Source organism: Rhinatrema bivittatum, chromosome 9 (assembly GCF_901001135.1).
Source record: "Rhinatrema bivittatum chromosome 9, aRhiBiv1.1, whole genome shotgun sequence".
In the NCBI taxonomy this organism is placed as follows: domain Eukaryota; kingdom Metazoa; phylum Chordata; class Amphibia; order Gymnophiona; family Rhinatrematidae; genus Rhinatrema; species Rhinatrema bivittatum.
In genome coordinates, this window is record NC_042623.1 from 212145755 (window position 1) to 212217843 (window position 72089).

At 47.7% G+C, this 72089-nt stretch overlaps 1 protein-coding gene across 1 annotated transcript; it reads left to right on the top strand.

The window, feature by feature from the left end:
- Positions 1–11719: 11719 nt before the first annotated feature.
- Positions 11720–60432, top strand: SELENOT (selenoprotein T). Its single transcript, XM_029615635.1, is given in 7 exon segments — positions 11720–11958; positions 25820–25930; positions 33544–33616; positions 33618–33671; positions 36054–36141; positions 53002–53155; positions 59678–60432. Coding segments are annotated over 6 exon segments (588 nt in total). The 5' UTR covers positions 11720–11821; the 3' UTR covers positions 53127–53155; positions 59678–60432.
- Positions 60433–72089: the final 11657 nt, after the last annotated feature.

Below are 72089 nucleotides of genomic sequence, written 5' to 3' on the forward strand. Positions count from 1 at the left end.
TGACGGTGGCGAAGGTAGGTTCAAAATCTGGATTGAGGCTTTGCGGGTGGAGGATCCGCCTGCTGTCGTGGTGGACGGGCAGCTCTTGCACGTTGACGTGGTTCTTGAGATTGATAGGGAGGTTGGCGAGGCTGCTGGTAGGTTTGAGGCTTAAAGTATGAAAAGGGCTTAAAAGCTTTAAATGGGACCCTTCTGTAGTTTGGCGAGGACGTATAAGGATGCCTTGAGGTCAATGTGAGGAGTGGTCAAGGAAAGGACGGCCATCTTTTGTTCCTTGAGCTTAGCTACCGTTTCAGTAAATTTTCTCCAAACAAATTTTCGGGACGACAGGGTAGATTCGCCAATTTTTCATGGACATCGTCCCATATGGCGCTGGATCGCAATCATGCCAAGCGCCTCGCTGCAACTGCGTTCGCTGAAGATTTTGAGGAAATATCAAATCCCATCATAAATTATGATATTGAAGAGGAAGGATGACATCCGGTGAAGCTTGTTGCATGGACAATTTCAATGCCTGGAGATTCTCAAACAGGAATTGGGTTATGTAGAATTGATGATTCTGGATGCATGCATTCAACATCATGGACTGGAAGATTTTCTTTGCAAAATCATCCAGTGACTTTTGGTCCCGGTGTGGTGGGGTATTAGCATGAATTCTTGATTTTATGGCTTTTTGCATTGCAGATTCAACTATCACGGAATTATGAGGTAGTTGAACCGACGTATGAAAGGAGGAATCTTTCATCCGGTATTTTAAGTCAATTTTCCTTGATGTAGGAGGACTGGTCAGTGGTGTGTCCCAGGATTTTTCCATCAGAGATGTTAATACCGGGTGCTGCGGGAGGGCCACAGGTTCTGTAGGAGCGTCAAAAATCTTCAATATGCCAAGCATTTCTTGGCAGGGATCAGGAAGTTGACGTGTTTCTACATTCAAGAGTTGTCCGACTTTTTCAATAAACTGCGAATACGTCAGGTCTTCTGGAGGTGAAGACTGTTCTGGAGGAACCTCTGCCGGGTCAGAGGGGTAGCCCGTAGATAAGGTATCTGTTAAGTCGTGTGTTGGAGATGGTGGTTGAGTGAAAGGGATCTTTGGTGCTGGTCCTGGAATGACTGGCTCCACTGCAGGTTGTGGTGCATCCACAGGTACTGAAGGTGGAAGTTGAGATTGTTCTACTGACTGTAAAAACTGAATCAGTATGGTTGTGATTTGGTTCATAGCCTGTGTAGCCAAGCCTGAAGTGGAAGGCGTTGGCACAGGTTGAGATGGAGTGGGACAAAGCCCTTCTTGCAGCGGCCGCCGTTTCTGTGGAGGTGGTTTCAATGGTAGACGTTGTGGAATATCTAAAGGTTGTTCAGGAGCCAGAGGCACTTCCGATGGAAGGGAAGTAGAAGACATCTCTTCCGGTGAAGAAGAAGTGAAAGATGAACGAAATGGTGAAATATCTCTGTCCAGATCCCCCATTGATGATAGCGATGCTTCCCGAGGCCTCTTATGGCCGGAATGGTACATTTTGTGTTGACTGAGAGGTGTCTGCGTCGGTTGTGCACCGATGCGCATCTTCTGCGTTGGTGAGTCGAGGGTGTGTTGCAGTGGCGCTCCTGCGTTGATGCGCCGAATGCTTAGACGACGCACTGGCATGAAAAAGCTTCGGCGCAGAATCCTCTTTGCGCCGGTGCGTCGACCGCTTGGCTTTGCTTCGATGAGTCGACGCTTTGAAGCAGTTTCAACGCATCTGTCCTCTAGGAGTGGATGCGTCGATGAGGCATGCGGCCACGATGCCGACGCATCGCCTGCTCCAAGCTCCAATCCCAGCCGGGAGAGCAACTGTGGATGTCCTGATGAGGGAGGGTCAACAGAAGAAGCCGTCCTTGATGAGTGAGTGGCTCTCTTTCTTGTTGGGCCTGGGGAGGATCGCACCAAGGCCTCAGAAGGGGGCATAAGAACCCGAAGCAGATAGTTGTAGCTCCTGAATTTTTGCAGCCTGCTGATGCTGGGCGCGTGGGGACATGAGTCCGCAATCCGCACAATTTAACTGCTCATGGGATGCTCCCAGACAGATATAACACAGCCTGTGGCCGACATAATTTTGCCACAGGAGCAAAATTTAAACCCAGGACATGTCTGCTGATGATTTTCTGACCAAACCTTTAAGTTTAAGTAGATTTTCTTTTCTTCACAAAGTTCTCTCACAGGAGAGCAGAGTTCCATGTGCCAAATGTCGTGCGGAAAAAAACTGACTGAGGAGCCTGAGATGGATCAGAGAAGTTTTAAGAGGGAGCATCTAGCTGAAAGACTTTGCTAGACTTTGAGAGCTCCGCCACCTAGTGGCACGGAAGACGTACCCAGACAGCATGGCTAATTCAGCTGCTTATCTACGTGAAAATGAGCAGTGTGTCACACTTATGAGCGTAGTCTGTCAGGTGTGTCACGATGGGAAAAAGGTTGAGAACCACTGGTCTAGAGGACTGGGACAGTGATGCTGAGGGAGGGGATGTAGAGGAAGGGAGTTTCCAGCAGCTGAGGGTAGTGATCCACCGATGGTACACCACTTCAAAAGGGAAGCTTTACCATTAGTGATCACACAGGTACTGATAGCTTTGAATATAGTGGAGGAGCAGACAGAAGACAGAAAAAGGCAGGATATCCCATCCTGGAAGGACTGAGGAAACCTATTAGGACCTTGATATCGGCAGAGTGGGATACTCTAGAGGCCAGATTAAACGAGGGAAGAGTGACGAGTAAGTTAGACCCTCTGTCTACTGCAGAAATAAAGAAGATTAAGGTCCCTAAGGTAGATGTTTTGGTTTTGGCAGTGTCATAGAAGACCACAATTCCAATGAAGGGTGGCACAACTGAAGGATTTGCAGGATAGGAAGATTACGGCACTGTTTAAGCAGGTATCAATAGGTTCAGGGCCTGTTTGCACTGAGCTCAGCAGCTCCCCATGGGGAAACAGGAAGGGAGCAGTGTGGATCCCAAGGAGGCTGCATGTGTGGAAGCAGGATTTGCCTTCATAGCAAATGCTCTCTGTGACCTTAGAACTTTGGCGAGGATGGTGTCAGTGGTTTGGGCAAGGAGGTTGCTAAGTCTTCGGAACTGGAAAGCGGATGCTGCTTCTAAGGCATGCCTGAGTAAGCGCCCATCCCAAGGGCAGCTTCTCTTTGGAGACAATCTCAAGAAACTGGTGTAGGACCTGGGATAAATGAAGTCCCAGAAGTTGCCGGAAGATAGGCCCCAAAGAGATTGGGGTGGGAGGTGGTTCACATGCAGAGGCCAGTAAATCCAAGTTCAGACACAAGGCAGTATTGCCTGGGGAAAGGGGCCTCTTTGCAGAGAAAAAGGTTCTTCAGAAATTCTTAGCCCTTGCGTGGAGATATGGGTGAAAGAGATGAAGGGACTAAGCTAGGCCAAGCACCAAGTGTTGCGCCAGAAGTGGACCCTTGGGCCAAGGTGGGGTTGATGCAACCCGAAGGTAAGGACAGACGGGTGCCCACTGTCGGCTGACAGAGTGGGATGATAGACAGAGGCCGCTGAAGCTTCACCAATACCAACCCTAGTTTCCCGCGGGTTGAGCCTTTGGGTGCCGGGGTCGGCTGGACGAAGTAGAGATCGAGTTCAGCCCAGAGAAAGCAGATGAAAGATGGTACAGTCTTACTCTGGACAAGGTAGTGTCTTGGAAACTCGGGCGCCAATGGAAAAGAGGCAGACAGGGGGCGCCCGAGCAAGAGCAGGCCGAAGCCTGAATAGACCACATCCAGGGAGTAAGCCGGAGATGCATCGAGGAACAGGCTTGAGTCAGGGCTGGCAGCAATCCGGAGGCAGTGGCAAGAAAGGCTGAGGTCTGATCACGGAGAGAGACAAGCGTACTCAAACAATGCAGAGGTCTGGGTCTGGAGATAGGCAGTAGTGTAGTCAAACAATACAGACGTCTGGGTCTGGAGATAGGCAGTAGCATAGTCAGGCGAAGCAGAGGTCTGGGTCTGGAGATAGGCAGTAGCATAGTCAGGCGAAGCAGAGGTCTGGGCTTGGAAAGTCAATGGCGTGGTCAGGCGAAGCAGAGGTCTGGGCTTGGAGTCAATGGTGTGGTCAGGGGAAACAGAGGTCCGGGCTTGGAGAGAGTCGATGGCGGGGTCAGGCGAAGGAGAGTCAAAGTCCGTGTAGGCAAACTGAGGAATGGAGCAAGGCAGGAACAAGGAGACAGGAACCAGGAACAGGAACGCAGGGATGAGATGAATCTCTAGAGGCAACGAGTACTCGACCAGTCAGAAGACCTGTTACAAAGGCAATGCTAGGGAGCGGAGCCTGCGCTTAAGTACTGTAGCTGTGTTGACATCATCATCCGGGGCCGCGGCTAGGTTCCCCTCGGTCCCTACTTAAACATCAATGGTGCGCGCGCACCTAGGGAGGGGCGCGGTGCCAAGTAGCAGCGTCTCTCCTCGGGCCACGCGGAGAGGCCCATGAGAAATGGTGGCTGGACCGGGAACGCTATAGACTGCAGCTGGGCCGGAGGCACCGGGGGAGGCCCGAGGACGGAGCTGACGGCCCACCGCTGCCAGCGAGGAGGAACCAGGAGCTGGAGTCACTGTAGAATGGTGATGGGGCAGTGCCGTGGGTCTGCTGCTGGCACCGTAACAGTACCCCCCTTTACGCCCCCCCTTGGAGGTCGGGGTTTGCCCGGATGGGCACAATGAAAGTTCAGGAGGATGGTTTTGTCCAGGATGTTTTGAACTGGTTCCCATGAATTTTCTTCGGGTTCATAACCCTCCCAAGAAAGGAGGTGTTCCCATCGGCAGCCTCTACGGCGGACGTTGAGGACTTCATGTACCTTGTAGGTCGTATCAGTCTCAGCCACCAATGGAGGTGGATCAGGAGCCTTTCGAGAAGGCCAGGACAAGACCACAGGTTTTAGAAGAGATACGTGGAATGTATTATGTATTCCCAGTGTAAGAGGCAGCCGAAGCTGGTATGTAACTGGTCCAATGCGTCGGGTGACCGTAAAAGGTCCGACGTACCATGGGGCGAACCTTTGAGAAGGTATTTTGAGTCGTATATACCGAGTGCTCAACCGGACTTTCTGGCCAGGAAGGATTTCAGGAGCCGAGTGTCGGTAACTGTCAACAGTTCTCTTGGCCCGGGAAACGGCTTGACGTAAGCGAAGATTCATCTGTTCCATAAAGCCTTGAGGAACGGTACTGACATTGGTATGGGCAGTGGTGGTCATGGTTGCTTTCCACAGATGATGGAGAACGGTGAAGTGCCTGTAGCAGTGGCAATGTGGGAGTTGTGAGAAAACTCCGCCCAAGGGAGAAGTTCAGACCAATTGTCTTGGCGGTCATTGATGTAAGCGCGCAGGAAGGCCTTTAAAGAGCAATTCATTCGCTCGGCTTCTCCGTTGGCTTGGGGTTGGTAAGCAGTTGTTAGACTGATGTTGATGCCGAATTTTCGACAAAGAGCATGCCAGTATCTAGCAACAAATTGTGGACCTCTATCAGAGACAATGTCCTTGGGTAGGCCATGTAATCTGAAGATGTAACAGAAGAATAGGCGTGCTAGTTCAGGAGCAGATGGTAGGTCCGGTAGAGGGATGAAATAGGCCATTTTTACCCATATAAACGGTATGGCCCTTAGATGGAGGCAAGTCCACGATGAAATCTGTAGACAAGTGGGACCACGGTTCCTCAGGAACTGGAAATGGCTGAAGTAAACCCCAAGGTCAACTGACCGGGGGCTTCTGTTGTGCACAAATATTACAGGATTCGACGTATGCTTTAGCATCAGAGACCACAGTGGGCCACCAGAAGAACCGCTGGAGCAGCACCAAGGTTCGTGCTTGCCCTGGGTGACCAGCAAACTTAGAATCGTGCACTCAGCAGAGGACTCTTTTTCGGAGTCATCGGGGCACGACAGTCTTCTCAGTAGGGAATGGGTGAGTAGCAGATAGGCAAATACAAGCTGGGTCTATTTTGTGATGGGGTTCTTCCGGGGTGTCTTCAGGCTCTAAGGAGAGTGATAGGACATCTGCCCAGAGGTTTTTCTCAGCTGGACGGTAGTGAAGCTCAAAATTGAACCTGGAAAAGAATAGGGCCCATCGGGCCTGACGGGTGTTGAGACACTGGGCATGACTCAAATGTTCCAGGTTCATGTGGTCAGTGAGTTATTATTTGTGATAATTGTGGGTGGATCCCTTGGGCCGGTGGCAGATGACCACGCCCCCGGGGGAAGATCCCAAGAGGGGCTACCGGTCAGGCTCAGAGTTGGGAGACAGACACACACTAGATCTTTTATTAAACTGTATAGTGGACCACCAGAGGTGGCAGTAGTGAGCTGGAAGAGCCCGGCTGGGCTGTAGTCCTTCAGGCACTGGAACAGCGATCCCAGGATGGCTGAGCTGTAGAAAAATTGAGTATAGTGAGTAGGCAGAGTATGCAGAGTTCAGGAACAGAACCTTGATGGTAACACTCACACAATAATCTCTTGAAGCAGCTCAGAGGCTGGAATGAAGTAGGCCCTCGAGGAGCGAGTACCTGGTTCCAGGGAAAGCTCTGAGAGAGAGATGGTAACTCACTGGTGTTATAGGCAGCGGTGACTTCCTGGCAGAAGTTGTATTCGGTAGCAGGTCCGGGAACGTGGGCCCTCGAGGAGCGAGTACCGGTTCCAGACTGCAACCTGAAAAGCAAGAGAGAAAGCGAGGCCCCTGAGGAGCGGGTACCCCTGGTAAAGTCCGAGGAGGCAGAGTAGCAAGGTATGCAGAGTGTGAATCCCATCCGCAGCGATACCTGGAGGAATCCCCTTGCTAACTCGAATAGCTAGCAAAAACGAAGACCTTAAGTATCCAGTGAGGATGACGTCATCTCAGGGGGACGCCCCTGAGGTTCGCACCACAGCTGGTACTTGAGTCGGGGCCACGCTGTGCGCGCGCCCTTAGGCTTCAGGAGAACATGACAGAAGGCAGCATCTAGCCAGTCCGAAGACGCCGGAGGAGGTCGGCAAGATGACGCCGCAGCAGGCAAACTTCCATCAACCAAAGCGAGAGTCACAAAAGAGGTAAGGTGGGCGGAGTGGAGACGTCGGGCAGCAAAGGTCGCAACAGTGAATGATGAATTTGTGTTGCGCACCCTCTAGCCACGGGCGCCATTCTAGAGTAGAACGAACATGGGACTGTAGAACTGGAAGCAGTGCGTTGGCTCAGGACCGCCCCAGCCCCAATCGCGGAGGCGTCCACTTCCACTAGAAATGGATGGTTCGGGTCTGGGTGATGTAGACAAGACCCCGCCTGGAAGGCTTCCTTAAGGCGGTGGAAGGCTGAGATGGCTTCCGGTGTCCAATTTAGTCTTGGCCCTTACTAGTCAAAGCAGAGGGGCAGCCAAAATGGAATAAAATGACGATAGTAATTTAGAAATCCCAGGAAGCGCTGTAGGGCCTTAAGACCCACGGGGTTGCAGCCAATCCCGGATTCCTTTCAACTTAGCAGGGTCCATGAAGAATCCTTTTTGGGAGATAATGTATCCGAGGAAAGGCAGACTGGATTTCTCGAATAAGCACTTATCCAACTTCGCAAATAAGTGATTCTCGCGAAGACGTTGGAGGACGGTACGGACATCAGTGCAGTGTGTGGCCAAATCCTTAGAAAAGACAAGGATATCATCCGAGAACGGCATAACCTTGGTATACAGCCAATCTCTGAAAATTTTGTTCATTTGTTGGAAAACTGTGGGCACGTTACAGAGACCAAAGGGCATCACCAGGTATTTGTAATGCCCGTCTCAGGTGTTAAAGGTGGTCTTCCAAATGTCATTGGAACGGATCCATACCAAGTTATACGTACCGCGTAAATCCAACTTAGTGAATATAGATGCTCCATGCAAGTGATTGAATAATTCCAAGATCAGCAGCAGAGGGCACGTGTCTTTACGGTAATGGAGTTTAGGCCGCGATAGTCAATACACGGCCTGAGCGATCCATCCTTCTTGGTCACAAAAAAGAATCCTGCCCCGGCAGGAGAGGTAGAGGGGCGGATAAATCCTTTCGCAAGATTTTCTTGAATGTACTCTGTCATAGCCTTTGTTTCTGGGAGACAGAGGATAGGTGTGCCTTCGCGGAGGTGTGGTCCCAGGAAGGAGGTCTATGGGACAATTGAACGTCCGAAGAGGTGGGAGGTGTGCTTTTTGCTTGGAAAATACATCATTCGAAATTACAAAAATATATATTTTTGTAATTTTGAGCTTTTATAATTTGATAATCTTTGTTCTTTTAAATTTAAATCTTTATTTACATTTGTTTTTTATTTAGTTATGTAAACCGTTTTGATTAAACACTGTTTGTAAAGACGGTATACAAACACTTTTAAATAAATAAATAAATAAATAATGAGCGGGTATACCTGACGAAGTGCCAGGTGGCGGTACCACTTTCTGTAGACAGGACTGGTGGCAGGCAGGGCCCCCTCCACCAGTTGCAGTGAACCTCAATCAAATTGGGGAGAGTGTCGTTGGAGCCAGGGGAGTCCTAAGACTACCGGATGGATGGATTTTTCCAATACCAACAGTTCAAGTTCTTCCGTATGCAGGGCGCCAGTGCGTAATTGAACTGGCTCAGTAGTGAGGAATATTCGGCTGGGTAACGGTTCCCCATAAATAGAAACTATGCACAAGGAGGTCTCCAGAGGACAGGTTTTTATACCCAGGAGTTGAACTAGATCCTTGAGGATGAAATTACCTTCTGCTCCGGAATCCACCAGAGCAAGAACTGGGAAGGACCGGGAATCCCATATCAGGGTGACCGGTACAGACAATTGAGGGGCCAGAGAAGTTGCGCCCAAGTTCAGGACCCCTACCGAACTTAGGCGGGGAAGTTTCCCGGACGGACAGGGCAGGCCTGTAGATGGTGGCCAATTGCTCCGCAATACACATACAGACCAGTTTGTCTCCAACAGAGGCGCTCTTCTGGGGTCAGTCGCCTGCGGCCCAACTGCATGGGCTCTTCCGTCTTGGCCACAATGGAGACCCTACTCGGGGCAGGGCTGGTGGTCAGTGGCGAATGGGATCGAACCCGAGAGGGCTTCTTGGGCATTCAACTCTCCCGGTGACGCTCTTGGATACTATGTTCGATTCGGCCTGTCAAGTGTATAAGGTCCTCGAGAGAGGAAGGGAGAGCTCCCTTGCAGCCAACTCATCCTTCAGCTGCGAGGAAAGTCCATCCAGGTAGATAGCTCGTAGATAGTCTTCCTGCCAGGTGAGCTCGGAAGCCAATGGTATAGTCGAAAACACTTCTTTGACCTTGATGAAAATGTAACAAGCTGGTGCTTGCCACGCCATGCCGCCACAAACTGAGATAACTCCCTTAGGAGTGAGTCTGATCGTTCCCATAAGGGCGAAGCCCAGGCCAGCACCTTCCCTTCCAGATGAGACAAGACTAAGGTGACTTTGGTCAATTCGTCCTGGAAGACAGAAGGCTGCAGAGCGAATTGCATATAGCATTGTTTGATAAACCCTCTGCAAAGCTTGGAGTCACCGTTGAAGCATGGGGGCGCTGGCAGGTCCAGCAGGGCTCGAGGCATCGATGATGATGGCTGTGGATGAGGAGGAGCTGGTGTAGGAACCGGATTGCTGGTGAGGGCATCAAGCCGGGCAGGGAGACAATTGATGGATGAGGCCAGTGCCTCAAACTGGAGGGCACGTGGCTCCACCAAGTCCATGGCCTTTGCAACCAGTTGTGCCAGAAGTGGACCCTTAGGCTGAGGTGGGGTTGACGCAACCCGTAGGTAAGGACCTACGGGTCCTCACTGTCGGCAGGCGGAGTGGGATGATAAACAGAGGCTGCTGGAGCTTCACCAATATCAGCCCTCGTTCCCTATGGGTTGAGCCTTTGGGTGGCGGGACTTAGGTGGGCCTCTGTATGTAGTCGAAGCAGAGATCGGGGTCCAGAGACAGCAGATGAAAGATGGTACAGTCTTACTCTGGACAAGGTATTGTCCTGGAAACTTGGGCACCAATGGAACGGAGGCAGACAGGGGGTGCCCGAGCAAGAGCAGCCTGAAGCCTGAATAAACCACATCCAGGTAGTAAGCCGGAGAGGTGTCGAGGAACAGGCTTGAGTCAGGGCTGGCGGCAATCCGGAGGCAGTGGCAAGAAAGGCTGAGGTCTGATCACGGAGAGAGACAAGCGTACTCAAACAATGCAGAGCTCTGGGTCTGGAGATAGGCAGTAGTGTAGTCAAACAATGCAGAGGTCTTGGGCTGGAGATAGGCAGTAGCGTAGTCAGGCGAAGCAGAGGTCCGGGCTTGGAGAGAGTCAATGGCATGGTCAGGCGAAGCAGAGTCAAAGTCCACATAGGCAATCCGAAGAATGGAGCAAGACAGGAAACAGGGATGAGATGAATCCTAGAGGCAACAAGTACTTGACCAGCGAGACCTGTTGTAAAGGCAAAGCTAGGAAGCGGAGCCTGCGCTTAAATACTGTAGCTGTGTTGACATCATCAGCTGGGGCTGTGGCTAGGTTCCCGCCGAGTAGCAGTGTCTCTCAGTGGGCCACGCGGAGAGGCCCGACGAGAAGTGGTGGCTGGACCAGGAATGCCAGGGACTGTGGCTGGGCCGGAGGCACCGGGGGAGGCCCGAAGACAGAGCTGACTGCCCACCGCCACCAGGGAGGAGGAACCAGGAGCTGGAGTCACTGTAGAAAAGTGAAAGGGCCGTACAGCGGGTCTGGTGCGGACAGCACGCGTAACACAAAGTCCAGGATCACACTAAAACTAGCCCTAGACTTGCCATACTCTGTTAAACCAAAGGTCCATCAAGCCCATTATCCTGTTTCCAACAGTGGCCAAGCCAGGAAAAAAGTACCTGGCAGGATCCCAAGGGGTAGATAGATTCCAAGCTGTTTATCCCAAGAATAAGCAGTGGATTTCTGTAACTCTTCCTTAATAATGGTTTATGGCTAAGATTTTATGAAGAACCTCTTCTTTCTCCAAACCTTTTTTAAATGCAGCTAGACTAATAGCTTTCACCACATCCTCTGGTAACGAATGCCTGAGCTTTATTGTGTGATGAGTAAAAAAAAATTTCTCCCATCTCTAATTCAATCCTAATCTGGCCCCCATGAGCTAAGCACTGGGGTATCTTAATTTAGGACTGGCAAACACGACCCTCCCTGCCCATGAACTCCAAAGTCAGCGCTACCTTCTGCCCTTGAACCATCCTCCCCCCCTCTTCTCTCGAAGTCACTTTGTGCTATCAAAGGTTTTTAGTTTAAGTGCACAAATCATATTTTATGAAACCACGTCAAATTGGGACTGTTATAAGGCAAAGCGCACGTTTATTTAGCTCCTCCTCCATTTATATGCCATCAGCTTATTGCACTCACGTTACCTCTTTTTTAGCACAGGTATACGCACGTGTTCTAAAATTTAGCACACGCTTTCACTCACGCTTTATTACAGTGACTGTAGGTAGAGATTTAGGCTTGCGGTCCTGCCCAGGTAGAAAAGAGCAGGGAGGCATTTCCGCCCTTCTCTGCAAAGAAACGGGGAGTTAATTTCTGAGACGCATTTGAGGCTCCCCTATAGAGCCCCAACACATAACTAGGACACTAAGGCGCCAAGTCAACCCAGCGGCCGCCCTCTTACGCCTGAACCGGAACGAGAACTTTCCCTCTCTCGCGTAGTGAGGGGGCGCGCGAGCGCTTCCCCACCTGACGTGCCTGGCGCAGGCGCACTGAGCGCACAAAGGGCCGCTCCCTCGTGACCTTTTTCCGTCGCGCTGCGTCAGTTCCCGGTCTCTGTCAGCGTTAGCAGCGGCGGTGGTGGTTCTGGAGCTGAGGAGAGGGGATGGCACTGTGGAGGCTCCCGGGCCTGCTTCTCCTCCTGGCTCTCTCAGGCACCCTGTGCGGGGCCGACAACGGCCTGCCCACCAAGAAGCTGAAGATGCAGTACGCCGCGGGGCCGCTGCTCAAGTTCCAAATCTGGTGAGTGGCGAAGGCCCCCGAGCGATCGCGCCGCCCTTCCCGTGCTCCCGTCCTTACTTGTCTCTCCTTGACAACTGGCGGGTGTAGGCGCCGCTCGTGCCTCGCACGGCTCTGGGTAAAGCTGAGGCCTTACACAGTGCTGTACGGGCTTTGCCCTGTGGTGGTCAGGCTGTGTGCGGGGGAGCAGGGGACCTGTTTTCCGTTCTTTGAATCTTTCGACCCAGGACGCATTTTTTAAAATATAAAAATTAAAGTTAGTTAATAATCCTCCTCCCTCCCTCCCCATTTTTATTTTTTAAACACTGGGTTATCTTACAAATGTGTTACGGTTTTCATGACACTCATGACGACTAGCTGTCTTCTCTTTCGTTTCCTGCCCAGGGATGCTACAACTTTGCGTTTCCTTCGCTGCTTTTTTTTTTTTTTCACCTGTTGTTGAAGCGGCCTCCTTGTCGAGGTTGATGCAAACATTGCAGCATTCCTGATTATGAAATGATTACCTTATTTTAGTTTTGCGCTCATCTTTAGAGTTAAAAATGGACGTGGCCTAGCGTGTAGCAGATGGACTCAAGACCAATGGGTATAGTGTGTTCCTGATAGCAGTTGGAGACTGAGTCAGATTTCAATTTGACGTCATCCCTAGTATATATACCCCTGCAGGAAGCTCTTAAGTATTTCTCCGTCTCCATAGCAGTTCGGGACTCTATACATGCTTGCACAGCGTTAGAGTATTTTAACCAAAGGAAATGCAAAACATAGAATAAATCTTACCTCTACAGACTAACCCGCTCTCCTGCGGTGAAAACTATGGGTCCCTCCCCCAGTTGAGAATTCCTGAGGTGATTTCTGCGATCCCACAAAGGTAGGCCTCGGTCCGGCAGCCGATTCCCGGCGTGGACTTAGCCCCCGTCAACGGGTGCGGCTGAGAGGCAGCGGGTGCAACTTCGAGCGCGGTAGTGAAGGTACCTTTCCCTTTCCCTCCGCAGCTGGAGACTGCACGGAACGAGACTGGGAAACACCAAGACAAGGTAAGGTCTCTGAGGCTTGAATAGCCGCACAGATCGCCAGCGCTACCGGGTTGATCAGCCCTGTCCGGGCTAGACTCCGGTACGAGGGTCCTCCCACGTGGAGACCCTCCGAAGGGGTCACCATATTGCTTGCGTGGTCGCAGATGCCATTTTCCCTTGATCGCAGCCCTGTCCGCTGATCCAATCCGTGCGCACAGCGAGCATGAGTGCCGGGCGCACAGCCATTTGCTCAACTGTTCTGGGCGCATAAGTTAAATCTGTGTGCACAGCGGCGTGCGCGTCTTATTGAGCGCACATCCGACCTACACGCACAACTTCGCGGCTGTAGCACATAACTAAGCCTCTCGGCGTACGCTTGAACGCACAAACTGGGGGTTTCTGCAATTTTACACGCACAAGCCATGGCGCCACCGGACAAGAAGTTCAAGGCTCAGGTTCTCGCCCAGCATGCCACATAAGAGCTGCGCAGCCCAAAAAGGCCATGGCTCTGTGTCTACAGTGCGAGGAGGCCCTGGGTGAACCAGGCCAAGGTTCTCCCCAGCCAGTACTAGGATCCAGATCCACCGACAGTATACCGGACCTCTCTACCCCCAACGGGAACCTCCTTCAAATGGGGCTCCCCAGGGACACAGCACCTCTCAGTTTAGATCCAGCATCTTTCTCCTGGGTAGAATTCTTCAAAGGCCTACATACCTTTGTCCACATGCAACCGGTGCCACCAATGCCACAGCCTTCCCCAGAGGATCTTAACATCCCGGGACTCTCTAAACCCAGAGAAGTGCCTCTCCCGCCCAAAAGCCCCAACTTTGGGGACACGGACACCTCGGACGAGGATCAAGACTCCCTGGAGGAAGGGGAAATTTCCCCAGGAACGGAACCTTACAGAACCATGAGGTGGTTCTTCGCCAAAGGCGAACTATCAGACCTCGTGGCTCACAGTTTGAAAGAGCTTGCTATCCCAGGCACGAGTGCCACGGGAACTGAAGACGAACCCCCTTCTAGAGGGACTCCGTCAAGCCTCCCGCCATTTCCCTTTGCTGCAAACCGTTCAGCAGCTGATTGACCTGGAATGGGAGGCTCCGGAGGCCACGTTCAAGGGGGGCGGACCCTGGCAGCCCTGGACCCCGTTGCCAAAGATCTCCTGGCATTCCCCAAAGTGGATGCCATGGTCTGCATGGTCTCAAAGCACACTACCATCCCAGTCGAGGGAGGAGCAACACTCAAGGATGCCCAGGACAGAGTATCAGCTATGTCACTACAGAACGCGGCCTGCTGTGCCATGGTGACACACGCCTGCTTATCAAAGACCAGGAATGCCACCACACCCGTCAAAGTACTAGAACCAGCAGTATCATTCCTCACTGATGCGACCTCCGACCTGGTGCGTACCGCAGCCAGAGGCGTTTCGTCCGTTGTGGCAGCCAGAAGGCAACTCTGGCTCCGAAGCTGGTCAGCCGACTCGACGTCCAAGACTAGACTCGCGAGAATGCCTTTTAAGGGAAACCTTCCTGTTCGGAAGCAAACTGGAAAAGTTAGCCGACAAATGGGGCAAATCCCCAGTACCGCGGCTACTGGAGGACAAGAACAAAAGAAGCCAATGCCCCTCTCCCCAATTACCTAGGGGCAGGGGATCACAGCGCTTCAAACTGTACAAAAGTAGATATCGAGCATCTCGCCCCACAGGCAGGAGCTAGTCCTTTCGGAACAAACACAGCAAAAAGGGAGCCGATGCAGGTTCAGGCCCCAGCCACATCCCACAATGAAGATCAGCCGACCCATCCACAGGAAGAAGCCATAGGGGGGCAGACTTGCCCTATTCTACCAAAGATGGGTCGAGAGAACTTCGGACAAGTGGGTCCTAACCATCATTCAAGAGGGATATTAACTGGACTTCCACAACACTTCTCCAGACAAATTTGTGAAATCTCCCTGCCACGACCCTTCCAAGAGGACGGCAGTGGAAAACACACTGACCAAACTGCTCAACTTAAAGGCCATAACGCCGGTGCCACACATCAACAAAATACTGGGCACTATTCCATCTATTTTATCGTTCCCAAGAAAGAAGATTGTTCCGGCCATCCTGGACCTCAAGTCCGTCAACCGCCACCTAAGGGTAGCTCGCTTCCGCATGGAAAACCCTACGCTCGGTCATAAGGGCGATACAGCTGGGAGAATTTCTCACATCCCTGGATCTGTCCGAAGCCTACCTGCACATCCCGGTCCATCACGAGCATCAGCGTTTTTTACGCTTTGCAATCCTGGACCACCACTACCAGTTCCGGGCACTACCCTTCGGGCTAGCCACAGCACCCTGAACATTCATCAAAATCATGGATGTAGTGGCGGCGACACTGATGAAAGAAGGATTCCTCATACACCCATATCTGGATGATTGGCTGATCAGGGCAAAATCCCCAGAGGAAAGTCATCAGGCGACCACCAGAGTCAAAACTCTACCGGAGAACCTCGGGTTGGTGGTCAACACAAACAAGAGCTGTCTGCAGCCCTCCCAATCTTTGGAATACCTGGGAGTCCGGTTCGACACCAGACAAGACAAGGTCATTCTGACTCCTACAAGGAGAGCAAAACTGATGAACCAATTGCGAAACCTGTTAGTCGCCCCAAGGTGTGGGACTACCTCCAAGTCCTCTGTCTCATGACATCCACACTGGACATGGTTCCATGGGCAAGAGTTTACTTGCGACCCCTACAGCGTTCCTTATTGTCACGATGGAATCGATGTCCCAGAACTACTCTGTTCGCCTCCAGCTGCCGGAGGAAGTTAGAACCCAGCTACAATGGTGACAACAAGAAGACCATCTGAGCAAGGGAGTAAGGCTATCCCCGCCGACCTGGATCCTGCTCACCACGGATGTGAGTCTACGAGGGTGGAGAGCCCACTGCCAGGAACTGACCACGCAGGGGCAATTGGACAAGGAAGAGTCGGGATGGAACATCAACCTACTGGAAGCACAGGCAGTCAGGCTAGCCTGCCTATGGTTCAGTCACCGACTCCGGGGCGAATCGGTCAGTCATGTCTGACAACGCCACAACAGTTGCCTACATCAGTCGCCAGGGAGGAACCAGAAGCCAACAGGTGTCCCTGGAAATAGACCCCCTAATGGCGCGGGCGGAATCAAACCTACAAGAGATCTCAGCCACCCACATCGCGGGAAAAGACAACATCACTGCAGATTACCTCAGCAGAGACAGTCTAGACCCAGGGGAACGGAGGCTGTTGGCCACAGCCTTCTAGTTGATAGTAAACCACCGGGGAACACCAGCCATGGACCCCCGGCAACCCGGTCCAACGCCCAAGTTCCCAACTTCTTCAGTCGCAGACGGGAACCACAATCCCAAGGGATCGATGCCCTCGTCCAGGCCTGGCCACAGGAAATCCTGCTATATGCCTTCCCTTCGTGGCTGCTATTGGGCGGGATCATCCGCAAGATAGAACACCACAGGGGACCAGTACTTCTAGTGGTCCCAGACTGGGCAAGAAGGCCGTGGTATCCAGACATGCGAAGACTACTGACAGGGAGCCCTCTCCCTCTACCACCACCCAGGGATCTGCTCCAACAAGGCCCGATCCTCCACGAAGACCCAACTCGATTCTCTCTTACGGTCTGGCCATTGAGAGGACACGCCTGAAGAAGAGTGGATACTCGGGGGTGGTGATTGACACTCTGCTCCGAGCACGCAAGTTTTCCACATCTCTAACCTACATATGAATATGGAGAATATTCAAAGCCTGGTGTGAAGACCGATACATCCTCCCGCGGACAGTCAAAATTCCCACGATTATGGAATTCCTGCAGAACAGCTTATAGAAGGGGTTGTCTTTTAACTCCATCAAGGTGCAGGTGGCCGCGTTGCCCTGCTACAGAGCCATGGTGGAGGGCGGCAGCCTAGCCTCTCACCCGGATGTCTCCCGCTTCCTGAATGGGGTCAAACTGATCCGACCACCCCTAAAGTGGCCAGTACCTTTATGGAATTTCAATCTAGTCCGAGCAGGAGCCTCCTTCAGACCCACCCGCGGTCTGTCCCTCAGACTACTAACAATCAAGACTGCATTTCTAGTGGCAATCTGTTTGGCCCGTCGCATCTCTGAGCTTCAAGCACTGTCCTGTCGAGAACCATTCCTCAGGTTCACACCGGGATCCATACAGCTACGCACGGTCCCCTCCTTCCTCCCAAAAGTGGTTTCTCACTTCCATCTAAACCAAACCATCTCGCCGCCTTCGCCATCTTAACATCGGTAGACTCTTAGTCCGATACCTGGAAAGGTCGGAATTCTTACGAAAGACTGACCACCTATTCGTCCTTCACAGCGGGAAGAAACAAGGGGAAGCAGCCTCACGGGCAACCATAGCCCACTGGATCAAAGAAGTTATCAAGGCGGCCTACGTAGAGGCAGGCAAGCCTCCACCTCTACAAGTCAAGGCCCATTCTACTAGAGCCCAGGTAGTGTCCTGGGCGGAAACCAAGATGCTGTCACCGGCCGAGATCTGTCGGACAGCGACATGGTCCTCCATTCACACCTTCTCTAGGTTCTACTGCCTGGATGTTCAGGCTTGGGAGGACACAGCGTTCGCAAGGACACTACTAGTGGGCCACAGGCAGCCTCTCTCCCAGTTCAGGAGTAGCTTTTGTACATCCCATTGGTCCTGAGTCCATCTGCTACACGCTAGGAAATGAAGAAATTACCTGATAATTTTGTTTTTCTTAGTGTGGACATATGGACTCAGCATCCCGCCCACGGCTGCCGACAAACACGGGTAAGCCAAGCTTCCCTCTTATTAAGACACAGATATCTATCGGGTGTCTGCGTTTCTCAGTTGAGTGCACTGGCGGTCTTCAGCTATAACCACATCAACCAGTTCAAGCATAGTCATTGGGTGTTTTGGTAGGCTTTGGCGAACATCCAAGTTTTTAGCTCTTTTTTGAAGGTTTTTAAATTTTGTTGTGTTCTCAGTTCGGTTGGGAGGGTGTTCCAGAGTTCGGGGCTTCCTAGGGATAATGCTGTCTTCCGAGTTGAGGTAAGTTGTTTGTGGCGAGCAGGTGTAATTTTTAATAGACCTTTGTTAGCTGAATGGAGATTTCGGTTTGGTGAGTAGAGTTTTATGGATGCACTTAACCAGTTTGTTTTTCATATATTTTGTGTATTATGGGTAGTATTTTGTAGTCTATTCTGTATTTTATTGGGAGCCAGTATAAAAAGAAAGCTAGGACTTTTCCTTTTCACCCTATGCTCCAACAGCTGATGATCCGGGAGTGGGACACTCCAGAGTTGGGTCTGCAAGTGGGGCGAGCTAAGGACAAGCTCTATCAGCTGCCTGAGGAGTCCCTGGAGATCTTGAAGGTTCCTAAGGTGGATGCTTTGGTGTTTGCTGTAACCAAAAGAACTATTCCAGTGGCAGGAAGCTCGAAGTCCATCTCAAGAGAATCTTTGAGGCGTCAGCACTAGGGGTGAGGGCTGCTGTCTGTAGCAGTCTCATGCAGCAAGCGATGGACCCAAGAAACACGAAGGTAGGTGATCTAAAAAAGCCATTAGGACAACAAGAGGTATAGATGCCAAGGTCTCCTCCAATTCCCCACTGGGATATACATATATCCATAATTGCTTTTCGAAGAGAATACTGAAGAGCAGAGCTTCCTGCAGGGATATATGTACTAGGGCTGACGTCAGATTGAAATCTTACTCAGTCTCCAACTGCTATCAGGAGCATACTATAACCATTGGTCCTGAGTTCATCTGTCTACACTAAGGAAAATGAAATTATCAGGTAAGTAATTTCTCCAGTTCTTAGTGTTGACTGAAAAGTCATCAAGTTGATGGAGACAGCAAAGGGTTTAGGGAAGAACTCTTTAAAATGATCATGGAGAACGTGGTGATGAGGCCTGAATGGCAGTGCTATGTTAGTGTTCTTGGTGGGTGTATTGATTGTGATTGGGGGAATAGAGTGGCTGCAGACTGATTGATAGGTAATATTTTATTGCCTGCTGTAGACCTAATCTTAGTCAAAGCTATAACAATCTTGTAGGAAATTCGAGCTGTCGGGATAATTTGGTGATGGAAAGCAAGAAATAAGAGGGCTGGAGTTAGTGATGTTCAGTCTGCACCACTTGCTAGTTTATGTATATTTATATGCTACATAAATTGTCAACTGTTAGATTTAATATAAGGGACAATTGGGGTTTTATGTATTTTAAAAATTAATTTAATATTAGGGAAATACTCATTGTACCCAAATGTAACTCATCCTGAGCTACCATGAAAACCTGAGAAATCCTAAATAAAGAATATAATTTGCAATTCTGTTCTACAATTTTGGGGCAACAGAAAGATGGACTGATTTCACTATAACCTACTTCTCTAGTTTCTTTACATTTGAAATTGAAGGTAATAGATGGTAATGTAAGAACTATCTGTAGTCTTGTTTGAGTATTTAGGAATAGGTGGAGTGCCATAGTTCTATTCACAAATATTTCCCACTCTTTAGTTGTAGTGATAAAATCCTTCTCCCCAAAGATGATTATAGAAATATGATGGCAATGGTTTTACAATTCCATTAGAGTTCCCCTGTATTTATCCTATGACAAATACAAGGCATTTCTATTTATCATGGGATACATACAGGGAGATCTCAGAGGGACTGATAAATTCAGATACTGTTTTTGTTTCCACAACCTCCACTGGGAGGCCATTCTATATATCCACTACCCTCTCTGTAAATAAATATTTCCTAAGATTACGCCTGAGTCTACCCCCTTTCACTCTTACGCCATTGTAAATCTTGTTTCTTCTGTGTTTGAGTGCCCGGTGACATTTTTGTTTCATCACTGTTTACTATTATGCTTTGTGTAAAGCAGAGGTTCCCAAACTTGGCCTGGAGGACCCCCAGCCAGTTGGGTTTTCAGGATATCCACATTGAATATACGTGAGAGAGAATTTGCATGCTATGGAGACAGTGTGTGCAAATTTCTCATGCATATTCATTGTGGATATTGTGAAAATCTGGCTGGCTGGGGATCCCACCCAGTGCAGCAGTAGATGGGATAGTAGGTTTAAAAATAATTCTAGGTGCCTACCTGATGAGTTCTTGACAGTGCTGCATGCAGCAATGCATGAGATCTTGAGTTCAATCCCCATGCCTGACCTTTTCCTCTTGGGCCTGCTGGCTGATGCTGTGGAGGCAACAATCATAGCCCATGGGAGGAGAGAGTCCTAGCTGTTGCACAGAGGTGATACCTAGATGCCAAGCTTGGGGTATACATATGCTGTCTTTCAGACGGAGCAGTAATCTGTAGCCTGTTACTGAACACTGTTGCAATTTCACTTCATGTCCTCATCACAAGTTGATGTTGAGGTCTGTGTTAGAATTCAGAGGAATCTGACAGAATCTCTGCAGTATGACTGTATCTGCTGTAGTACTTGGAACAGGATTGAGATAATCTTGTTTCACATAAACCACTTTAGCTGGTGTTTGAACTAGAGATCGAGATGTGAAAGTCTCTGTAATGCTGGGACCAATCTCCTGTGTCAGAGTTGGGAACAATATTTATACAATTTAAGCAGAACCAGAAAAACGTTTCTTCCGCAATTTGTTTTACTAGTTCAGGGTGTGTTCTTGTTTTGTGTGGTTTTTGTTTTTTTCTGCTTTTCCTTTATTTATTTATTTTTTAACCTTGATCACCTTTTTTCCTCTGCTCCCAGGTACTCTTTCTGCTTCTCCTCCTCTCTCCTTTCTGGCATTCTCTCACCCCCAACCTTACTTCTCTTGGCTCACTCTTCTCCATGGCCTCACAACAAGTCACCACTGGTGTTTAGAGCTACATCTAGCAGCTGCCGCAACTGACTGGAACTTGCTCTTAGTCAGCTCCACCTCCTTCCTAGCATGGCATATCTTTAGTTGGGTGCCCAGCTCCTAATTTTATGCATCTGGGTGATCTGGCACTTGGGAATTTTCCAGCTCTCTACGTCAGCCATTCTTCATTGTTGCGATGACAAAGTTAAGAGTAGGGTAGAAGGGGGAGTAGTATACATGGAGGGAAATTAGAAGAGCTGCCTTTGGTAGTTGCAAGTGAAAGCTCATGGCACTATAACCCAGTAGAGGCTGGTTCTGATTTGAATTGGGAAGAACTGCTGTCTCTCTCCCTCATGCTAGGAATACAAACAAGTTGTTTTCGTGTTAACAGCAACATCATGATGCTGTTTATTTTCGGTTGCAGCATCTTAGCAACCTCTGTACAACTGGGAACGGACATACTACTCATATCAGATTTCTAGATATCTTTAAAAAAATAAGCTATCAAATTCAGTCATCTTGATGAATTTTTTAAAATGACTTGATTCACACACAGATATGTAGATTTATTAACTTCCTTTGCTATAATAGTAATTAGTAAATGTGTGTGTTAGCTGTGAAATTCCAGAGGCTAAAAGCTAGTAGTAGAAGTCTGCTGTGACTTAAGTTTGAAACAGCAGTTTGAAAACAAAATTTTTTATTTTTTTTATTTTTTTGTGTGTTGAATGTGGTAGTTCACTTGATGGACCTCTGTCAACAGAGTAATTCTCCTTGGTGTCATTGAAATACCTTGCCTTCATCAGGCACATCTATCAGTCTTCTTAACATGTACTGTCAATTACAATGTTCTTGTTCCTAGAGTTTAGGTATCAGCTTTATGAAAGGGCACATGGATTGGAGCATATATCAAGGTTTCTCAACTCAGTCCTAAGGACATACCCAGCCAGTCAGGCTTCTAGTGAATATGAATGAAAGAGATTTACATGCGCTGCCTTCATTGTGTGCAAATCTATCATGCAAATTCATTGTGGATAACAAAACTCTGGGTGTGTCCCAAGAATTGGGTTGAGAACCCACAGTTCTAGGTAAGTTACGATGATTCTATATGCAGGAAACTGTTGTGTTTTGGATTAAAATCTCAAAGTTGGTATTTTCTTTTCCCTTTGAGAGAATCCTATTGTGGCTTCATGAATGGTTAGTGCTGAGGTACTGAGCCTTGATCAGCAATATTGGTTACATCATTGTAAGAGGCTTGCACAACTAATATGACTTTGGTGTTTTCTACATTTGTAATACTGTGCTCATGTCAACACTTTCTATTGTGAAGATCAGCAGATTAGGAAAACCGCAATGTGAAAAGAATGAAGTTGTCAAACCATCAACAGTTAAGACTAGTTTAGGATCAAAATCTTTATGAAGTAGAAGCAGTGAGAGCTGCATGGCAGAATACTAACCAGGCAGGTGTATGGGAGTGGCGTTGGCAAGCAAGTATTGCCGGAGAGGGTAGATGGAAATTTAAGCATGTGAAATGGGTGGCAACATAAATAAGCAATTCTAGCCTATGTTCTGAAGGAAAGAAGGTATGAAATCTGTTTGTCTTCGTAATACCTTCTGTGTGTTGTCTTAGCACATTTTCAAGATGTCATAGTGTGACCAAGAGTATCCTGACAGGGATGTAAACTTTTTTTTTTTTTTTTGTGTGTGTATGAGGTGGAGATGTTCCACCAAGTAAGCTCCATTAGTTCTGTTCATAAACTGTTTCATGTTTTAAACAAGAATTATGAATAAATGAAGCAAATTGTATCACTTGGGCCATGACTGATGTAGACCTGTAGACCTGAGCTCAGTTTCCAACTTAGTACCCAGCTGTAATGATCAGCGTAATGAAAAGAGGGCAAATGTTGTGGAAACAATACTTAATGGCTCTTGGGAGAGGCAAAGGTGCTCAGTCTCTGCTCTTAGACCAAAATGTGCTGGATGTCTTGCAGAAACATATCATGACTTTGCAAATAGTCTTTATTATGTAACTATGTCACCGGAATTTAATGGCACTTCCTATAGATTGAATTAATGTATACAGCTTTCAAAGATGTATATATGTGCCTCACTGTAAACCGTTGTGATGGTATACTACTTAACGACGCTATAGAAAAGATGTTAAATAAATACCCCACCTATAATAAATATGTATATGAGGGGTTTGCATGCACTGCCTCCATTGTATGCAGATATATCTCATGCATATTCATTGTGAATATCCTGAAAACCAGACCTGTTTGTGGCACTCTAGGTCCCGAGTTGCCTGCCCCTGCTTTAGGGGATAAAGGGAAGAGAACTTGAGGTGTGTTTGTGGCAATGAAAGAGCTTTGCTTTAGTCCTTCTTTGTTGGTTTAAGTCAAAGCATATAGCAGTCCTAATGACTATCTTCATCTTTTACAGAGTGGAACCATAGATGGAGCAGTCTGATACTGGGGAAAAGAGATTAGAGCGCTGGAATGGAAGTAGACTCTTTGTTCAAAAAAGATTTCCTTTTTCTGTTCGCTGTAAACATTTATAGTTTCATTTAATAACTAATCATAGTTTCCCATGCTTTTGTATTTTTTAAAATGATTGACAATATTCTCTTGCTTGATACTAGTTAGAATCAAATTCCTAAATTTAGGTTGTGCAACCAGACATTTTAAAATGGCTGTTTACCATACTTTGTCTCCAAAGCTGGCAATATTAGTGCTTTCTTGTTGGCGGAGTGCTGCAGCATAGAAGCAAATAACTTTTTTTTTTTTTTTTAATATTAATTTGTACCCTACTTTTGATATTTGGTGCACTTCTGAAATTTGTCTGACTGCTTGTATCCAACTATCAGCTGCACTTGGTAAGTAGCCTGTGTACCTTGGTAGCATCTGGAACAGAGGATAGCTGTCGTTATCCAGCAGATGCACCATTCTGAAAAGTTGTTTGCTCTTTCAATGGTGAGTAGAGCTTATTGTATAATATAGAGACTCATACACCTCTAGAGTTGCGGATCAGTTTGGGTTGACACTTGATCAGCTAGGCTGAATTACTACTTATAAGCATTGACGTCTTTTGTGGTTGCTCATTGTAGAGATGTAATCAGGATTTAATCTTGGGAAATTGGTTGTTTGGTTTGGGGTTTTTTTCCCATTCTCTGTGCAGATATAATGCTATTTGGTGCTATGATTGGCAAGCCAGGTAACTAGATCTATATTGTGAAAAAAAAAAAATGAATCTTGGGAGCTTTGGAAGTAGGAGTGCTAACTTTTAATGGGCATTAAGTCCTGGCTCATATGGGTTGCTCATCAGCTCTATTTATATAAGCCATAAAATGTTCTTGCTGCTTTCATACTCTGTTCTGTAAAATGCTATTTAAAGCATATCAATCATGTTCAGCCATGAGACTCAAACTATTTTCTCAATCAAAGGTGGCTCAGTAGCAAGCACTGTGTGCTGCTGTGTAGAGGACCTGGGCTCAATTCTCAGGTCAAGCCTTTGCTCCCAAGGAGGGTGCCCTAGGCCTTACACCAAGGGTGTATATACACCCATCTTCTGGGGAACACCAAAACGTTTGCTCACCCTTGGTGTAAAGATAAAGAAACTTTTTCATATATTCATCAGGCAAACACAGCCAACTAATGGCTCAAAGCCCTCATTTTTTCTCTTCATGTTTCTGAAATTAAGCTGTCACATACACACAAAGGCATAAAGAGGCAGAGACTCTGTAGCCAGACACCCCAGACCAACAAAGTGAAACAGAGACACCCCCCCATGCACAGATACCTCATACAGAGATAAATTAAACATCCAGCAGGCAAAGAGATGGACACATCACATCCAGATACAGAGAGACGCAGGCAGACCACATCTCACACGGAGACCTAGACCATTCCCACAGACTAAAGCAAACCAGACCAACACTGATACACATACCATACCACACTGGTAAGGGCTGGAAAACATTTCAACAAACTTAGATGCCAGTCAAAATAACTGAGAAACTCCATCCCACACTTCCCAACATTTTTTCTTACTAACTTTTCCTATTTTCTGTTTTTGTATCTTTCTTAGTTTACTCATCCTTTATTCTCATGTTTCTATTTGCTTAACCTTTTTACACTTTTTTTTTTTGCCTTTTCTGTCTTTCCCACCGCTTCCAGCTCTTCTTTCCATTTCCTCATCTCTGGCCTCTTTGCCCTCCCCAACCTCATCACTACTTTTTCTTCCAGTGAGCAACAACTGTAATTTCTCTCCCTGGCAGCAGCAGTAAGCAGCTCCCTCCCCACCTGGGCCCACCAAAAGATACATGGCTAAGACAGCATGCTTACAATGTCACTAGGTTCCGGTAGCTTCCTCCCAATTGAGCTTTGCCATGCCTCCACAGCACCAAGGCTCAGTAGCATCCTGTTTGGGCAGCCAGTGTGTGCTGCCCTTCAGAATTGTTCAAGCCTCCCTGAGAGGCCTGTACCATTTCTCCCCCCACCAGTTTGCTCACTCCTGCCTTACACAATAGTAATAATATCCAGTGGTGAAAACTGAGCTGCATTGACAACTCTAAGCGAATTAAGAGGGAGATTTAAAAAATAAAATAAAAAGGTGCCAATAGAGGTCACCTCATTGAACTGACAGCCATAAGGAGGAAAAGCTGCCAGGCAAAAAAAAAAATAGAGCCTTAATTCAAGGTTTCCAGATATAAAGATTGTACAAAACCAAATATTTTGAGTTGAATTACATATACAATGCATTAATCTTTTTGAGAGAGAAGCTAGGTAAATGAAAAACATTTAGTGAAATAGCCTTATATTTTCACATCATACACTTGGTCTACTACAGTAGAAAAGTTTGTTGTGAATTCTTTGATAAAACACTGGGCACTGGGCTTTTTTTTTTTTGGTTACATGAAACAGCACCTTTTAGAAGCTTGAGTTGGATTGATGGAGGGTCAAAGTAATCCTTGGTGAAACAATCTGTTAATACTGCTAAAATCAGAATCTTGGGTTTTTTTTCTAGTGTTTCCTGAGGTTATCGGCGGGTGTTTGAGGAGTACATGCGGGTCATTAGCCAGCGGTACCCAGACATCCGCATTGAAGGAGAGAATTATCTTCCTCAGCCTATATACAGGTCAGTAAATGACTGTCACTCGAACCTACAATGACTAGAGCTCTCTATTAACCTGTACTAAAACTTAACATAGCACCTGAGGTATTCAGAGATTTTACTGCCATCATTACCATATTGTGCACTGGTGAGCACTGCCAGATTTGATATGCTTTGTCTTCTGTGGTGCCAATATGTGATGAATTAGAGCCAATAATGGCTTCAAAGATGCTTGCGAACTTGACATTTCATATCTGTGTGCTAGCACTCATATTGCTAAAAGAAACAAGGCAGTAGATTAAAGACGTCATAATAGTATAAAATGGACTGTCACTTTGAGCATTGGGTGATGCAATTTGTTCCAGAATGTGGGGATGTGTGTGACCTAAAATGAACCTGACAGTTTTCAGTTATGGTTAATTAGCTGTACATTTTAACATCAGTATGATGCACTGATATTTGAACCCTTTGATATTCAAAGCTTTTTATAATTTTCTTTGCCAAAAAAGTTCCAAAAGGTTGTTCCCTGTACATACCCGGATCAGTCCACACAGTGGGTTGAGCCTCCTGTCCAGCAGAGGAGATAGAGAAATACTGAAGGGATGCAGGGTGAGCACTGTCCTGATATAGGATACCCTTTAGTTTTTTCTCTCTCATGCAGATGGCAGACCATGCGGCTCCCCTCTAGTCAGCTAGATTGTTTGGGAAAGTCTACTTTCTCCCTCTTTCTGTCTTATTTGGATCAAGCAAAGTACTTCATTTCTAATTTCAGTTTAAAAAAAAAAATTCTTAGTTTTCATTTCTTGTAGGGAGCAACAGTGTTTGCCCCTTGCTCTTACTGGGTGCCTAGGGGGGCCTTTGCCCCTTGAGATCCTCAGCCTAGCACCCTACCCAGTGACCTGCCTGGCTAGGGGTGAAAACTGGTGGTCCAGTCCTTCCCCCGCGCAGACCCAGAGACGAAGCATACCTCTGGTCTGCTGCAGAGAAGTTCATTCCTCTGTTCTTCAACTTTACCAACAAGTTTAAAACAAAAAAAACCCCCTTCCATTGGGGGAAAGAGCGGTTAGCTGAACTTTCACTTCCTTGCTCTCAGCCAGGCACCGGCGATTCTCGCCGTCTCACGCATGACAGATCTGCCCCTCTCCCTCTATGCCTCGATCGGACTTTTGCCTCGTGTGTGGAGAGCCTGCCTCGGAGGGGACGGCTCCTCTGTGCCGGAGAGATCAGCTGGTAGTTCCCGGCCTGGCAGACACGCTGCAAGGACAGCCCCATTCCTGCAAACCGTGGGAATTTTTTGTTTTGCCCGTGGACCCCCCCAGATGCCAGTTGTGACCCAGGCAAATCTCCTGGGCTTTTTTCAGCTGATTTTGTTCTCCTCATGCATAAGGCTTATGTTGCCAGCCTTCCACAACAGGATGACCCACCAGATCCTCAGCTGCCTGCCTTCCATCCTCCTGCCAAAGTCCCTAGATCGGCTGCAGTGCAGGGGCCCAGGACCCCAGACTCTCAAGGGGCGAACCGGGTTCGGGTGGTCCCAGGGGTTCCGGTCCCTCCAGCCCCCACTGATCCACCCACTCCAATACCGGACCCCGACCCGGATGCAGTTGTCCTCGCTCTGAATCCACCAATAGAGGGGGACGACCCCAGGGTGTTGTCTCTTCCAGCGTGAAGAGCTGGATCCCCTTATACCCCATGTTTTGGCCGAGTTGGGTTTAGATGCCCCTCCAGAGGGCAACGCTTCTGCCGCAGCTTCTAGCAATGTCGACCCAGTCCTTGCCGGCCTGAGGGCACCCCCGCACACCTTCCCTTTCCATCCGATGCTAATGCAGTTACTGCTCCAGGAATGGGAGACGCCAGAATCTGGTTTGCGCGTAGGCAGAGCCATGGACAAAGATGTACCAGCTTCCAGACCCGTGTCTGGATATGCTCCGGGTCCCTAAGGTGGACGCCTCTGTCTCCACTGTCATGAAGCGCACTACTATCCCAGTCGTAGGGGCGACTGCGTTGAAAGATCTTCAGGATCGCAAATTGGAGGTCTACCTCAAAAAGATTTTTGAGGTCCTAGCGCTCTGGGTCTGGGCAGTTTCATGCAGCGGGCAAGCCTTAGGTGGATTCATCAACTACTCAGCACCCAGGACCTCCCGACTGCAGAGGCAGAACAGGCAGAGTGGCTGGAAAATCGCCATTGCTTATGGGGCGGATGCCCTCTACGATCTTCTCAGGGTGCAGGCCAGAGCTCTGGTTTCGGCGGTGTCCGTTAGTCGTCTCCTCTGGCTTCGTAATTGGGCAGTGGACGCCTCTTCTAAATCACAGTTGAACACTCTTCCATTCAAGGGTAAGTTGTTCTTCGGGGAGGACCTGGAGCAGCTTATTAAATCTCTTGGGGACAATAAGGTGCATAAGCTGCCAGAGGACCGCCCTCTGCAATCCAAATCCTTTTTTTCCTTCGTGCTCTCTGTTCAGGGGTCAACACAGGTACAACAGGACAAGAGGGGCTGCCCAAAGACCCACCTCCACTAGATCCCAGTCTTGGTCTCATCCTTTCGTTGCCAACGGCCGTTCCGGGATACGAACCCTTCAGGTTCCACCTCAAAGTCCTCCCAATGAAATGTTACCGGCCCATTCCTCCACTCCCGCCTTAGGTGGACGTCTGTCCCTTTTTCTCAGGAATGGGCCAACATCATGTCTGATCAGTGGGTCCTCGATGTGATCGCCAACAGCTACGCGTTAGACTTTGCTTGGGAACTCCCCGACCGCTTTCTAATCTCTCCCTGCGGCTCTCGGAAGCGTCCAGCGGTGTGCCAGACTCTGGACAGGCTACAGGAGCTCGGGCCATAGTCCCTGTACCCCTGGAGGAACAGGGATCCGGCCAGTATTCCATCTACTTCATCGTGCCCAAAAATGATGGCTCCTTCCGACCGATCCTGGACCTCAAGAAGGTCAACCGAGCTCTTCAGGCACCCTATTTTCGGATGGAGACCCTGCGAGCGGTCATAGCGGCGGTTCGCTCAGGCGAATTTCTGGCCTCTCTCGACTTGACAGAGGCTTACCTGCATATCCCAATCCGCCACGACCATCAGAAGTATCTCCGCTTCGCCATTCTGGGACACCACTTCCAGTTCTGGGCGCTTCCGTTCGGCCTGGCCACCGCGCCGCATACGTTCACCAAGGTCATGATAGTGGTGGCGGCCTCCCTTCGTCGGGAGGGAGTCCTGGTCCACCCTTACCTGGACGAATGGCTCATCTGGGCCAAGTCTGAGAACCTGTGCACTGCAGCAGTCAACAGGGTCGTGACTTTTCTCTCCTCCCTCGGGTGGATTGTCAACTTCTCCAAGAGTCACCTCGAGCCCTCCCAGGTCCTGGAATTTCTAGAAGCCCATTTCGACACCCACGTGGGCAAAGTCCTACTGCCCGAGCACCGGGCGCTCAAGCTCATGAACCAGGTACAACATCTCTTATCTCTCTCGGTACCCATGGCCTGGGACTATCTCCAGGTCCTGGGCTCCATGGCTTCCACCATAGATCTGGTTACTTGGGCTTTTGCGCATATGCGTCCTGTACAGAAAGCATTGCTGTCCCCGCTGGAAGCTGGTCTTGCAGGAGTTCCAAAAACCCCTACTGCTCTCAGACTCTACCATTGCCAGCATGCAGTGGTGGCTTTCATTCGCCCATCTTTTGAAAGGAGTGCCTTTGGAGACACCCCAGTGGATCGTTGTGATGACGGATGCCAGCCTCTCCAGCTGGGGAGCGGTGTGTCAGCACCAGTCCTACACAAGGACAGTGGTCTTCTCTGCAGTCCTGATGGCATATCAATCGTCTGGAAGCCCGAGCTGTCAGTCTGGCACTCAAGACCTTCCTGTCCTTGCGCCATCACAAAGCCATGCGGGTTCTCTCCGATAATGCCACCACAGTAGCTTACATCAATCGCCAGGGTGGCACCAGGAGTCGTCTGAGGCCAGCAAGCTGCTCTCCTGGGCGGAGAGACACCTGAGTCGTCTGGCAGCTTCCCACATTGCATGGACGGAGAATGTGCAAGCGGACTTCCTCAGCCGACAACATCTAGACCCCGGAGAGAGGGAGTTGTGCGAGGCGATTAATCTTCTGGTGCGCAAATGGGGAGTTCCTCACCTCGACCTGATGGCTACCCTGAACAACGCAAAGGCTCCCAGATTCTTCAGCCGCAGACAGGAGCACTGCTTGGCAGGGTTGGATGCCCTGGTTCTTCCCTGGCCTCACGATGTTCTTCTCTACGTGTTCCCGCCTTGGCCTCTGGTGGGAAAGGTACTTGGAACGATAGACACCCACAAGGGGCCGGTCATTCTCGTAGCGGCTGGAAAGGCCTCTGAGACCGTTGTTCACAGACCTGGTGAACCTCGCAACAGACGGTCCTCTTTGCCTCGGTCGCCTCCCAAACCTGCTCCACCAAGGACCAGTATTTTTCGATCAGGTGGATCGTTTTTGTCTAGCGGCCTGGCTTTTTGAGCGGCGGCACCTGAGAAAGAAAGGGTAAGGAAGAAGTTATCTCCACTCTCTTGCGGGCATGGAAGACCTCTACCTCTCTCGCTTATGTCCGCGTATGGAGACTGTGCCATCCTTTCTTCCAAAGGTCGTGTCTTCTTTTCACGTCAGTCAGTCAGTGGAGCTTCTTGCCTTTTCTCCTGAAGACATTGGCACGCATGCCCTGGCGGGGACCTCAGGTGTCTTGATGTAAAGAGAGACCTACTCCAGTACTTACAGGTACTAACTAGTTTTGCATCTCTGATCATCTTTGTCCTATGGAGCGGCCCAAGTACGACGGTAACGAGGCCTCTAAGGCTACCATTGTTCACTGGCTGAAGGAGGCCATTGCGTCGGCTTATATCTGTTATGGCTGGTTGGTTCCAGAGGGTTTGAAGGCCCATTCTTTGCGTGCGCAATCTACTTCTTGGGCGGAGAATCTGTGTCTCCTCAGGAATCCTGCAGGGTGGCTACTTGGAAGTCTCTGCATACTTTTGCTCGTCATTATCGCCTCTACGTCCAGGGCGCCAGTGTTTGGCTCCTTCGGCAGGCAGGTGCTTTGAGCGGGTTTGTCTCGATCCCACCCTCTTAGAGAAGCTTTGGTACATCCCACTGTTTGGACTGATCTGGAAAGGAAAATTGGTTCTTACCTGCTAATTTTCATTCCTGTAGTACCATGGATCAATCCAGACTCCCGCCCGGGCTGTGGTTTCTTTTTGATTCGTCGCTCGAAGGTTCTTTTCTTTTTTGTTGGTTCTTAACAGCATTTTGGGATCCAGTTACTTCCTATCAGAACTTCAAGGCACCGGAAGTCTTTCTCAACTGGATATATATGTAAGAGCTGTTCTTTCATGTGTTGATAGTTCACATTACATGTTGGCTGTTACTTGCTTGATCTACTACTGGTTAACTTTACCTTTTCTTGCTTTGATAATGTTTATACTGAAGGGATGCAGGGTGAGCACTCCTGATATAGGATACCCTTTAGAGAGAAAACTATCTCCATCTGCTGGACAGGAGGCTCAATCCACTGTCTGGACTGATCCATGGTACTATAGGAACGAAAATTAGCAGGTAAGAACAAATTTTCCTTTATCTTTTTAATGTCTTTCTATCTCTTACATATACCCCTGCTCCAAATGGTATACAACAGGGCTTCCCAAACCTGTCCTGGGGCCCTACTGCCAGCAGAGTTTTCAGGATATCTACAATGAACATGCATGAACTCAATTTGCACATCACGGAAACTCACTATATGCAAATGCATTTCATACATATTCATAGTGGATATCCTGAAAACCCAACTGGCTGTGGGCTCCCAGGACAGGTTTGGGAAGCCCTGGTATACAAGAATCTTCACTGAGCTAAAGGAAAAGCTCCTCGCATTGCTGCTTCAGTTGGCGGGGGTCACTGCAATAACAGCAGCTGTATTCCCTCCATTCTCGGGAATGAGCCCAGTCACCTTTGATTTCAAATTAGCATAAACAATTGACTTGGACACTAAATTCTATAAACTTCGCATTAGATCAGATAGACTTTGTGTTGCTGTAAGCCAATATAGTTCTGACTCTTCTCTTGAGAAATATTATCCAGCTAATTATTTCAGTTTGTATCTTGCTCTTAGGACTGCCCGAAGCAACTAATCTAGCATAAAAATTCTCCAAATGCAGTAGCCTACAATAAAATTAACCCAATATACAGTGAGGTTGAACATCATTCATACCAAGTAGTTGCTGCTTGCTTTGCTAAAATTTTATTTGGGCTGTTTAATTTTGATGATGCCTTAATTTTATACAGTGTTGACAGTTTATAGGTTTCTGTGCTATTTTGTTGTTTACTCAAATCACTCAAGGGTGTGGTTTGCTGCCCATAAGACTGCAGGTTTCAGATCTCTTCCTTTGCTTTGTGGAAGAAACCATTCTACATCTTCCTGCAGTGTAATTTGGGAAAACCTATAGGTTTGCATGCTGTGGAACACTAGCTTTCCTACAAGAGGAAATTAGGTGCACAGTGTATACTTTTTATGCTGCAGAGTGCCATAAAGAGCCTCCCACCCACCAAGAACCAACTTTACTCAAGTATAGAAGACTCGTGTTCAACTAGGTCCCTTTTTTATGGTTATGGAGTTCACAACATTGGTTACAAAATCCTTTCTCTTAGCGTGCTTGCTGTTGTTGCCTGGGCAGCATTGTTATTTTGTTTGTCATCATGACAAAACTTATAGTGTAGACTCTTGATCTCTATGAACATTACTGATGATCTTAGTTTCATTATGCAAACTCTTGCTTAGGAAATGCGGAAGGTGAATGTGACTTGCATAATGTTTGCCTAAAATACAAGGAGGAAGTAAAGGTGGTTAAAAAAAAAAAAAAAAAAGTTCTGAAATGCAGCCACATATTAGTAAACTGGAAAAAGGCCACGAAAAAGGATGCTTTAAATAAACAGATGTTTGAAAGCCATAGCCAACAATTTCCCTTTTATATATTCATGAAAAATGTAGAAGAAATAGCACCATCTTCAGAAAATGTTTATTCCCATCCTGTGCTTTGAACAAAAAAAAGTTCATAAAAATCTTATCTTCTATGCATTAGCAAATGGGGGCGGACAGTGATGTCCTACCATAGTGTTAAGAGCCGAAGTTAGTGCTCTACTCACTGCTACAGTAAAACTTTATAGCAGCATTTCTGATTTGGTTTTAGCACTTGCTTGGGATATTTTCTGAGGAGTCTCTACTTGAGCAATAAGAATACTGAAGCAAAAGGAATAGAACAGCCCATGTGGCTATAATTGCTCCATTGTAGAAGCATTATTTTCATACTTTCACAAACTGATAATTGCATAAGCCTTTAAACTAAATTGTATCTTAGAAGCATTCAAACCTTTTATACTTCTTGGACCATGAGTGATGCAGCCATCAAATTGTCTTCCAGGGCTATAAACTGACTTGTAACAGTCCATCATATGTGACATTTAATTTTGAGCACAGTCTGTCTGCTGATGAAGAGCCAGTATTTGTGTTCTTGCTGAGACTCAGTATACTACAATCATGGCTGTACCATGTAGACTACCAGAAAATATGTAGGTGTTGCCTTATTGTATGGATACATTGCTTCATAATGGTGTTACTTCTTCTTTTATAGACACATTGCATCCTTCCTGTCAATCTTCAAGCTAGTATTAATAGGCTTAATAATTGTTGGAAAAGATCCCTTTGGCATTCCTTGGTATGCAAGCTCCAAGTCTTTGGCAGTGGGGCCAAGAAAATAAGGTATGCCCTTGATGATCCCTGAATAATGTGAAGCAAACTACTTCTAGTATGAGTTTTGTGATAGTCTGCGCTCAAATACATGGTTTGATCCTGGCTGCTGATAGGTTTTCAGTGTGCCTTGATGTTAACAGATCTATTAATAGTAATTTGTAATGTATCATTAAAAATTGTCCATTGTATCTGAAGACTGGAGGGCAGCCAATATAATCCTGATATTTAAAAGGGCTCTGGGTAGATCCAGGGAATTATAGACCAGTGAGCCTGACTTCAGTGCCAGGAAAAAATTGTGGAAACCTATTCTAAAGAACAAATTCACAGAACATATAGATAGACATAGTTTAATGGGACACAGCCAGCATGGATTTATCCAAGGGAAATCTTGTTTCACAAATCTACTTTTTTTTTGGAGGGGATAATAAACATGTGGATAAAGGTGAGCCAGTAGATGTAGTGAATTTAGATTTTAGAATGCATTTGACAAAGTCCCATATGAGAGACTCCTAAGAATTAAAAAAGTTATGGGATAGAAGGCAATGTCCTTTTATGGATTTAAACTGGTTAAACAATAGGAAACAAAAGTTCAGTTTTTCTTGGTTGAAAGAGGTAAACAGTGGAGTTCCTCTGATCTGTACTGAGACTGCTACTTTTTAATATATTTGGGAGATGAACAGATTTGCATGACAGTTATTCAGAGTTGCTAAATAACAAGCGGATTGTGATAGATTGTAGGAAAACCTTGTGAGACTTGGAGACTGGGCATACAAATGACAGCTGAAATTTTATGTGGACAAGTGCAAAGGGATGCAGATAGGGAATAGTAATCAAGCTGTAGTTATATGATGTTGGGTTCCATATTAGGAGCCCCCCAGGAAAAACATCTAGGTGTTATAGAGGGCAATACATTGAAATCCTCAGCTCAGTGTGCTGTGGTGATCAAAAAATCAAACAATGTTAGGAATTATTAGAAAAGGAATTGTGAATGAAACTGAGACTTGTCATAATCCTCTGTATAGCTCCAAGGTGAGACTGCGCAGTTTCGTTTGCTGCATCTCAATTAAAGATAGTTGCATTGGAAAAGGTACGGAGGAAGACCAAAATAATAAAGGGAATGGAATGGCTCCCCTATTAGGGAAAGCTAAAGAGGTTAGGGCTGTTCAATCTCGGGAGAGGGGGGGGGGGGGGGGGATATGATAGGATCTATAAAATCGAGAGGACTAGAACAAGTAAATGTGAATTGGTTATTTACACTTTCAAATAATGAAAGGACTAGGGGGCACTCCAAGAAGTTAAACCTAAATAGCAGATTTAAAACATCTGAATTCTTTTTCACTCAATGCTCAGTTAAGCTCCAGAACTCATTGCAGCGGATGTGGTTAAGGCAGTTTAGATTAGCTGGGTTTAAAAAGGTTTGGGGAATAGCAATTACTTATTACCGCCATTAGTAGTATGGCATTTATTTACTGTCTGGGTGCTTGCCAAGTACTTGTGACCTGGATTGGCCACTGTTGGAAACAAGATGTTGAGTTTGGACTGTCTGACTCAGCATGGCAGTTTATGTTCTAATTCCTCTCCTTACTACCATGTAATGAACATAACTCCACTAGTAGACATGCTTTCTTGCTAGTGTTTTGTTACCTTGAATACTTCTATCACTCTTCTAGTTTGCCCACTTCAGCTCCACTGTAATTCACAAGTAAGATTTGCTCAGTTCATGAAGCTACTTTGCAGTATTTGTCAATGCATCACATTGGTGTCTGTTTTGTTTTTGTTCACTTGATTTTAATAATCCCTATAACAAACATTCTAGAAACAGGTTAAAAACAAGTCTAGTATTATGCAACAGCAGCTAGATTAGGTTTCCCTTCTTACCAACTCAGGTACTTGAATATTCTCCATTCTTTTGAATTCAGCAAACTTCAATACAACTTATTTTGTTAGTATGATTATGAAATAAAACTGCAATTAAATATTGCATTTGCCTGTGCCGAGAAATCTCCAGTAGTAGGTATTGCTGAAGGTTACATCATGTTATCCCCTGTGTACTATATGTGCTTCTAAAGCAGCTGCACATCAGAATAGTGCATTTTATTAGGAACTATGTAAGGATTAGAAGACACATATTTCATGGCCAGAGCTTTCAGCCTGTCCACAGCTGGTGATAGTGTGGGCAGAAGGAAGATCTCTCTCTCACAGTGGAGAACTGTGCTGGGATTGGGTGTAAAAAAAAACATATCCTTGATCATTATTGCTAATTAATGTCTGTGTAGAGGAGGTGCTTTCTGTTTGGCTACTTTAAAGGCAACTTGCATATGATGCTCTATTCATGTCCTGAATGTGTTTATCTCTCTCAAATACTTAAAATTGTCTCCTATTTTGTTGTAGGTCTATGCTTGCATGATGGTTTTCTTCCTAAGCAACATGATTGAAAACCAGTGTATGTCTACGGGAGCATTTGAAATCACTTTAAATGGTGAGCTCTCAGCAATACCATCTTATAAAAACAGTTCAGCTATTTTTTTTTTTTAATTTTAAAATGACATTGTTGCACACTCTTGCAAAATTATTATTCTTTCCATGAGTTTTGCTGTGGTTTTCTCCCTTCTGTGATGGCTTTCAGACCCATGCTTGGAGTTGGCACTCTGAGCAGCTAATAGCTGTAACAGAGAAAATGGCAGTTCTGAGAAGTGGCCTTGATAGTCTCCATACCCTTGTACATTTTGCACATTCCTCTGCCTAAATAAAAATGAATTAAAATAAGGTTTGTTTTTTTGTTTTGTGTCGTCCCCCCCCCCCCCACTAATCATCCAATACTTTTTGTGAAAGCAATTATTAAAATATTCTAAAGTTAAGAAAATAAGTCTGGCTAAATCTTCACACCCTATGTCATAGCAAACCCAAATTAGCTCCAGTTAAAAAAAAAAAAAAAAAAAAAAAAATTGCCTTAAGGCCCATAATAAGTTAGAGCCCACCTGTGTCCATTTAAGTAGTTGAGCTGATTTGAATATTCCTAGGTGAAGAATCAAGCTGTTTCTGCTGTATGAAATTAATTTGAAGCAGAGGTTAAAACATGCTAAAAAGGGAGCTGCTAAAATAATTCCGGGATGACATTATTCAAAAGTTCAGATTGGGAAGGGATATAAGAATTTCAATATGTTTAAATATCCCTTGGGGCACTGTTGGAATCACTGTAAAGTGGAAATAGTTTGGCATCAAGAGACTATTGCATTTGGGCCATCCCTCTAAACTCAGTAGCTATTGGTTAAGGAAACTCCTGAGGGAAGGGTACACGGATACCTAAGATTTTAGAAGAACTAGAGAGATCTCTGGCTGGGACTTGAAAAAATGTTAGCATTTCAAAAATTTCAAGATTATTCCACAAACATAGCTTGTATGGCAGGGTGGCAATAAGGAATCTGTTGTGGAAGAATAACCATATGATGTGCCTCATGCATGCACGGAAACACTTTGAGGACACTGCACTTATGTGGGAGAAGGTTTTATGGTGTGAGACCAAAGTCGAACTCTTTGATCTCAATGCTAAATGATGCGTGTGGCATAAAACAAACACAGCATAATCACGTTGCTAACACCATTCCTACAGCTAAGCATAGTGATGGCAGCATTATGTTGTGGGGATGCCTTGCAGCAGTGGGGACAGGAAGGCGTATGAAGATCAAGGGAAAGATGGATGGTCCTACGTATAGGCAATGAATGTCTTTGAGTGGCCCAGTCCGAGCCCAGACCTGAATCCAATAGAAAATCTGACGTTTTGGAGTACGTGGATTCCCAGACAACTTGAAAGAGCTTTAAATTCTTCTTCCAAGAAGAATGGACAAAAACTGCACATCTCACTGTGCAATGATGGTAGACACTTATCCTAAATGACTCTTGGGTGCTGTTACAGCAAAATGGGCTTCTCCTAGGACAATCAGGATGATAGTCCTCACACATGGGGTAACATCAGATGGAGCCCGGCATGGAAAACTTTTCAGTTTCTAGAACTTTGACTGGCATACTGAACATGCCGCTATCCTGCAGGGTCCCCCCTTCAGTTTGTTTTGTTTGTTTTTTTTCCCCCTGCAAAGTGTTTGCCTAGTGGTTTTGGAGCTCTGCTCTCTTGAGAGGTTTTTCTCGGTACTTTTCTGTGCTGGGTCCTTCTTCTCCCCAACAGCGTTTTGATAGGGCAGCATGGTAACTTTTTTTTTTTCTTTTTTTCCTTTTTTGAGGTCAATTCCTGACGGTGTCGTTCCTCTGTGACCGCTGGTCATCGGTTTTTCGGCTCTCTTTTTTTTTTTTTTTTTCCCTTGGCATCTGGTTTCGCCAATGTCCCCAGTGCCCATGAACCATGTCCATTATGGATCCACATGAGGTCTGTGTCATCTGTGTGATCAAATGATCCCCAAGAGTTGTGTTAGATTAGACAGAATGGAGAAGTTCTTCAGATCCAGAAAATCTGATCCTTCTAGTCTGGTGTCAGTCATCTCAACTCCCTGGGGCCGTAGAGAACCGATAGATGTTGGTCCATTGGTGTCTACTTCACCTCCAGGGCCCTCACAGGAATGATGGGCTCTCTTCGGCGGCATTGTGCTCTAGGACCTCAGGTTCATCTCCATCCTTAATGCCGCGGAATGTCCGGGCCGAGCACCGTGGGAAGCCTTGGAAGTATCGACACAGGTCACTGTCGTCATGTGGCACTAATGTCCACAGTGATGACCCCGTGGAGAGGAGGCATTGACCTCCATCGTACCCAGGAGTCCTAGGCATTCCCCACAGATATTGGTGCCAGGCTCTGATGCCTCTTCCCCTTCCTCCTTCAGTCCTTGCTTTTGGTGGACTTCCAGGAGGAACTGGACTGCAGGGTGCAACAGGAGGTTCTCCGAGACCTTCAGGGTATTGGACCACAGGCTCCACCGGTGCTTCCCTCTGTCTGAGCCTGCCCCTGTGATGCTACCGCTTCTGCTGGAGCGCCTTGATGTCCTCTTGGGCGTCCTGCTCTTACAGCTGCTTCTGGAGCCTGGGAGTCCTTCTATGCCCCAATGGCCGCAGAGTCCGCCTCCCTCCGGAGTCATCCCCATTGTGGGTTCCTCAGGACGATGTTTTCCGACCAAGAGCGCCATTGGTGGCTCTGTTACCGTGCCCAGTTTTGCCCAGGATGACACCCAGTCCTTTGGGGATCTTGGTGCCTTTGGCACCGGGGCTGAGGGGCTTGGACAGGGGACTTCAGCAAGGAGGGCGCCCCCCAGGACTCCAGAGACCTTCCCTCGGCTCAGTCTCCTCCGGACAAAAGGCACTGGTCCCTGCTGGGAGGATCTGACCTTTGCGGCTTTTGTGCAGTGATGGCTGAGTCCATCCCTTCCAGCTCCTTACGGAGAAGGATGCCTGCCATAAGATGCTGGAGGTTCTCCAGTTCATTGATGCCCCAAAGGAGGTCTTGGCTATCCCCATCTGACACATTTAAAGAATTACTCCTCAGGATGTAGGAGCATACCCCATCTCTTTTTGGTTCAGCCGGCCTTGGGATTTGAGAAGCGTAAGCTCCCACACCAATCTGGTGGCGGTCTGCCCTCAAGAAGTCCAAGCATTCCCATACACATACTTCTGCACCTCCGGGACAGGAGCCCTGGGCATCAGGTGTACCAGAGCACGATCTTGATCGCCTAGATGGCTGCCTATCACTTGTACATGACCCAGTAACTTGTAACCTCTGGAAGCAGTTCAGGAGTTGGCCAAATACCTCCCCAGCAGCAGCAGGGAAGCCTTCCTGGTAGTTGTCCAGCAAGGCTTGGAGTGTGGCGTTTTCACCTATGATGTGTTTGAGATGGCAGCTAGTGTGGCAGTGGGCATTGGGGGCCCATAGAATGGCATGGTGCCGGAAGTTCAGGATAAGCTTGCAGACCTGCCCTGTACTGGAGAGAACCTGTTTGGAGACAAGGTGCAAAATGCTGTAGCTCAATTGAAAGATCATCATGAGACCCTCCAGCATCTCTGCCAGTACTTTGAACCCTCCATCAGGAAGTCCTCATGTCAAAGTGGCAGGAGGTCCTTTTATCACCAGAGGAAATATTATCCTCCAGCCTCGCGTGCTTGGATGCCACAGAGGGTTCTAGGGTTCGCTCTAGACAGCAGTGGACCCCCTCAGGATTCGGCCAGCTTCCCAGCAAAGCCCCGCTACAGGGTTTTTGACTTTCCCTGAGGGAGCATAAGCCTGTGACTGTTCCCTCGACATTAGGGCCCCCGGGTTGTGAGTCAGTTACAGTCCTTTCAGGACTAATGGCCACAGATCACCTCCGACCAGTGGGTTCTATCCATCATCTGTCAAGGGTATCTGTTAAACTTTCAGTATGTCCTCACGGACTCCCCTCCCCCCACCTCCTGCTCATCATTGGGGTCAGACCTGCATCAGGAAGTCCTTTGGACTGAACTCTCTGCCTTTGTAATGATGGGCTACACCCCATCTTAGATCTGAGGGCCTTGAGCAAATATCTGCGAAGAGAAAAGTTCAAGATGGTCTCGCTGAGCACCCTGATTCCCCTCCTGCAAAGACGAGACTGGCATTGCTCCCTCAACCTAAAAGACACGTACGCCTACATAGGAATTTTTCCTGGCCATAGGAAGTGCCTATAGTTCCTTGTGGGCGACAGTCACTTCCAATATAAGGTGTTGCCATTCGGCCTCACTTCAGCCCCACGGAACTTCAAGTGCCTGGCAGTAGTGGGTGTACACCTCTGCTGCCTGAGAGTGCATGTCTTCCCCCTACTTAGACGACTGGTTGATCAAGAGCGCCACGCACGAAGGGGCACTTCGTTCCCTATGCCTAACCATTCAGGTGCTAGAATCCCTTGGGCTTATCAACTACCCAAAATCCTATCTTACCCCGGTCGAGTCCGTTGGACTTCCCAGGAGCCTGTCTGAATATGACCCAGGCTCGGACCTTTATTCCTTGCTACTGAGCAGTTGCTCTAGTGTCTCTGGCGAGTGTTGTCTGTCGCAAACCGAAGGGTTTCGGCCCAACTGCTGCTTCATTACTGGGCCACATTGCTGCACTGGTCCATGTTACCCCCTTCACCCGCTTATACATGCGGAGCGCTCAGTGGACCCTGCGGTCACAGTGGCACAAGCCTCCCAGTACCTTGGCATGTGGGTAAGAGTCTCGTCATGGGAAAGTCTGCCCAACCTGAAGCAAGGGGTTCCCTTGCAGGACCCCCCCCTGTACCAGATTGTGCTCACTACGGATGCTTCTACTGTGGGCTGGGGGGTGCATGTGGATGGCCTCTGCACTCGGGGTTGCTGGTCTGCTCGGGAGGCTCCATACCAGATCAGCTTTCTGGAGCTTGACCTATCAGGTATGCGCTCTGGGCATTTCAGGATCGCCTATCCAATCAAGTGGTCCTGATCCAGACTGAAAATCAGATTGTAATGTGGTACATCAACAAACGGAGGAGCGATCTGGTACCTACCTGTCAGGAGGCTGCGCAGGTTTGGGCCTGGTCTCAGACCCAGGGAATCCTGCTGCGGGCCATATACCTGGCTGGATCGGCTGAGTCGAGCGCTTCACCCCCACGTGTGGTCCCTGGATCAGATGTGGCGGATCGCATTTTCCACCTATGGGTATTCCAGAGGTGGACCTTTTCGCCTCCCCTGGCAACAAGGTGAGCACCTTCTTGTTCCCTGTACAGGGAGTCCAGAAGGCCAACTTCAGACACCTTTGCCTGCCATGGGGCTGGGGCCTTCTGTATGCGTATCTTCCGCTGGTGTTGAAGACTCCCTGAAGTTCTGCCAGGACAGGGGAACCATGATTCTCATCACCGTCCGCTGGCAGAGATAGATTTGGTGCCTAATTCTTCAGGGAACTGATCAGTCTGGGGATCTTCCCTGACTTGATCACGCAGGATTGGGACAGGCTGCGTCATCCCAACCTCCAGGTGCTGTCTGACGGCCTGGATGTTGATAGGCTAGTTCTGTAGCCCTTGACCTTTCTGATGATGTCTTGGATCCTGATAGCTTCTCAAAAGTTTTCCACCAAAATGTTGAAGTGGAGGATGTTTTCTGTCTGGTGTGAGTCATAGCATGGATCTATTCTCTTGTCCCACTCCGAAAGTGCTGGACTATTTGTTATATCTTCTGACTCTGGTCTGAAGACCAACTTGGTCTGAGTCACCTCAGTGCTATTGGGGCCTACCACCACTTAGTTGATGGTTTGCCTATCTACATGCAGCCTGTGGTGAGCCGCTTCATGCAGGGTCTGCCTCAGCTGAAGCCTCCCCTGCAGCCTCCTGTTGTGTCCTGGGATCTCAATGTGGGTACTGGCTCATCTCATGTGAGATCCTTTCGAGCCACTGCAATCTGAAGTACCTGACATGGAAGGTTTCCTAGCATGTAGCTGGATGGACTCAGGACCAATGGGTATTGTGCTCTCCTGATAGCAGATGGGAGACTGAATCAGATTTCAAAGCTGATGTCACCCTACATATACCCGTGTAGTAAGCCTAGCACTTCATTATTTCTCCGTCTCCATAGCAGATGGGGACACTATCCACACGAGAATAGTGTAACATTTTACAACAAGAAAGAGAAAATTTACCTTCAAGAAGAGAGCCCCGCTTCTCTTGTGGTGAAACCTAAGGGTCCCTTCCACGGTTGAGACTTTCCTGAGGTGATTCTCGATATCCCTCGGCGGTGAGCCTTGATCCGGTTCCCAGCGTGGACTTAGCCCCTAGGGTGGCTGAAAGGCAGCGGGTGCAGATTCGAGCATGGCGGTGAAGGTATTCCACTCTCCCTCTGCAGCTGGAGACCGGCCGGCACGCGACCGTAAGCGCCGAGACCAGGTAAGGTAGAAACCTTTACTTTTCAGTCTCCGGTCTCCAAGGTCGAATAGCCGTACCGATCTTCTTGCCAACGAGGTTTAAAATCGGGTTGAGCAGCCCTCCTTGGGCTAGGCCCCGATTCAGTGTGAGGGTCCACACACGTGGAGACCCTCCGGGGGGGGGGGTTCGCAATCTTGCCAGCAGGGTCGTCGGCGCCATTTTCCCCCCTCGATTGGCAGTATGTACGGGGCAGGCCGGAGGGCCGAGGCACCTAACTTGAGCGCACCCATAAAGGCAAACACTGAGCTGCATGCACAACTGTGCGGCACGCACATCGGATTTGGATGCACAAACTCCGTAGCCAGCGCGCATAAATTCTGCACACCCGGCACGCACAACTAAGCGCATCCGTGTGCATATCTCCACGCACAGACGAGGTTTAAGCTCTACACTCGCACAAACAATGGTACCGCCATCCAAAAAGGCCAAGGGAACACCCCCTTTGCCCAGCCTGCCACTTAAGAGCCGCACAACCTGAATTGGAATGTCTCCTATGCCAGTAGTGCGAGCAGGATAGAGACAGCTGCAGTGACAGCAGCTTTGGTCAGGCTGTCCTGCGGAATCTCTTTAAGTGGAACCCCCTCCCCCCACCTAACTCTTCCTGCCTAGGGCCCATTTTTTGGGTCAGGTTGTCGCTGTTTTCCATAGCACCGCCATTTTGCTCGTTGGCCCCAGGTTTGGTGTCTGTGAACTTAATAGCATTTGGGCCTGTAGCTTGATATTCACCCATGTGTGACAGCTACCATCCTGCTTGTCCTAGGAGAAAGCAGAATTGCTTACCTGTAACAGGTGTTCTCCTAGGACAGCAGGATGTTAGTCTGAGGAAATCCGCCTGCCACCCCGTGGAGTTGGGCTTGTCCTTAGTTTTATTTTTTTCGTAATGATATTTTACGAGACTGAAGGGGGGACCCCGTGTGGATAGTGGCATGCTGAGTGTGCCAGTCAAAGTTCTAGAAACTTTGACAAACGTTTTCCGTGCCGTGCTCCATCTGATGATATCACCCCATGTGTGAGGACTAACATCCTGCTGTCCTAGAATAACACCTGTTACAGGCAAGCAACTCTGCTTTCCACAAACTATATTGAGTCAAGGGGAGTGAACTTTTTTTTTTTAATCTAGGCTTTTTTTTTTTTTCAATTTAATCTTTATTGGTTTTTACAACTTACAAAGCATATACTTGTTAATGAAACATAGTGTATTATGACTGGATACTAACAGAAAACATATTACATCTTGTTCAAAATGTTACTACTACACATTATAAAATTCCCAGACAGTTTACAACTTATTAGACCCCAAAATCGGAGGGTGGTGTAACTGCAAATTTAGGAGTTTATAAATGAAAATATATTTTTACTCAGAAATTAGGCGACCAGTTCTTACAGCATTATTCTAAGACATCACTAATTACTACCTAAAAGTAGTACTGCTCTCTTTGCTTCAACAAAGCATTTCAGCTGATCAGGATGATAAAAGATGTAACTATTGTTCTCATATTTTATTACGCATTTACACGGAAACCTTAAAATATAGGATGCTCCCAAAGCTATTACATCCGATTTCAAAGCGAGAAAATTCTTCTGTTTGGTCTGTTACTTTCGTGAGGTCAGGAAATATTCTAACCCACGACTCCATAAATATTTCGTTAATCTTCTTAAAATATGCTCTCATAATTATTCCCTGGTCACTCTCATTAAAGAAAGATATTAACAGTATTGTTCTCTCTGCTATTTCATAATCAGAGGACTCAAGGAAATTTAAGTTTTCTATTACATTCTGTGGCATTTGTTGTTTTAACTGTACTTTCCGAACTGGCAGAAAATAAACTTTTTTTTTAGGGGTGGAGTCTTCTCCGGACTAATTTCTAATACTTCGTGGAACTATCGAATCAAGGTAACTTTAGGAATTTCTCCCATCACCCTAGGAAAGTTTATTAACCTTAAGTTTAAATGCCTCAGTGAATTTTCTATATTCTCGATTCTTCTATTAGCAGCTCCACAGTCCTGAATTATATTTACTTGGACTTCCTTGATCTTTTTCACTTCATTTTCCAAACTTAGAAATTTTCCTGTTGTCTCCGTTTTATTGCCTCTCAAAGTTCTTATTTAGCATTTCAAGTTAATGAGAAACAGAATTAATCTTTACTGAGCATTCTGAAACCATCTTTGCTAGAGCAGAGGTTAGATTCCACAATGATTCTAAAGTTACTACCTCAGGTTTAGGAGTGGTTTCACTTACAATAAGTGACTGTCCTGGGCTTACCCCTTCCTTCTCTCCCTGGCTCAGTCCACTTCCAGATGTCATCTCTCTGATGTTTATTGGAGGTACGGGAATCCCCCATCGTAGTGACTCCCCCCCCCCCCCCCCCCCCCCCCTCATGTTGGATGTCCCGAAGCTCCCCGCAGGGGCCCGCATCCAAATGCAGCATCTGTTACCCGTTCTGCCGGAGGTAGTCTGATGTCAGGCGGGCTGAGGGATAGTTTCTTCCGAGGTCGGGTCACATTCTCCTCCCTGTGACCAGACTGCTGGACCTCCCAGCTCCTTTCTAGCTGCATACTCGATACACTGCGTGATGGTCTTCTGCCCCGCAGGCTGCGAAGGAGTAGAGGGGTAAATCCTAAGCTTTCCTCTGCGTTTCGGAGGCATTATTTTACCGGTAGAAAAAGTTAAATCGTTCAGAATTCCGGAGCAGCTTCACAGCATTACCGCTCTGGGTGCCATCTTGACTCCACCCCCCGCAATCAAGGCTTTTTCCTTATCTTCCTTCTAGACCAGTCATTACACTTGGTTTCCCTGGAGACAGAGGGGGACACCTTTCTTTTTTTTTCCCTCCCTCTCTCCCTTGTGATGTCAGGTCCATGTATAAGGGAGGCGTGGTCGTAGGCAGTTGTCTGTAGTCTCTTGTCTTCAGCAGTTGAAGGTTAGTGAGGACAGGTCTCTAATCAGCTCCCAGAGTCTTGGTGTGGCCTCAGCCTGATTGAGTCTATTGGCACCTGGGGCAGTAGTCCCTAGGAACTGATTTCCCCCCCCTCCCCCATGGGAGCCCATTCCCAGAATAAAGTTTTTTTTTTGTCTGCAGTCTCCCAGTACCCCTAGATATTTGGTTGAATGGCTCTGGTATGGTGGGAGTACCCTCTCTCTCTCCTCTGTCCTTCTATAACCTCAAGTAGAGGGAAGTCTCAGGATCTTGTTTCCTCCTTTCAAATGGGAAAGGAGTAGGTGAAGTTTGGAGTGGTGTTAGATATGTTATTGGTGGAACGTGGTAATGTCTGAAGAGCCAATCTGGTGATCCTGCTTTTCGGGGCATCTTTGATTTTTAACTTTTCACCTCACATTGAGGCAGTGTAGTTGTTCCTTTCTTGCTTGGACAAGATTACTGACACCTGTCTTAAAACCACGTCACAAGGGAGAAAAAAAGGTATGTTTCTCTGTCTCCAGCAGCTGCGAAGGGGGAAATCCCAAGAGTAATGACTGGTCTAACAGGACTAAAGAGAGGAATTAGCAGGTCAGATTTCACCTTTTTTTAGTTTTAAAATTACTTTTGGAATATTTCTGTAACTGCAATCACTGATCTACACAACATACTTCCGCACTTTCATCGTGAATGCACAAACTTCTACCCTGATACATTTTCTATTTTTTGGACAGTAAGAATGTGGAAAGTGTAGAAGGATTTAAGACTTTTACAAAACTAACTTATTGAAGTTGAGACCTTTTTGTAGTTCTGCAGTCTCATGATTATGGATGTTGGGGTAGAACATACTGTGTAATCCAGGTTTTCTTTAAAAGATCTCTTTTTCATCAAGGTGTGCAGTGTTGATGCTAGATTACCAAAAAGTGAATGGATGGCATTGCAGTGCCCTTAAATGCATCTTACTACTGTTGTGACTCTTAAGTGCTCTTTACCCCAGCACTTTAAAACACTGGAGAAGTCTTCCAGTAGCTCAGAATGGAAGTTAATCCTTAAAGAATAATGCTTATAACATCTGTGGTGGTACACTTTAATCTCTTCCCCACACCAACTCTCTGCCTTAAGTAGTGCCCTGAGTATGGAAGTTGTACAGTACTCATTTTACTGATTTAAGAATGGCATTGACTGAGCCTCATAAGAGGTCTCTAGTCCTAGCAGTACCCTCTTACTTACTGTGGACATTCCTTGCAGTGGCATAAAAATAGTCATCAGAAGGCTTTCCACTACGATGGAGGAGAGAGAGGACTAGGTAGGGAGTGGTGAGAGGGCATATGGCAGGGAGGAGGAGGAGTAATGAGGTGTTCCCTGTACGTACCAGGATCAGTCCAGACGGTGGGTTATGTCCCCCGTCCAGCAGATGGAGTCAGAACAAAACTCGAGAGGAGGTCCTATATAACCTCACCTCCCTTCCCTCAATCTTCAGTATCTTCTGACTCCAGCAGATGTGAGCAGGGGACTGGCAGTCCCCAGCACAGGGGCTTAGGCTTCTAGGTCTCTGTTTCTAGTTGTGAGGGATCAAGTAAAAAAAAATAAAAAAAAGAAAGTAATAGAATAAATCCTAATAAAGGAGAGAGTTGGAGGACAGGTAGGGGCGGCAGAGCTTCTGCTGCTGGGGGAGCAGGGGGAACTTGGTGACAGGTCTGCGCCTTGTCTTTCTTTCCTGTGTTCCTTCTCCTTCTGTCCTTTCGGAGGCCGGTCAGGGTAAGTGTTTAGTTTTGGTCTGTTCAGTTTCTTTTTAGCAATGTTCGCCGGTCCCTCGGATTTGCGCCGGATCCCGGGGGGGGGGGGGGCGCATATCAGTGGTGCTGACTCCCCCCCCCCCCCCCCCACTCTGTTCTCGCGGCCCCGCGACACGCCATTCCCCGGGGCCGCTAGCCGCTGGGAGTGTCAATTTCCTCAGCGGGCTCCTTCGGGTCAGTTGGGGGGGGGGGGCGATTCGCGCGCTCTGTCCGGATGCAGGATTTCCCGCTGAGATTCTTGCTCCTGCCTCTCCCAGGGCCTGGTGATGCCGCGCACGGTGGCTTGTTCGGGCTGTGGCCGACAGGAGAGCCAGCTGTTGCGCGCGGGGAATTTGCACGTGCTGTCTTCCCGCCGGGGAAGACAGCGCTAGGGCCGGGAGACGGCACAGGAGCCCGCGGGGATGACCACGCGGCTTGCAAGCGGCAGGCCCCGTTCCCGCTGAGTGCGGGAACGGTGGCCATTTTGTTTTCAGATGACGATGCCTGCTTGTCAGATCAGGACGCAGAGGGCCCGACCTGCAGCAGCGCCGCCGGTCCTAGCGCCTTTTGGGCTACAGGGGCAGAGCCATTCAGAAGGGGGGACACCGGTGGGCCCTTCCCCGGGGGGTGCCCGCTTTTTCCCCGGAATTCGTGGTGCTTATGCATAGGGCTTTCCTCCAGAGCAGCAGTCTGCCCCTGGGATTTTCCATGGGGCCTCCCCCTTCCAAATTCTCCCGCGCTCCGGCCTGCCCGCTGCGGGGTTCTCCCCATGGGATAGTGGACAGCCATTGGGGGAGCAGCCGGGGCTGCGAGTGGTTCGCACGCGGCGCCGGAGAAGGACCCACTCCCGGACCCAGCCGGGGATGACCCCACCTTGGCGTCCCAGGTGGAGGGTGACGATCCGAGGGTCCTTCGGATTTTCCAGTCGGATGAACTGGATGACCTGATCCCTCACATCCTGCGGGAGATGGACATCGATGCTCCTCCGGACCCGAGCCCACCGGAGACCAAGGTAAGAAAGGGGGATCCCCTTCTGGCAGGCCTGCGCCCATGGCTAAGGCCTTCCCTACGCATCCTAGCTTTTTGCAATTGATCTCCAGGGAGTGGGACACCCCGGAGGCCACGCTCGGGGTCAGTAGAGCTCTATCCACTCCCGGAGGAGTTTCCTGGAGCTGTTAAGGGTCCCGGCAGTGGATTCAGCGGTCTCGGCGGTCACAAAGCATACGACTATTCCGGTGACCGGGGGCACGGCGCTGAAAGACCTGCAGGACAGGAAGTTGGAGGTCTACCTTAAGAGGATCTTCGAGGGTCGCGGGCGCTCGGGATGAGGGCGGCCATCTGTAGTTCCTTCGCACAACGCACAGGGCTACGCTGGGTGCAACAACTTCTCACTTCCCAGGATTACCAGCGGCCCGAGGCGCAACAGGCGGACAGGTTGGAGGCCGTGGTGGCCTACGGTGCGGACGCGCTATAATGATCTTCTCCCGGGTCCTGGCTCGGACAATGGTGGCAGCGGTCTCGGCACGTCGCCTTCTATGGCTCCGCACCTGGTCGGCCGATGCCATCGTCTAAGACTCACCTAGGGTCGCTTCCGTTCAAGGACAAGTTCCTCTTCGGAAAGGACCTGGATCAAATCATCAAGTCCCTCAACGAGAATGCAGTGCATAAGCTCCAGGAGGATAGGTCTCGCTCCACAAGGTCGTTCAGTTTCTCTAGAAACCGGAGCCGGAACCACAGCGTCTGTTCCGGCCTGCAAGACAGCAGCAGTCTCCTCGGGCCACCTCGTCTTGCTCTCGTACCTGGAACCGGTCCTTTCGAGGGCGGCAGGCCCGGTAAAGGAGGGCCAAGGGGCGAGCACCCCCTCTAAATCGGCACAATGATGCCAGGCCGACCCATGAGCCGTCCCCTCAGGTAGGGGGCCGGCATGCTCTCTTCTACGAAGAGTGGGTCCAGATTACATCGGATCAGTGGGTCCTGGATATCCTAAAACACGGCTACGTATTGGATTTTGTCCGTGCGCCCAGGGACAGGTTTCTCTTCTCACCGTGCGGGTCCCTACTCAAGCGAAGGGCGGTGCGGCAGACCCTCGACCGCCTCCTCTCTCTGGGGGCGATAGTGCCGGTATCCGCCTCCGAATTGGGTCGGGGACATTACTCCATCTATTTCGTGGTGCCCAAGAAGGGGGGTACTTTCCGTCCCATCCTGGACCTCAAGACCGTCAACCGGGCTCTCTGAGTGCCCCGCTTTCGCATGGAAACTCTACGCTCGGTATTGGCGGCGGTTCATCAAGGAGAGTTCCTCGCTTCATTGGATCTCACGGAGGCCTACCTCCACATCCCGATCCACCGGGATTATCAGCGTTTCCTACACTTCAAGGTCCTGGGGCAGCATTTTCAGTTTCGAGCCTTGCCCTTCGGGTTGGCAATGGCACCGCGTTTCTTTACGAAGATAATGGTGGTAGTGGCGGCACTGCGTCGGGAAGGGATTCTGGTACACCCTTACCTGGACGATTGGCTCATTTGCGCAAAGTCGTGGAACGAGGCCTTACAAGCGGTGGACCGGGTGGTACAGCTGCTTCACTTTCTGGGATGGATAATCAACTAGGGCAAGAGCAACCTGACACCATCTCAGTCGTTGAATTTTCTGGGCGCACGCTTCGACACGAGGGAGGGCAAGGTGTTCTTGAGGCAGGAGAGGGCGCTAGCTCTCAGGGAGCAGATCCTTCGCTTCATGACGCTCACGACAACTACGGTGTGGGATTACCTGCAGGTCCTGGGGCCCATGGCTTCCACGATCGACCTGGTTCCATGGGCCTTTGCGCGCATCTGCGTCCTCTTCAGAAGGCATTGCTATCCCGGTGGAAGCCGGCATCGCGGGACTTCTCTGCGGTCCTGCCGTTACCGGCATCCGCTCGTCACAGTCTCCGCTGGTGGCTGGATCCTCGACACTTAGCCAGGGGCGTGTCACCGGAGGTCCCGGACTGGGTGGTGGTAACCACTGATGCCAGTCTCATCGGCTGGGAAACGGTCTGTCGGAAGAGTGCCATCCAGGGTCGTTGGACTCAAGAACAGGCTCAGTGGCCCATCAACCGTTTGGAGACCAGAGCGGTCCGACTGGCATTGAGGGCTTTTCTGCCACTGGTTCGACATTGGGCGGTCAGGATCCTTTCGGACAACGCGACCACGGTGGCCTACCATCAATCGCCAGGGAGGCACGAGGAGTCAACAGGTCTCGTGGGAGGCGGACAGGTTGATGCAGTGGGCGGAAATCCATTTGACCCGCCTGGCGGCCTCCCACATTGCAGGCGTGGACAATGTACAGGCGGACTTCTTCAGCCGGCAGCGCTTGGATCCCGGGGAGTGGGAACTTTCCGGGGAGGCTATGAGTTTGATCGTCTGTCGGTGGGGCGTTCCTCACATGGATCTCATGGCCACGGCAGCCAATGCAAAGGCCCCGCGGTTCTTCAGTCGAAGACTAGAACACTGCGCGGAAGGGGTCGATGCCCTGGTTCTCCCGTGGCCCCAACACATACTATTGTATGTTTTTCCTCCGTGGCCCCTGGTGGGGAAGGTGATTCGTCGCATAGAGCGCCATCAAGGTCCGGTGATCCTGGTAGCCCCGGAGTGGGCGCGACGACCATGGTTCACGGACCTCCTCAACCTGACGGAGGAGGGGCCGGTACGCCTCGGTCACATCCCGCGTCTTCTGCGGCAGGGTCCTATATTTTTCGAGGAGGCAGATCGCTTCTGTCTTGCGGCTTGGCTTTTGAGAGGCGTAAGTTGAGGCGTCGTGGATATCCGGAGCCGGTGATTTCGACCTCTTGCAGGCTCGCAAGACGTCCACTTCCGTCACGTATGTGCGGGTCTGGAAGGTTTTTGAGACTTGGTGCGCGTCACGTGACATTCCGCCAGCTCACGCCTCTGTGCCTCAGATTCTGTCCTTCCTGCAGGACGGGCTGGACTTGGGTCTCACGTTTAACTCCATCTGGGCACAGGTGGCGGCTTTGGGGGCCTTTCTCCATGATGGACAGGAATCGTTACTCTTCCCACCCGGACATACTGCGTTTCCTCAGGGGGGTGCGGCATCTGAGGCCTCCTTCTAGACCACCTTGTCCTTCTTGGAGTCTTAACTTGGTCCTCCGGGTTCTCAGCGGCTCACCGTTCGAGCCCCTCCGAGGGGCCACCCTCAAGGATCTTACCTTTAAGACCCTCTTTCTTGTAGTGATCAATTCGGTGTGTCGCATTTCCGAATTGCAAGCGTTGTCCTGTCGAGAGCCATACCTCCGTTTCACTGAGGTGGGGGTCTCCTTGCGCACGGTACCTTCGTTTCTACCTAAGGTAGTTTCCGCCTTTCATCTCAATCCGCCTTTCATCTCAATCCGCAGAGGAAAAGGAAGGCAATTCCTTTTCCTCTGCGGATTCCAGAGAGCTGTGTAGTTTGGATGTCAAACGATGCTTGATGCGCTATTTGGAGGCCACTAATGATTTCCGTCTTTCGGATCATCTGTTTGTTCTATGGTCAGGACCTAGGAAGGGCCATATGGCATCCTAAGCCACTATCGCCAGATGGCTGAGGGGAGCGATTTCTTCCGCCTATCTAGGGGCTGGCCGGACTCCGCCGCTTGGGGTCAAGGCACACTCCCTTTGATCCCAGGCCACGTCTTGGACGGAGAGCTCTGCCGTGTCCACGCAGGAGATTTGCAGGGCGGCCACCTGGAAGTCGCTCCATACTTTCTCGAGGCACTATTGTCGGGACGTGAGGGCTCCAGTCTTTGGGTCCTTCGGCAATAGGGTCATTCGAGCAGGGCTGTCTTCGGCCCACCCTGAGTAGGGAAGCTTTGGTACATCCCACCGTCTGGACTGATCCTGGTACGTACAGGGAAAAGAAAATTATTCCTTACTTGCTAATTTTCGTTCCTGTAGTACCAAGGATCAGTCCAGACACCCTCCCTGGTTTGTTGGCTGGGGGTAGTTGGGGTTTTGCCTCTGCTCAACTGTGTTTTTTTTTCCGATGCTCCTTTGAGCTCCCTGGGCTTCCAGGGTCTATCACTTGTTTTCACAGTTCTGTTTGGACGAGTTCCCTCGGGGGTTGTTTCAGTGTTAGCTATGAATTTTGTTGATTTTTACCTAGAGGGCGTTTGTTTACTTGATCCCTCCGTCTCTTTCTTCTTGGCTTTGCTAGTCTAGTTACTGAAGATTGAGGGAAGGGAGGTGAGGTTATATAGGACCTCCTCTCGAGTTTTGGTTCTGACTCCATCTGCTTGACGGAGGACATAACCCACCATCTGGACTGATCCTTGGTACTACAGGAACGAAAATTAGCAGGTAAGGAATAATTTTCTTATGTATGCGCCAGGGAAGAAATGCACTCACCATGTATTCCTCCCCGCACCACCACAAATGATTGAAGGAGGATGGGAAGCACTTGCATTTCTTTCACAACTTTTAAACTTTTGTTTAAAATTGCTTTCATGAGTGGATTACTGCAAATCTTCTCCGTGCATTGCATAAGATTCTCAGTAATGGTAGTCCTGACATCTCGATACTTCAGCTGTGCAGTGGTTTCTTTATATGCCGTACACATACTTTTGTAGCCTTGTTTTTATTTGCACCACTGCACTGATATGGTTGTTTGCTGCAGTATTAGTTTCTGTACCTCTTCAATTTGAGGTAGTGCTACAGAATTAGTATTACAAATCAATTTTTGTTGATTATTTTATTTCTGTATATGATGGTCTCTAAAGTATAACTTTCTTTTCTGCACTTTATTGTGCCAGATGTTCCAGTGTGGTCTAAACTACAATCCGGTCACCTTCCATCAATGCAACAACTTGTCCAAATTCTTGATAATGAAATGAAGCTGAATGTGCACATGGACTCCCTCCCCCATCATCGATCATAGCCTCATCTTTACAGCACTGAAAGCATCTTGTAAGAGCTCTTTCGTTTTCATCACAATTGGTAATGGAATTGAACAGTCAAACACATGCAGCACCTGCAGATTATGTTAAATGCAGTGTAGCAAGATCTGTCAGATTTTTAGTGCAATTCAAAAATTTGAAAGGTGATCATTTTGATGTGGGCGCCTGAAACATACTTAATTGACCCCTGGGTTTATTGGTCAGTCATTCTTCTCCCCATTTATTTTTTTTATTGCACATATTTCTGGAACTGGAACTTTGAGGTAATTTAATTGTGCAGCTTGGCACTAATTATATTCCTCTTGTTGTGGCTCATCTTTGAAATGACCTGTTTAGTGAGATCATAAATTTCGACTTTTGATGAGTAGATGAGCTTCAACATTTTCTCATAGGACAAGCAGGATGGTAGTCCTCACATATCTGTGACATCATTAGGATGGAGCCCAATCACGGAATACTTCTGTCAAAGTTTCCAGAACTTTGACTGGCCCCTACTGGGCATGCCCAGCATGGCACTAACCCTGCAGCCAGCAGGGATCCCCCTTCAGTCTTCTTTTTTTTTCCGCGCAGCAGTAGCCTCGCAGTAAAGGAACTCTGAAGAGATTCCTGACAGGAATTTTCCTCACGGAATTATTTAAAGTTAAATTGCCCCACAGGGGTCTCTCCTCTAACCTGTCTCTGTCCGCAGTACTCCGGTAAGTTTTTACCCGTTTCTGTCTATTACCGTCTAGTTTGGCCCTTGCGGCCTACCGACCGTACCGCGGCTCGATTTTTTTTTCAATGGCCATGGCGTCAGGGTTCTGTCGTGCCTGGACTGTACTTGCACCATGTCTATCACAGACCCCCATGGAGTCTGTGTAATGTGTTTAGGCCATGAGCATGATGTCCTGACTTGCACCAAATGTGCCCTCTTGACACCAAAAGGTCGCAAAGCCAGAAAGGAGAAGATGGAACTCATTTTCCCGTGCTTAAAACCCGACTCCGTCCATTGCATCGATGTAGTCTGAACCGGCACCATCGACTTCGCGCCACCGACCAGTAACCGACCTCCATCGACGTCTTCACGGCCATCGACACCCTCTACTCCCCCTCAGGATCGAGAGGATCGCAGGGAAAAACATCGCCATCGAGGGAGCGAAATCATCGACCTCGCCACCATCTGAGCTGCTGTCGAAGAAGCCCCGTCCAGGAAAGGCACCGACCATTCCTGTGACCGGGTCACGGAGGCAACCCTCACCCGATCGGGGTTTGGGAGCCGCGATTCCGCCTGTAAAGGTGGTCCCTCCAGCTATGCCTCTGCCCCTCCCTCTTCTGTTCCGGAGCCGGGGCTGCTTGCTCCAGGTCTCCGAGAAGAACTGGACCGGATGGTTCAGGAGGCCATCGACAAGGCGATGCAACGACTCCAGGTCCCTCCGGCACCGTTTGTGGAACCTGTCATCGACCCCGATTTCAGCAGTGCTGGCACCACTGCTATCCAGAATGGAAGCGCTGATGATCACCCTTCCTCCAATGGATCCCGGGTCTCCGATGCCTGTGGTACCCTCCCCAATGACAGCTTCATCGGGAGGTGAAACACCATTCCACATCCCTCCATCGGGTGTAATGCCTCAGCCATCGATGCCGATGCGTCCCTCGCCATCGATTCATCCATCGATGCAGATAACGTTCAGCACCACCTAGTCATCCATTGATGCCTTCGATGCCATCATCTGTGCCTCCGGTGATTCCTCTGATTTTTTTTCGGAGCCTAGACCAGGACCCTCAGGTATCCAACCCCTTCACTTCCTAAAGGACAGTCTGCTGATCCTTATGACACTTGGGGTGATGATACTTCAACAGACACCGATGACTTACCTTCCCCACCTTCTCCCACTGAGAGTAGAAAGCATTCTCCTCCAGAGGACCTCTCATTCATAAATTTTGTGAATGAAATGTCTGAGTTGGTTCCCTTTCAACTACAGACTGAACAGTACGATAGGCACCAGATGATGGAGTTACTCCAAATCCTGGATGCCCCCAAGGTGATCACCTCTATTCCCGTTCATCAGGTCCTTCTTGATCTCCTCAAAAAGAACTGGGAAAACCCCTGGATCAATTTCTCCAGTACATAGGAAGGCTGACACTACTTATTTGGTTCAGTCAGCCCCAGGCTTTCAAAAATCCCAGCTTGACCACCACTCAGTTGTGGTAGAGTCTGCACAAAAGAAGGCAAAAAGGTCAAAACCCCACTCGTCTACCCCACCTGCTAAGGAACAAAAATTCCTAGACAACATTGGTCGACAAGTATTCCAAGGGGCCATGCTCATCTCCTGCATTGCTGCCTATCAGCTTTATATGACCCAGTACAATAGGGTCATCTTTAAGCAGATACAGGACTTCTCAGAGTCCCTTCCACAGCAATTCCAAGACCAGCTACAAATCCTTGTAAACAAAGGATTTGAGGCAGGCAAGCATGAGATTTGAACATCTTATGACATTTTTGAAACCTCTACCAGAGTGTCTGCAGCAGCTATTTCGGCAAGACGGTGGGCCGGCTCAAGTCTTCTGACCTCTGCCCAGAAGTGCAAGACCAGTTATCCAACCTACCATGTATCAGAGATATCTGTTTGGTGAACAGATCCAATGAATGGTGGCCGAATTAAAAGACCATCATGAGACTCTCAAACAGCTCTCCTTCAATGCTTTCCGACTTCTCCTCAAGACAGCCCTTTAGGAGGACTCTAGAAGTCGTTCATACAGTCCAAGGAAGGCCTATCCACCACCAGCAAGGTCCCATACTACAAGACCTTATCAAAAGCCTCAGCCTCGCCAGGCTCGAAAACAAAAACCACAAGCAGCTCCCCAGCCAGGACCTGCTTCAGGTTTTGACTTCTGCTTGGAGAGCAGCAGCCAGATTCCTCTGCCAAGCATACCAGTGGGAGGTCGATTGTGCCACTTTCACAACATGTAGCAGTCAATCACGACAGACAAATGGGTATTGGCAATCATTGCTCAAGGGGTACCATCTGAACTTTCTCGCCCTGCCACCGGACTCCCCACCTCTACAGATGTGGGGGACATCCAAGCACTCCTTCCTTCTCCTGTCAAGAGCAATAGAACCTGTTCGCACTCACAGCAAGGCCTAGGGTTCTATTCCCGGTACTTTCTAATCCCCAAAAAATCAGGGGTGTTCGTTCAATTCTGGACCTACGTGCTCTCAACAAGTACCTCTAGCGGGAAAAGTTCAAGATGGTAACCTTGGGATCGCTTCTTACCTCTTCTGCAAAGAGGAGACTGGCTCTGCTCTCTGGACCCTCCAGGACGCATACACCCACATTGCGATAACTCCACCTCATCGCAAGTATCTGAGGTTTTTAGTAGGCCCCAAGCACTATCAATACCGAGTGCTTCCGTTCGGCCTAGCATCTGCACCACGAGTCTTTATCAAATGCCTCATAGTTGTTGCCAGCTTTCCTCAGGAAAGAAGGTGTTCACGTCTACCCCTACCTGGACGACTGGTTAATCAGGGCTCCAACCAGCAAACTCGGTCGAGTTGACTCTACACACTCTAATTTCCTTAGGATTTCTCGTCAATTACGAAAAATCCTACTTAGTCCCATCTCAAACCTTGTCGTTCATTGGGGCAGACTTGGACACCCTTGCAGGCAAAGGCATTTCTACTTCAACAAGCACTAACTCTCGTGTCTCTCGCTCACCAAATTGCAATCTCAGAATACTGCAACAGCTCTCCAATTCCTCGTCCTTCTCGGACACATGGCATCCTCAGTCCATGTCACACCAATGGCCCGCTTGGCCATGAGACTCATGCATTGGACTCTGAGGTCACAATGGATTCAGGCGGTTCAGCTTCAGTCAACCATTGTCCACCTCTCTGACTCACTCAGTCTGTCTCCTCGCCTGGTGGAAAAATCAAAACAATCTCCTCCAGGGCTTGCCCTTTCAAATGCCAGATCCTCAAGTCATTCTCACCACAGACGCTTCCAACCTTGGGTGGGGAGCCCACGTGGCCGATCTGCAGACACAAGGATCTTGGTCTCCAGAGGAAGCCAAACACCAGATAAATTTCCTGGAGCTTCGAGCAATGCGATATGCGCTTAGGGCTTTTCAGAATCACCTTTTCAATCAAGTCATCCTGATTCAGATGGACAACCAGGTGGCCATGTGGTACATCAACAAGCAGGGAGGCACAGGCTCCTTTCTTCTGTGTCAGGAAGCTGCGCAGATTTGGGCGGAAGCTCTCTCCCACTCGATGTACCTCAGGGCCACCTACTTGCTGGGAGTGGACAATGTTCTAGCAGACGAGCTGAGTCTCATCTTCCAACCGCATGAGTGGTTCTCAACCCCTCGGTAGCGAACTCCATCTTCCGACAATGGGGATATTCTCAGACAGACCTCTTTGCGTCCCTCAGAACCACAAAGTGGACAATTGCTGCTCCCTGATTCGCAGCAAACGCTCTCAGCCCAGAGATGCATTCTCCCTCTCATGGGCAACTGGTCTGCTTTACGCATTCCCTCCACTTCCTCTTCTCTCAGAGACTCTCGTGAAGCTGCATCAGGACAAGGGAACCATGATCCTGAAAGCACCTCACTGCCACGCCAATTGTGGTTCCAGTACTACAGGATCTTTCCATCCGCAGGCACATTCCCTTGGGAAAGGACCCGCTGCTGATCACTCAAAGCAACGGGAGCCTATGCCATCCCAATCTTCAGGCCTTGTCTCTGACGGCATGGATGTTGAAAGGTTGATCCTTCAACCACTTAACCTTTCAGATCCAGTTTCCCATGTCTCGATTGCTTCACGGAAGCCTTCTACGAGAGAATCTTACTCCTATAAATGGAAAAGGTTCACATCATGGTGTATTCTCAGTCCCTTGATCCCTTTTCCTGTCCAATCCCACAGTTTTTGGACTATCTCTGGCATCTGTCAGTAGGGTCTCAAGACATCGTCCATCAGAATGCATGTCAGTGCGGTAGCCGCCTTCCATAAAGGTGTCGGGGGATGTCCCCTATATCAGTGCAACCCCTTGTGACATGCTTTCTGAAGGGCTTGCTGCACATCAAGCCACCTTACATCCTCCGGCCCCTTCTTGGGACCTTAATCTGGTTCTTCGGCCGGCTCATGAAACCACCATTTGAGCCTCTTCACTCCTGTGACTTAAATATCTCACATGGAAAGTGATTTTCCTTTTGGCTCTCACTTCAGCTCGCAGGATTAGTGAGTTACAGGCCCTAGTTACCTATCCGCCTTACACTAAACTCCTGCAGGACTGGGCGGTTCTCCGCACTCACCCTAAATTTTTACCTAATGTAGTTTTGGAGTTTCACATTAATCAATCCATCATACTACCTACCTTCTTTCCCAGGCCCCATTCCAATCCAGGGGACCAGGCTCTGCATACTCTTGACTGCAAACGGGCTCTAGCTTTTTATCTAGACTGTACAGTTGCCCCACAGGACGAGCGCTCAGTTATTCGTCTCATTCCACCCAACAAATTAGGGTAACCTGTGGGTAAGCAGATTCTCTCCTCCTGGTTAGCGGACTGCATATCTTTTTGCTATCAGCAAGCAGGCATTCCTTTTCAAGACCGTGTTAAAGCACACTCTTTGAGGGCCATGGCGACTTCAGTAGCACACCTATGATCGGTGGCCGCTTTCCTGACCATCTGCAAGGCTGCCACTTGGAGTTCTCTCCACAACTTGCAGCCCACTATTCCTTGGACAAAGCCGGAAGACAAGATTCCATCTTCGGCCAGTCTGTCCTGCGTAACCTGTTTCCAACGTGACATACCAACACCCTTCCGCCTGCCCGGTGGGGTTCAGGATGCCCTCTACCAAATTCCACCCCAGTTGTTGTGCCTGTTGCACACCGTTGGGTACATTTGGTGCATGTTCGGACATCCTCAGCTCGGGTACTCACCCATATGTGAGGACTACCATCCTGCTTGTCCTGTGAGAAAGCAAATGTTGCTTACCTGTAACAGGTGTTCTCACAGGACAGCAGGATGTTAGTCCTCAAGAAACCCGCCCGCCACCCCGCGGTGTTGGGTTCGTAACGTTTGTTTTATTTTTTCGGCACTGCCTGTAGCTTTCAAATAAGACTGAAGGGGGACCCCTGCTGGCTGCAGGGTTGGTGCCATGCTGGGTATGCCCAGTAGGGGCCAGTCAAAGTTCTGGAAACTTTGACAGAAGTTTTTCTGTGATTGGGCTCCATCCTGATGATGTCACCCATATGTGAGGACTGACATCCTGCTGTCCTGTGAGAACACCTGTTACAGGTAAGCAACATTTGCTTTCTCCATATATTGTGATATTTAAGCTGCAAGGACTTTCATTATTTGATTCATGCCAGATTACCTGATCTGAAGGCAGTTAGCACTGTGGGGCAGCAGTGGATCATAGTTATGGCAGGGGTGGGAAGGGTTATATTTGGTGTCTGACCATTTTCACTGCTTCTTGTTGCCCTAGTTTCTTTGATTAGTTGATTGTCTTTAGAAGTAACATTATAATAATGTAATTCTGTCTGTGTTTTAAGACATGAAGGCATTTTCCAAAGGTCACAGCGTGGTTTGACAACCCATGAAGGCCTGCACTGAAGACAGACACTGTGGGTGCAGGCTGGATGTACTTTCTGCAGACTCGTTGTACCCTCTTGAAAACCCTCAGTCAGGACAGGCTTTCAGCGCCGAAATGACTTGGCAGTCTGCACGTTATGGAGTGCAATAATTTACTGTACAACTTCATCTTTTTAAGGAAAAAGTTATGTCAACCAGTTCAGAGTAAACTAGCAATGCAGGCATTATTCATTGTAGTTTTGTTTGATATTCATGTTTTATAATTTCAAATTCAATTGAGTTAACTAAATTTTCCTTTGAAAGGTTTGTCTACTCTGTAATTTTTATACAAAAGAGGTTTTTTTTCTTTTTTATAGTTTAAATGAAGTAATAGGAATGAATCGGGAGACCCCGCATGACTGTAAAGCTCCTGACTTTGGTCATATCCAGTTTCTCAAAACTCAGTCATGTCAATGCTGTATATTTTTTAAGAGTAATATATTAGAGACAATTGTTGAACAGTATGTTGTATACCAGATTATGAACTAAATTGTATACAGGTTAATTGCAACATTTTGTGACTGCGAATGCTAACTGACCAACTTGTAAAATCCCCTTTGCCAAGCTTGGAGTCTTACTTCAGCCAGTTTCTGTAGGATTTTTAAACTGGGCCTTTATATCTCAATATAGAAGCAAATTAAGTTAAATAAAAGATACATTTATTGTGAGAATTAAATCAGAGCTTTGTGGAATTTACTTTAACCCTCCTCCATTCTCCCTGTTCAGAATAGATTCAAGGGTATGTATGGCATACAAAAGAGTTCCTTCTGTATACTATTTTTTTTTTGGTAGCAGTGTATAACTTGGCAGCCTGGAGGTAACACTTAGTTTCTTCATTGTATTCTATCAATACAGCAATATACTCCGAGGCTAATGTTAAAACGAGCATGCATACAGCCATACATGCATATATAGGCAGTGGAGTTATGCTGAAATGGTAAATCATGCATGCACTTGCATACATATGGTTTAAAATGTCTACCACGTGTAATGTGCTGGATATCTTACAGAAACATATATCATTTTATTTATTTATTTAGGTTTTTTATATACCGGCATTCATGATACAATCACATCATGCTGATTTACAGTATAAACAGGAGTGCAAAAAACTTCTAACTGTATCTAAGGTGCGGAGAAAAGCAGTTACAAATAACAAAGGGTGATTGAACTGAGCGAGAAGAGAAATAGCAGGAAAGGATAATGTCAGTAAGATAATTACAGATTTCAACAACTAGACAATATGTCGACAATGTGACAGTATGTTGACTAAGTAAGGGGTTTATTACAATTCCTGAAACTAGTGTGATTGAGGGAAATATGTTGACAATGTGAGAGATAATTAGGGTCCGGGAATGCTTGCTTAAACAGCCCAAGTCTTAAGTCTTTTCCTGAAGGTTCGGAGGCAAGGTTCTTGTCATGACTTTGCAAATAGTCTTTATTACATAACTATGTCACCGGAATTTAATGGCACTTCCTATAGATTGAATTAATTTATACAGTTTTCAAAGATGTATATATGTGCCTCACTGTAAACCGTTGTGATGGTATACTACTTAACGACGGTATAGAAAAGATTTAAATAAATAAGTATGCTCCTAATTTTAAAGAGGTTTGCTCGAGCAACCTGCATCATGCATCTTCCATAGGACTTTGCCAACTTTCACACACGTATGTAAGCAGATTTTAAAACATGCTCACGCAAAAGGACCATTCCCTGTTTTTCCAATTAGTCCACCAGTTTGTCCAGTCAGTCTCAAGTTTTATGCAAACCCCTCTGGTTCTTCATCCTGCATGACCCCCCTCCCACAGTGAACTGGATCCCTCATCCTGGCCCGTGTAAGCCTTTAAAACATGAGATCTGCAGACTTACTCATCATGAGGAGCAGCAGTAAAGTTAGGTGACTAACAAGGCTGCCACGTGCTGTGGTGGCTGGTTTTAAAATACGGACAATGCCATAACTGTTGGCCCATCCCTGGAACACTTATACCTTGCATCTTTTCTGCTCCCTATTTTTTGCTCATGTACACGCATATATGCACACAGATTGCGGCTTGAAAATTCGTGTTGGGCACGGCCCACATATATGGGCATTTTAGCACGATCAATGCTTTTAAAATGATCTCTGTTTTGTTTACAGTGGTGGAACAACATTTCCAAGGTGTAAAGTAATGCTTGATGCTAAAGCTCGGATTACTGAAGTGTGCCAAAAGTACTAAAGCACCAAAGATGATGCGTGTGGAACATTCATTGTTATCTTAATGGTTTAATATACATCTAACTTGTTCCTTACAATGCAGATGTCTGTTTTTTGTTGTTTTGGTTTTTTTTTAAGTAGCAATTCCAGCAGGAAAATAGTTCAAATTGGTGATTTACAGTCACTGAGGTTCCCTCTCCCTTTTGTCCAAAAATGTCATCCTGAAGGAGTTAGAGCACATGGTTATGGTTTATATGCTGCCTATGCAACAGCCCTAAACAGCTTACGAAGAACATACCCAGTGAAACTGTATAACTGTACATTTCCTAGCATGTAGACTGATGGACTCTGGACTAGTGGGTTTATGCTCCCCTGCCAGCAGATGGAGACAGAGCAAGCTGATGTCATGGTATATACATAACCCTGCAGTGATCCCTTCTCCTTCTACAGCAGATGGTAGCCATGCAGCTCCCGATAGGGATTGATGCAAGCTTTTGCAAGAAGAAATTTGAAATTCTAAATTAAGGGGAAAAAAAGCCCTGCTTTTTTGTGGTGATACATAAGGTCCCTCCCCCAGATGAGAATTCCTGAGGTGGTTTCTGTGATCCCTCAGAGATGTTCCTTGGTCTGGTAGCTGGATTTCCTGACGTTGATTTCGCTGCTAGTTCAGCTGAAAAGCAGTAGATGCAGGAGGCAGAGGTGGCGGTGATAGCAGATGCCCTCTTCCCCCCCACAGCAGAGACCATCGCTGTACTCAATCAGTAAGCACTGTGCTCAGGTAAAGTTTTTAAAAAATAAAGTTTTACCTTTTGAATCAAAGGCATTTTAGAGGGGTTTCAGGACTTCCTCCTGTCTCCATGCTTGGTGCGCTGTACCGACATTCATTCCCCGCTCCCGTTGGGGTTAGGCAACTGGGCAGCCTGGCAGGTTGAGCAGCCACCGGTAGGCTAGGCCCCGCACTTAGGACTTTTTCTTGCACGCCGTATAGTAGGCCATGGCAGCGTTTTTTCGCACTCTCCTGTGCGTGTTCTGCCCTCTACAGGCCGTCAGTGTGTGTTGGTGCTGTGCATGCCTTGTGCACTGTTTTTGGGCACGCTTTTTATACACACAAATTTTACACTGTTCACATTCTTAGCACTTTCTTCTAGATGCTTATTTTTTTGTGCGCATTCCTCTGTGAGTGGGAGCCGTTCAGAAGCATGTTTACAGCCGTGATGGTGCCGGTAAGCAAGAAGCCTAAACATTTTCCTATTTGTGTGGCCTGTCATATTAGGGCTTCTTACTTGTCAGTGCTGCTTAGATGCTCAGGGAGAGTTGACTTCCTTGGATTTTGCTAAGCCTGGCTCCTCCAAATCTGATGATTGGTTGGTCACAGCCTTGACTGGAGGAATGCCAGACTTTGGTTCTCCCTTGACTGGCTCCTCCACAGGTGAGGGCAATTCTGTGGGACCAGCTCCAGTTCCTTCTGGGCTTGGTCTGGACCCGGCTGCTTTTTACTTGGGTTGAATTTTTTCAAGGCTTACAAGTCCTCTACTTCCCCTATGCCTGTCCGATCGGTCCCTCAGCCACTGGCTCTTCCTTCTTCCAGTCCTGTGCTTAGGTGCTAGAACTTCCCTCTGCTCCCTGTGGATGTTCCCAATGAATCTGGATGGCACAGATGATGTCTATCCTGATTCCCTGGATGATGGGGAAATTCCTCCAGGGCTGGAACCGTATTGAACCATGTTGCAGTGCTTTCATAGAGATGAACTGCTGGCCCTGATTTCCCAGTCCTTGAAACAGCTGGGTGTCCCTGGTTTGGATGCCATGTCTGAGCGAGGAAGAATTCCATTTTGGTTTCCTTACATAAGCCTCTTGTTTTTCCCTGTGATGGATGCCATTCTGGAATAGATTGATCTGGAATGAGATGCTCTAGAGGCAAATTTTAAAGGGGGTCAGACATTGGAAGGCCTGTACCCCACTGGATCCAGCTGTCAGAGCATTTGCGGTTTCCCCAAAGTGGATACACTTGTATGTGCTGTCTCTAAGTGGACAACTACCTCCATAGAGGGAGGTTCAGCCTTGAAGGATGTAAATAATAGAAGGATTGAGGCTATTCTTGAGCAAGCCTTAGAGGCGGGTGGCAATGACTTCACAGATTGTTTCCTGTTGTGCCCTAGTGGTGCAATCTGTCTGCTTCTGTCTCAGGAAGTTGATGAGTCTGGAAGGAATTCCAGAATGGTTATGGAGCCTGCTGCTGCCTGTTTAATAGATACAGGCTATGATTTGGTATTGTACCTCACCCAGAGAAATGGCTTCAGTGATGGTGGCCAGGCATCAACTCTGGTTGTGAAATTGGTCAGCTGATGCAGCCTCAAAGCTAATCTTACCAAGTTGCCCTTTAAAGGCTTGCTCTTGTTTGGGGAGCGAGTGGTAAGTGGTACAAGTCTCTGGTTCCTCGGTTACTGAGGATAAGAAGCAGTTACAGTGCCCCTTTGGTATGAGGGGTCATCTCTGGGGTTCCAGGCAGTCCAGTCCTTACAGAGGGTCGACCTTTCAGCAGACTGCCTTTTGGTAGATCTGTCCTTATGTCCGACAGCCTAAGAGGAGTGGGCTTGGGTGGTGGTCCTTCCCGAACTTCCCAATGAATGTTTGCTGACCCGCCTTCTGGAGGTGGATCAAGGTCACTTTGAACCAGTGGGTCCTGGAAGTGATGATAGAAGGATATTCGTTGGAATTTCGCAGTATTCCTCGGGACGTGTTCATGGTGTCCCCTTGCCCCACTCCCTGCAGAAGAAGTAGGCAGTAGAGTTCACACTTCAAAGGCTCTCAGGCTGAAGGCTGTGGTTCCAGTGCCCACGTCTCAAAGTATAGGGTGATATTACATTTATTTTGTTGTGCCCAAGGAGGAGGGCTTTTTTTCATCACATCCTGGATCTCAAGAGGGACAACCATCAATTGAAGGTGACTCATTTTCGCATGGAACCTTACGCTCTATGATAATGATGGTGCAGTTGGAATTTCTGACCTCCTTGGATCTGTTAGAGGCCTACCTTCATATTCTTGTCCCATTGGAACACTATCGCTTTCTACGCTTTGTGGTGTTAGGGCACCATTATCTGTTTCAGGCGCTGCCCTTTGGTCTAGCCACAGCTCCCAAAATACTTTCCAAGATTATGGTGGTAGTAGAGCAGCAGCTTTGCGAAAAGAAGGGATCTTGGTGCACCTGTATTTTGGGCAACTGGCTAATTTGAGCCAAGTCTGAGGAAGAAAGCCACCTGGTGACACAAGGTGATCATCTTATTGCAGGAGCTCAATCGGGTGATGAACCTGACCAAGAGTAGTCTTCAGCCATCCCAGTCGTTGGAGTATCTGGGGGTACGGTTCGACACTGGGAAGGGCAGTTTTCCTACAGGAAGCTCAGATCCAGAAATTGATGCCTCAAGTGTGTCGGCTGCTGAATGCCATATGCTCGATGGTGTGGTCCTACTTACAAGTGCTCGGCTTGATGGCAGCTAGCCTAGAAGTGGTGAAGCACATATGCGTTCTGTCTCATTGGAACCTGCTGTCTCATGACTATGCAGTTTGGAAATCTGCTCACACCTCCAGTGGTGGTTGCAAAAGGATCATCTGAGAGGGAATTCCCTTGTCCTCTCCAGCCTGGTTGTTACTCATGACAGATGCAAGTCTCCATAGTTATAGGGGCTCCCTGGAGTTAACACCCAAGGGCATTGGAATGCTGAAGAGTCCGTTGAACATCAATCACCTGGAAGCCCAGGCGGTATGGCTGGCATGCTTGCAGTTCAGTCACGGGCTGCAGTTCGCATGATGTCTGACACGACCGTGGCCTATATCAATCGCCAGGGAGGAACCAAGAGCCAGCAAGTGTCGCAGGAAATAGACCAGCTTATGGAATGGGCGGAAGGTCATCTGCAGATCTTGGCCTCTCACATTGCAGTAAAAGGCAACTTAAGAGTAGACTTTCTCAGCAGGGAGACTCTGGACCCAGGAGAGTGGGTGTTGTCAGCTGATACATTTTCAGCTGATTGTGGATCGCTGGGCCTTCCATTCCTAGACCTGCTGATGACGACTTGCATTGCGAAGGCTCCTTGATTCTACAATTGCAGGAGAGATCAGTGGTCCCTGACAATAGATGGTCTGGCCAGAAGACAGATTGCTTTATGCCTTTCCTCTGTGGCTCTTGCTGGGCAGGATAATTCGCAAGATCAAAGGCCACAGGAGGCTAGTACTTGTGGTGGCACTGGACTGGCCCAGGTGTCCATGATATGCAGATTTGCGAAGATTCCTGGTGGAGACCCACCCTTTGTCTTCCACTGCACATAGATCTTTTACAACAGGGACCAGTTCTTCACAAGGATTAGACTCTGTTCTGTCTTACAGTTTGGCTCTTGAGGGCTCGGCTGTTTAAGTGTGGTTATTCCTCTGCAGTGATTGCCACCTTACTCCATGCTTGCAAGTTCACCACTTCCTTGGCTTATGGTGGGTTTGGAGAGATTTTAAGGCCTGGTGTGAGGAGTGGGGTGTGTTCTTCCTCCATTCAGTTAAGATCCCTATGATTCTGGATTTTTTGCAGGATGGGTTGAATAAAGGATTGGCCTTTAATTTCCTTGATGGTGCAGGGTTGCAGCTCTTGCCTTTTCAGAGGCCCGGTGAATGGTGTTTCCTTGTGGTTATAATCCCGATACCTGTTTTTTGAAGGGAGTGAAACATCTTATGCCTCCCTTGATTTACTGGTTCCAATTGTGGAGTCCTAACTTGGTGCAGGTTTTTTGGTGGGCTCTACTTTCTGACTGCTGCATAGCCTTTCCTTGCAGGTGTTGACCTTGAAGACTGTGTTCCTGGTGGCTATTTGTTCAGTGTGGTCTATTTCTGAGCTGCAGGCCTGGTCTTGACAGGAGCTTGTTCCTCCGGGTGACTCTGGGGGTGTAACAGCTGTTGACTGTTCCATCCTTTTTGCCCAAGGTAGACACGGACTTTCATTGAAATCAGTCCATCTCCTTGCCATCCCTGGATAAAGTCAAGGATGGGGGAGTAGTATTGCCTCTTGTGCTCTCCACTGGTCCTGAGTCTGTCTGTCTACACTAAGGAAAAACAAAATTATCAGGTAAGTAATTTCTGCATTTAATCCTACAAAAACAAAATAAAATAGCTATTAAAATTGAAAGATTAAAACAGAGGGAAGTATAAAACTTTCACTATCATTTGAACTCTGCATTAACAATATAAACTGATAACAGTGGGAGGCATCTAAGTTCACCAGCACTGTAACAATAAGCTTGTTCAAAGAGCATGGTCTTTTTAATTGCTTCTCAACTGTCTTAATACAATATAAAGAATGTATCCGTGCAGCAAAACACTGCACGGAGTGGCAGTAGCCACAGAAGCATTCACGGAGCGGGATGCCAGTGGTTGGTGTTCCACCTTCACGGAGCGGAAGGATGGAGGGCCGCCATCACCAAATTAAAAAACAAACAAAAAAAAAAAATGGGTGGGTAAGAGTATGTAAAATTAATGGAGAGTTCATAGGCTATAGGTATTACCAATTATTAGGCTTATTCAATATTTGTTGATAGTTAATGTGGCTTTCAATGCATACTTCACTTTCAATGCATATCCAGCATAGCTCTCTGCTTCAACAGCAGGGGAGAAGAAAAACAACCAATAAGGGCTGAATCACATAGTCTGGGTAAACAAATAAGCATGGGTTGTAGCTTGCTTGTTGCGGCGGTTACTACCCCTAACTAATCAAGCTTGATATTTCACTTGGATGCAGATCCCATCACTGCTCCCTGCATTAATGGTGGGGGTGAAAGGGAAATAGAACCAGGGTTGCTAAGAGCCAAGAGAAATAGATAAGTATGAAGGAAAGAAGTGTGAAGCTTGCTGGGCAGACTGGATGGGCCGATTGGTCTTCTGCCGTCATTTCTATGTTTCTATTTCAGATCTACAAATCTGGGGCTGCACCTGAAAAGGAATGCTGGCAAGTTACGTACAGTTTTGCTTGGTGCACTTTGGCAGTACTTTTTGAGATGCCCTTGTTAGAATATAAAGCTTAAGGATGTTAAATCTATGGAGTGACTAGTCAAGCAAGCAGTTTGTGTACCAGCAAAACGGTTTTATGTCTGATCCTCGACTGGACAGGGAGCTAGTGAAAATCAGATAGCATTGGATGGTATGCTCGCAAATTGAAAGCCCTGAGCCACAGTATCTTGTAGGAGTTGCATTGACCTAAGAATGGCAGGAGGGTAACCCTATATATACATCGCATTACAATAGTCCAGATGTGGTGGTGTTAATAACTGGACACATTCAAAAATCATATGGTTTGTAATAGGGATTTTAATAGGGCATAGATGTAGTGTATGAAAACAAACTCCAATCACAGCTTTATCTTGTGAAATAAATGTTAAATTAGTCACTGATAATGCTGAGACTACTAGTCTGAGAAACTATTTTTACTTCATTTCCATTGGTGACTACGTTTCAGGACCAAAATTGACCTTGGTGTCAGACAGTTTCAGTTTTGTTAAATTAAGTGTGTTTATTTGTGGTTAGCCAAGATGGAATGACTGTCATACAGTAGAAATTTTTGTATAAGGCTTGGGTTAGGATTTTTCCACAGGAAGGTAAAACTGGATATCGTAGTTAACAGCTCACATATAGGTGCCAGCTAAATGTTAAGTAGGTTAGATAAAGCCGACCCTGTGGGACTCCTGAAGACATAGTAGTATAGAAATTGGAGTATTTTCCTTTGGTCCAGATTTGTTTTCTGCTTTATATATGACTTAAACCAGCTTAGTACTTGATAAGATACATTGTTTACAAGTCCTTGTTATAATAGAATGCACTGTCAACAGTATGAAACACAGCTGTAAGAGCTAATGGTATCAAAATCAAGCTGCGGTCCTTGTCAGAAGTTTTATAAGAGATGCTAAAATAATTTCTGTGTTCAAGTTTTCTTTAAACAAATTGCAATGGTAGAGGACTCTTATATTAACAAAGTCCTCTAGCTATTTCAGAACTACTGATTCTAAAATCTTTGCTATGAATCATAAGGAGGAAATGGGATTTTATGAGTTAACATCCTGTTGATCCAGCCCTAGCTTTTCAAAAGAGGTCTGATAGTGGCTAACTTAAGGGACAGTAGTACATGACCCTCAGCTAGAGAGATTCACCAAATGGGAAATAAAAGGAGTAATGTTTCTTTGACCCATCTTCAAAACCTTAGAAGTTCAATGGGTAGGTAGAAACATAGACCATATGCCCATCTATCCAGTTTAGCATTATAATTCCTAACACTTCCTTAGTGATCCCTTGTATTTATCCCATGCTTTTCTTGAATTCAGTAGAAACCTAGAGGTTAAAGTTGCTTATGGCAGTAAATGCTAACTTCCCTAGTTGTAGGCTCAAATTCCCATTTCATGTCAACTTCAGTAGTCTCATCCCTATCACATTTTGAGATGCTACTAAGGGATGCAGAAATTTTAGCTAGTCTTAAAGCTAGAAATTTGCAAAAAGGTATGACTATCAATTGATGCTGAAACGGGTGAAAGAATTGGTAATTGTCAGTTGGTTCACAATATTAAATAATGCAATTATTCCCTGCTGCCTGAATCAAGGAAGAATAATGTATCTTTGTAATGTCATTGATTTGTTATTAGTTTGTAAGAGATGCCTTAAAATGATTAAATTATATTAGGAGATGGATCCTTATGCCATTTTCTTTTACACTTCCTAAGTTGCCACTTCATAAGTCACAGATCAAATGTCAATCATTGTTGGAGCACTCTGGGTTCACTTTTAATAGTGCGAAGAGGCACAATATCCAGGGCATTTACCGAAATCTCATTCCAGTATAATCTAACTTCTGCTCTAAAGTGGTGATTAGTGCCCCCATTATCAATCATACCTCTCTGATAAAAAGACCTGTTTTCTATTGTGATGGTACAACTTTATTTTTAAGTGAAGTGACAGGTCTATTAAAAAGTGGTCTGACCGGGGTATGTATTTTAGAGACCAACTTTACAGGATTGTGATTCTACTAATGTGGAGTTTCTAACATGAGATCCTACTTATTTCTGTATTTATGGGTTGGGCCAACGTCTTCATAATGCTACTGCTTCTCCTCCTCTTACCTCTCCAGCCATTCTGAATCTAAATCAGTTTTGCTATACTTGTTGGCAGCATTTACCAGTTAATATAAGGGGTTTTTTTGTTGGTTTTTTTTTTAAACTGGGTGCCTGTGTAGTAAAAGATGCACAACCGTTTTTGTTCAAAGAAACACAAAAATACAAGAAATAAAACAGGATAAAACCTAAAGGAGAAGGAGTAAATTGATGATTTGAAAACTGTATCTAATGCTATTGCTGTAAATGCTTAAGTTTTGTGCCTCATCTCTTGTGCTCTACTGCACTTTGGAAGTTATCTAGTATACCAACCATGCCAGGCTTTTTACCTTTCCTCTAAAGTTTGATTATAAAATAGTGTTAGTAGACAGGTTGCTTCCAGTACCTTTCAACTTGTTACTCATTAAATAGATGTCAGAATGGGGTCTTTTTTTTGCAGCTCCCAGCTTGGAAGCCTTGTGTGCTGTCGCACATGCTCCAGACCTGACAAGGAGCAGCAGGAACCTATGGTGCTGTTCCTGCTGCAACAGTGTCACTTCCTTTAGACCAGGGCTGCCCAAATTTTTAGCACTTGAAAATTCACATGACCCAGAGAATGGCCAATGTAAAATCAGCAAGGATGTGGTCTCCCTTCTAACAATCACTTTTTGCTCTAACCCCACTCCAGTTGATCCTGTCTCAAGCTCCACCTTTCTAGTCGATCCTCTCTTAATCTCCTCCTTCCAGCATACAGCATACCTCCTCCCTCAACTTCTGCCCCTCCAACTGATATCCTCTTACTTCCCCCCAACTCCTCTCACTCCTAAACTTTTCTTGTAACTCTCAACTAATTCTGTCATCCCTCCCTCACATCCAAGCTCTTTTTATAATCCTCATGAGCCGGTCAGTCCTTCTCACTCCATTCCCTCCTCACTTTTAAGCTCCATCCCTAGTCACTTTCATTCCTCCTCTTGCCTTCTATAGCCAATTCTTCTCCATCTGATTCACCCTTCAAAACCCCTCCTGCATCTGATTCATTCCTTCATAAAGCCCCTTCTCTAAACATCCCTCTAACGAGGGTCAGTGCCAACAGTTTCCTTTGGGGCCCTACACCAAAGGTGAATTTTAACTGGAGACATCTCTACTGGCCCAAGCATACTCTCCTTCCCTACTCCTCAGGGCTGGTCATATGCCCGATGGTGATCTGTGCAAGTGGCAGTAGTATCATTAATGAAAGTGTGGGACTCATTAAGTCCTTGCAAGATCACAGCCCCTGATATCTTCTTGTGCAGGGCTTCCTGTTGCCACAGAAACTCATGCAAGGGTATGACCTTGAGAGCATGCTGGTTCCCAGTCCCCATGCTGACTTCTGCTACTAATACTGCTGCCTAAAGAGTGCTGCATCTGAGACACTGTTACCCTAGCTGAAGGTTTTGTGACCCTATTTGGGGGTCCTGACCTATAGTTTAGAAAGCCCTGCTTTAGACTGAGCTCATGATGAGTGAGATTGGCCTACAGAAGTATTGCATGCTTGCTGGCACTCAAGACCAAGAGAAGCATAGAGATGTTAGTGGCAGCAATAATGTAGGGGGGGGGGGGGAATTAAACTGAAGGGGCTGGGGAAAGGAAGGGAAAAGAGAAATTTAAAAGAGCTTGGGTGAAGAGAATCTGGTAGGGGATTGATGAGGCTGGGAAGGGAGGAGAGGGGCTGGGGCTGGGGGAGCATGTAGTGGCCAAAGGGGGAGGGGTTACTGGATCCAGCCCAGTTGAATGGGGGCGTTGGTATGTGTGGTGGTGGGGGAAGAGTCTGAATCATGGCTTTTGGCTCAAAAGCCTTGATTCAGTCCTCTTTCCCCCTGGGCTACCATATATTATTGCGTGCCTCCTCACCCAAAGCAGCATGAAATAATCAAAGGGGAGGGGGGACTGTATCAAGGCTTTTGAGGGGACCCAAAAAGCAAAGCGGAAACCGATCCAGTTGGCTGTGTAGCAGTGAAGAAAAATGAGAATCGGATGATGAAAAGAAGCCC